The sequence below is a fragment of the Pleurodeles waltl genome, chromosome 4_2 (assembly GCF_031143425.1).
Source record: "Pleurodeles waltl isolate 20211129_DDA chromosome 4_2, aPleWal1.hap1.20221129, whole genome shotgun sequence".
Classification (NCBI taxonomy): Eukaryota; Metazoa; Chordata; class Amphibia; order Caudata; family Salamandridae; genus Pleurodeles; species Pleurodeles waltl.
The window spans coordinates 216,736,904-216,808,992 of NC_090443.1; positions in this window are offsets into that span (position 1 = coordinate 216,736,904).

Below are 72,089 nucleotides of genomic sequence, written 5' to 3' on the forward strand. Positions count from 1 at the left end.
ATCTGCAGTATGGCTGTCACTCTTTCTTTGAATATTTTTCTCGACCCTTTCCCAATCAGGTGTACTAAGTACTTCACCTCTTTCTGACAGTATTGCAACTTCTTTGGGGCCACTTTATGTCCGTTCTTTCCCAAATGGTTCAGTAGGGCAATTGTGTCATACCTGTAGTCATCTTTTGTTCTGGACGCAATTAGCAAATCATCAATGTACTATACTAGAGTCAAACTGAAAGGCAGTTCTAATGACTCCAAGTCCTTCTTCAATATCTGATTGAAGATGGAAGGTGACTCTGAAAACCCTTGAGGAATTCTGCACCAACTGTAAACTTTATCCAGGAATTTGAAACTGAAGAGAAATTGGCTATCCTCATGAGGAGGCACCGAAAAGAATGCTTGAAACAGGTCCACAACTGTGAACCACTCTGCATCACATGGAACCTGAAACATGATCACAGCTGGATTTGGCACTATTGGGCAACACTTTACCACAATCTTGTTTATTTTCCTCAGATCTTGCACAATTCGAACTTTCCCACAAGGCTTTTTCAAACCTATTATTGGTGAAGTACATGGGCTACTTAGCACTTCCTTCAGAACCCCTTGCTTCACAAAGTCCGCAATTATCTGTGCTACCTGAATGAGGACATCTTTTGCCATGTGGTACTGCGGTACCTGAGGAAACACTGCGTTCGGCTTTACCTGTACTTTGACCGGTTCTACCCCTTTTATTAATCCCACTTCTTTTCCTGTCAGGTCCCACACTTTCTCTGTCACTGTTCCCTGCAACTCAGGTGGCAAGTCAAATACTGTAAGCATCGGGAATAAGGTTATCAAAGGGTATTCTTCATTTGCGGTCTCTATCTCCAACTCTGGAAACTGACCATCGTCCCCTTCATCATCACTGTTTGTCTGCACCTCTATCCCTTCATTGGAAGAGGTCATTGAACACCTCGTTTTACACAATAAGGCCCTCATTACAACCCTAATGGACGGTGGTAAAGCGGCGGTAAGACCGCAAACAGGCCGGCGGACAAAAAAAGGGAATCATGACCCTGGCGGAAACCGCCAACAAAGACAGCCACTTTAACACACCGCACGCCACGGCGGTACAGACAAACAGCGCGGCGGTCAACGCCAACAGACAGGCAGGAGACAATGTACCGCCCATAGTATCAGAACACACCAATCCGCCACCTTTTCCGGGGCCGATTCACCGCGGATAAAAACACGTCGGAAACAGCTTTTGCTATGGGAAAACGCTCACCTTCTACACATCCCACGAGGAACGACGACTCCATGGAGCAGGAACTCCAAATACTACCTGCCCTTGTCTTTCTGCTCCTCTACGACCAACAGTGACGTAGGCGCCGAAGATACCGTGAGTACTGCACCTACGACACGAGGGGAGGGGGGAGGAAAAAGTTAGGGGGACACCCACCAAACACCCCCACCCCCACCCTCGCATATCACAACATACACACCAATGCAGTCAAAAATATCACATGAATAACCCACAATCCCCCCGGAAGAATGCAAAGACAAAGCGAATTGCTGTCAAACATTGTAATGTGCCAATATACATGTCATACAAAAATATACTGATATATATCTCGAAATCTGTCATAATTATATATACAACACTAGAAGTAGTGCAGATATGTACACAACAATGTCCGTGCACCAACAGTCCAAAAATGCATTGGCGAGGCCCACAATAGATACCTGACCAAAATCGGAGAGAACACTGCCAGGGCATCAGATAGAAACACTACAGGCACCTCAGGGGGAATGGAAGGGGGGGGCACCTCAGCCAGATGAATGCGAAGCCAGATCCACAACGGGGCTCCATGCCCATTGATGTCTCCTGGGAGTGCAAAGTCACAGTCTCTCAAGTCTCTACAGTGGGTGGCTTGCCCACTGTGCCATCCTGGGGAGTGCAAAGCCACAGTCTCTCAAGTCTCTACAGTGGGTGGCTTGCCCACTGTGCCATCCTGGGGAGTGCAAAGCCACAGTCTCTCAAGAAGATGCAGTTCTCTACTGGTACTGGGTGGGACTGGTGCCCAGACTGGATGAGTCTCCCCGTGAAAGTCCCTGTCCTGTCACTGTCCCAGCTGCACATGGGATAAGGATGCCTGATGTGGCGGTACATTCATTCCTACACGGTCTTTGCTATGTTCAGCGGTGCTTTGCCATGGCGGTCTTTGCCCTGTTCAGCGGTGTTTTGCCATGGGGGTTCAGGACTGTTCAGCGGTGCTTTGACATGGCGGTCTTTGCCCTGTTCAGCGGTGCTTTGACATGGCGGTTCAGGACTGTTCAGCGGTGCTTTGCCATGGCGGACTTTGCCCTGTTCAGCGGTGCTTTGCCATGGCGGTTCAGGACTGTTCAGCGGTGCTTTGACATGGCGGTCTTTGCCCTGTTCAGCGGTGCTTTGCCATGGCGGTTCAGGACTGTTCAGTGGTGCTTTGCCATGGCGGTCTTTGCCCTGTTCAGCTGTGCTTTGCCATGGCGGTTCAGGATTGTTCAGCGGTGCTTAGACATGGCGGTCTTTGCCCTGTTCAGCGGTGCTTTGACATGGCGGTTCAGGACTTTTCATCGGTGCTTTGACATGGCGGTTCTGATACTGACATTGGTGTGTGGCATGACGATCTCCACACTGGACATTTGGTGTGTGGCATGACGATCTCCACACTTGACATTGGTGTGTGGCATGACGTTCCATCATTGGCCAGTGGGGCTGTGGCATCCTGGCCCCTCCTGGGCTGTGACTCTGGCGGTGGTCTCCTGACCAGTAACGATACTTGGGCCCTCCTGGGCTGTGACTCCGGCGGTGGTCTCCTGACCAGTACCGATACTTGGGCCCTCCTGGGCTGTGACTCCGGCGGTGGTCTCCTGACCAGTAACGATACTTGGGCCCTCCTGGGTTGTGACTCCGGCAGTGGTCCCCTGACCAGTAACGATACTTGGGCCCTCCTGGGCTGTGACTCCGGCGGTGGTCTCCTGACCAGTAACGATACTTGGGCCCTCCTGGGCTTTGACTCCGGCGGTGGTCTCCTGACCAGTAACGACGGTGCTGGCGGTTGTGTCTGGACCGCCAGAAATGATGGCGCACTTCTCCGCCGTGACACTCACAACAGGCTGGGGAGACTTCCTCGGGACCTTCCCCACCTTTTTTGGAGTTACAGCTGACTCACCAATCGCCTTCGATCCCATTTCAGTTGTAGTCCCATCAGGAGTCTTGACACGGTCCCGTCGTCCACTCTACAATTTCAGAGCCTTTACAGGGGGTGGTCTGCCATTGCCTTGGCTCCGGGTCCTACTGCCTGCCCTGGTGGACGGTGCACTCCAAAAACCTGGAACACGCACCAATGGTACTGGAGGCTTTTTGGCTGAGCTGCTACGACGGGACTGATGAATTGGAGGGGGGGGGGGGTGGGGGCAAAAAGGTCAATTTGACATAGGGACAGTTTCTGACGGACACTGGGATGGGTAGTTAGAGGGGGTCTGGGAGTGGAGGAAGAGGAGGTGGTTATAGGAGGTGTCACTTTAGGTGTTTTGGGTGCAGGTGAAGGTACTGGAGGCTGTCGTGAGGTGGATGAATGTTGGGTGAGTGATTGCCGGCGTTTGGGTACTTTGGGAGAGGGCGTCACAGACACACTGGGAGAGGACATAGGGGACGTGTAAATGGCAGTGGGGGTGGTGAGTGCAGGTGAGCGGCTTGTGGTGCTGGGTGTCCTGGTGCGAGTCCTAGTACCTGTAGATGTGGTGCATGCAGGTGTGTGTGTAGACGAGACTGGGAGGGAGGAGGGAGAAGAGGAGGAGGGGGACACAGTGGAGATAGTGGATGTTGCTGTGTCTGTATGGGTGTGATGCTTGTGTGAGTGCCTGTGGTGTGTGTGGTGCCTATGTTTGCTTGAGCTACTTTTGTCTGTTGACTTGTGTGCATGCTGGTCTGATGGTGTGCTTGGGATGGGCTGTGGTACAGGGGATTGGGTCTGGGTGGAGGAAGTTGGAGGGGGGAGGCTGGACACAGGGACAATGGCTGCCATCAGTGCTGAGGCCAGAGATTACAGGGTTCGCTGAAGGACAGCCTGACCAGAATGAATGCCCTCCAGGAATGCATTACAGTGTTGCAACTCTCGTTCTACACCCTGGATGGCATTCACAATGGTAGACTGCCCAACAGTGAGTGACCTGAGGAGGTCAATGGCCTCCTTACTGAGGGCAGCAGGGGTGACTGGGGCAGGGCCTGAGGTGCCTGGGGCGAAGGTGATGCCCACCCTCCTGGGTGAGCGGGCACGGGGCGAACGCTGAGGGGCTGCTGGGAGGGCAGTGCTGGTAGGGGAGGTGGCGGCTGTACCTGTAGAAGTGGGGCGCACAGATGGTGCCGCCACCACAGGGGAGCTCACATCGGCGGACGAGTCAGTGTCGCTGGTTGGTGATCCTGTGGCCGACGTGAAGCTCCCTTCGCCCTCCGTCCCACTGGTGTATTCAGAGTCTGTGGTGTGGCCCTCCATGACCATGTGGGATGCAGCTCCCTCGTGCTCCGGTGCCGCTGTACCGCCGCCTGATGATGCTGATGTACAAAAGGACAGGGAGAGCAGGAAAAGGGGGGGAGACAGAAGAAATAGAGTTTTAGTGCATGGCATACCGCTACCGTTGGCGGACAAGACAGACGCAGCAGCCCCACGCATTATGCCGTGCTCCTGCCCTCTGCACATGCAATTTCTGGGATATGGCCTACATGGCAATGGTAGAAATCTGCGCACAAGGATGGCAAAGGGGCAAATATACATCAACTTGCCACTGTTCTGAGGTGGGGTTGAGTACCACATGGCCTACATTACGGAGGGGCCTTGCCTACCTAACTCGCCCTGGCCTAGGGACACCCACAGCCCACCTCCCCCACCCAGACACCTCCACTGCACGCAAAGTCCACAGAATGAGGTTGTACTCACCTCCTTGTGTCTGCTGTGATGTCCTTAAGCACCCATCCAACTCCGGGTAGGCCACCGCCAGGATCCGGAACATCAGGGGGGTCATGGTGCGACGGGCACCCCTCCCACGTTGGGAGGCCATCCCCAGCTGTGCCTCCGCCGTCTTCTTGCTGCAGCAGCGAATGTCCTCCCATCTCTTACGGCAGTGGGTGCCCCGTCTCTGGTGGGCCCCCAGGGTCCGGACTTCCTTGGCGATGGCACGCCAAATGTCCCTCTTCTGGTGGGCGCTGACCTACATGACATGCACAAGGAAAGAGGAACAGTCATTACCTACTGCACCGTCAATGTGAGTGGCCCTCTCCCTACTCTAGCCATGTGGCCCATTCATTTCCATGCATTTCTGTTCTATGAACTTTGCACCCGTCTCTCTTCCAACCAGCCCTCTCCACCCAGGCATAGCCCATCCACCGTGCTCCCTGTGTACTGACCTGTTGGTCTGGAGGACCGTAGAGTAGCATGTACTGGGGGAGCACCCCATCCACAAGTTTCTCCAACTCCTGTGCAGTGTAGGCAGGGGGCCTTTCCCCAGACGCAGCAGCCATCGTCGCTTCCAGACCGAGGTCACAGCAGCACTAGCAGTGTAGGTCCTCTTCTGTCGAAGGTCAGGTATCTAGTGATTGAAGAGATATAAAATGGCGGTGACGTCCGCGGCGGGGCGCATCATCCCCGCCGGCGCACCTGTTCATTGGCTCCTGGGACCCATAGGGTCCAATGTTAACCAATGCAGCATTGCGCCGCGCTCTGCAACCGCCTACCGCGACGGTGTCCAACGCCAGCGCAGTTACCCCACAATCCCATTGTCCCAGTTTAGAGGTCAGGCAGCCGCCATTTCAGGGGCCCACATGGCTTCATTTACTACTGCGTCACACATAGCTAGGCCTATAATCAACACACATACAGGAAGGGGTTTTGTGAGTGGTGTAGTCTTGTGTGTAACTGTGGGTACATACCTGGAGGAATAGTGACTGGTTCTTCGCTGTTGTCCTTCTTAGGCCCCGTCAGCTGGGACATATGAGAAGATGGCGGAATCCTCCGGTGTACCGACCGCTGGTGGACCTGTTGACAATGGAAGAGAGACATTTAATCGTGACCTACCGGTTTGACCGTGCCGTAATCCAGGAACTATGTACCCAGTTGGAGCCAGACCTGATGTCACCAATCCGCCATCCGACTGGAATCCCCCCTGATGTGTAGGTGCTGTCAGTGCTCCATTTCCTTGCAAGTGGGTCATTTCAGACTACTGTGGCCATGGCATCAGGGATGTCCCAGCCTATGTTTTCAAACGTTTTGTCCAGAGTGTTGGCTGCCCTGCTGAAACACGTAAGGAGATACATCATTTTCCCTGAGGTGGCAGATTTGCCTACAGTTAAAGGTGACTTCTATACCCTTGGACATATCCCCAACGTCATAGGTGCTATTGATGGGACCCATGTAGCTCTGGTCCCCCCGCAGGAGTAAACAGGTGTACAGGAACAGGAAGAGTTATCATTCGATGAATGTCCAGATGGTCTGTTTGGCAGACCAGTACATCTCGCAGGTAAATGCTATGTTCCCTGGCTCTGTGCATGACGCCTACATCCTGTGGAATAGCAGCATCCCTGATATGATGGGTCAACTCCAGAGGCACAGTGTATGGCTATTGGGGGACTCTGGTTACCCCAACCTTTCTTGGCTATTGACCCCAGTGAGGAATCCCAGGACCAGGGCAGAGGAACGGTACAATGAGGCCCATGGGCGGACTAGGAGGGTAATCGAACGCACCTTCGGCCTCCTGAAGGCCAGGTTCAGGTGCCTCCATATGACAGGTGGGTCCCTATTCTACTCACCGAAGAAGGTGTGTGACATCATCATCGCCTGCTCCATGCTCCATTATTTGGCATTGCGACGCCAGGTGCCTTTTCTGCAGGAGGATGATCCAGATGACGGTGTTGTAGCAGCTGTGGAGCTTGTGGAGCCTGTGGACAGTGATGAGGATGAAGCTGAGGAAGAAGAGAACGACAACAGGGAGTCAGTCATCCAGCAATATTTCCAGTGAGACACAGGTGAGTACATTTTCATGATTACCATTACATTAACTCTCATACTTCTACCTCTATCCTGTACCTACATTTCACTCACTATTTGTTAATTGAGTTGTTCCCTTCCATTTCAGTTTCACAAATGTGATAACCTACGTGTCAACAGCTTGCACCCTTGAAAGGCTTGTGATGGGTGACATTGGTATGTTGGCCTTCCAATGGGTAACCCTTTTTGACACTGTAATTGACAATACAAAATTCAAAATCATAGACTTACTCCAGTTTTTTTTGTGTTTCAAGGGTGTTTATTTAAGTGCATAAAAATGAAGGGGGGTTGTGAAATGTGGATGGGTTATGGTGGAAGAATGTCCATGGCAGAGTCCAGTCTATTAGTCTCACAGGTACATTGCACATCTGGCCATTGGAAGTGGAGCTGGGGCAGTTCCAATCTGGACAGGGTAACAAAGTGGGACAGTGGGGGGACAATCAGGGTAGTCTTATTTCCTGGCGGGGGTCTTGCCATCTTGCTCTGTCCTGTTCCTGGATCTCAGGGACCGCTTTTGTGGTGGTTGTCCATCTGCAGGGGGTGGGGTGCTAGTGTGGTGGTCCTGTGACGGGGGCGTCCTGTCCACTAGCGCCGGCGGAGGTGGTGGGCATTTCATCGTCGTGGCTAGTGTCAGGGGCCCCTTGGAGTGCCACGGTGTCCCTCAAAGTCTTTTGAATGTCCGTAAGCACCCCTACAATGGTGCCCAGGGCGGAGCGATGGTCCTGAGCTCCTCCCTGAACCCAAAATACTGCTCCTCCTGCAGACGCAGGGTCTCCTGCAACTTGTCTAGGACCGTTGCCATCGTCTCCTGGGAGTGGTGGTATGCTCCCATGATGGAGGAGAGGGCCTAGTTGAGAGTAGGTTCCCTTGGCCTGTCCTCCCTCTGTTGCACAGCAGCCCTCCCAGTTCCCCTGTGTTCCAGTGCCTCCGTCACCTGGACCGTGTGCCCATTACCACTGCCCCCAGGTCCCTGTTGTTGTTGGGGTGGTGGGTTAGCCTGGGTGCCCTGTAATGGTGGACACACCGCTGATTGACCTGTCCTGGGTAGGGAGGTTTGGGCCCGCTGGGTGGGTGCTGTGCTGGTGTTACCAGAGGGTGGAAGTTCGGTGTTGGGCTGTGGCTGGGCAAGGGGAACCGACTGTCCTGAGGCCCACGATGGTCCGGACTGGTCATCAAGATCCAGTAGGGCAGAGCTGCTGTCGTCACTGTGGGCCTCTTCTGGGGGTGGAGTGGTGTTGTCTGGACCCTCTGGTGTGGTGACGTTCCTCCGGGTTCCTGCGGGGGTATAAGTACATGATTATTGCATGTGTGTGTTTCATGGTGTGCAATGGTTGAGTGTGCTTGTACCCCAGTGCAGGCATTCCTGTGTGGGGGTTTGTGTGCTGATGGTGGGGGGGTGTTCTGGGTATGTGCAGTGGGCATGCTTTAGTGATGGGTATCCATGCTTAGTTGTGTCATGCAGGTCTTGGTGTTGGGATGGGTGGTTGGTGTTATGGGTACATTAGTGAGGAGTTAGGGTGATAGGGGAGGGTGTGAGAGTGGGGGTGTGTGATAGCATGCAGGTAAGGTGGGGGATATGATAGTTAAGATTTGACTTACCAGTGTCCGTTCTTCCAACGACTCCTGCGAGGCCCTCAGGATGCAAGATGGTCAAGACTTGCTCCTCCCATGTTGTGAGTTGTGGGGGAGGAGGTGGGGGTCCGCCGCCAGTCAGCTGTACCGCGATGTGGTGCCTGGATACCGTGGAACGCACTTTCCCCCGTAGGTCATTCCACCTCTTCCTGATGTCCTCCCTATTTCTTGGGTGCTGTCCCACAGCGTTGACCCTGTCCACTATTCTTTGCCATAGCTCCATCTTCCTGGCTATGGATGTGTGTTGTACCTGTGAGACAAATAGCTGTGGCTCTACCCGGATTATTTCCTCCACCATGACCCTGAGCTCCTCCTCAGAGAAGCGGGGGTGTCTTTGGCGTGACATGGGGTGTTGTGGGTGAGGTGTGGTGTATGTGTTGATGAGTGTGGTGAGTGTAGTGGTATGTGGTGTTTTGTGCGTGGCTGTTGTGTGGGTGATGGTGTAGTGTGCCTCTGTGTGATGGGGTTCTCTATTCTGTGCTGTCTCTCTATGGCGTTCTCTCTAATTTTGGGTCGTAGGGGTTTGTGGGTGATGTGGGTGTGTGTTTTATATTGTGTTAGATGTGTGGGAGTGTTGTTTGTATGTGTATCAGGTGTGTGTATTTGGAATTGTCCAATGTGGCTGTGTTTTGGAGCTGTGTGTGTATTTTGAGCGCGGCGGTGTGTACCGCCAATGGAATACCGCGGTTGAAAGACCGCCGCATGGATTCGTGGGTCGTAATAGCCTGGGCTTGTTTCTGTTGGCGTGGAGGTGGAGGATTTGTTTCCGCATGTTTATCGCTGACCTTTGGTGTGGCGGTGTTGTGTGGGTGTCTGAATTTCGGCGGATTCTGCATGGCGGTAAGCGCCTTTTACCGCCAATGTTGTAATGACCCCCTAAGTCTCTTCCCAATAGGGATACGGGACTCGAATCACAGAACACAAATTTATGTAATTCCTGGAAGTTGCCAATTTCAACTTGGACCGGGTCTGTAATTCGATTTGTCAAAAACTGATTTGCTACTCTTACCACCCTTATGGTACGCCCTGAAAGTCGCAATTTCTGAACCTCTGTACTTCTGACTGTAGAGCGTGTAGCTCCTGTGTCGACTAGGAATGAAACCTTATGACCCATCACCTTCCCCTCTACATAGGGACCCCTCTGATCTACCTCAAGGGACGCTGCAAGCCTGCACTCCTCACTGTCTGAACAATCATCCGACCATTCATCGTTTATTCCAATCTCTCCACACAATGGGAACTGTTGTACTGTGTTATTTTGAATCATTGTTTGGCCTGTGACCTGTTGAGGAAGCATCACCTGTTGCTGTCCTATTGGAGCTAATGGCATTTGCATTTGCTGTCTAGGTACCATGGGAATCTGCTGTTGTACCTGCTGCATTTGTGCTGGTTGAACATGCAGCATTTGCATTTGCTGCACAGGCTGTAGCTCCTGCATCTGAACCATGTTATTCTGTAAGTTCTGATTTTGACCCCTCATTTTTGGACCCCTCACATTTTGAAAGGTATTGATATAATTGCTTTGTTGAACAATACCATCCTGCACCACCATTGGGCATTTCCACTTCCAATGCCCCACGCCCCCGCACGTGTGACATGGTGACACCTTTTTCATCCCCTGCGCATCATTTTGAACCACAACAGTATTCAAGTCTGGACCACGGTTCACAAAACCTCCTCGTCCTTGACCTCTCGGTTGTGCCTGAAACATGCCATTTCCCTGCGGTTGCTGCTGTATCTCGTTCCCCTGCATCCCTGCTTGCGCTGCCTTAATCTGCATCACCTTCTCTTTCAACTTTCTCTGCTTCAACTCAATTTCGTCACTATAGTATTTTGCATACTGCAACACCTCATCAATCGGCTTCGCTTGCCAACAGATCAAATGATTCTTAATCATCTGACTAATCTCTTGCCTCAACCCTTCAACAAACCTGAACACAAGATGATTCATGTCTTTCGGCTCAATGACCTCAGTGCCACTGTAGTGTTTGAATGCTTTCAACAATCTCTCATAGTAGGCATGTATTGACTCTTTGGCCTCCTGTGATGTTCGATCGATTTTCTGCCAATCAGTCACTTTCGGTGACACTTTCTGCTTTAAAAACTCAATCACTTTGTGATAATACCTCATCACATCTGCAGACGGTGCTCCAGTCACCGTATCCCTTGCTGGCTCCTCTGTCGACAAGTCCACACCTCTCTTGCACTCAAGCCATAAGTCAGGTGGAACTATTATTTCAAACAGGGTATTCAAGTCCTCCCAGAGACACTTCACAAGCTTCACAAACCTGTCCGTCTGCTGATACCATTCTATCGGCTTCTCCCTCAACCTGGGATAATCATTTGTAAATGACAGGATGTCACCCCTAGACCACGGTACATGGACTAGCACCCCTCCGGCTGTTTCTCTCATTGGTAACATTTTTATTGTCCCCGTGTTCGGTGCAGCTTTAGCCTGTTTTGGTTCCGGACCCTCGCCTTTCTCCTTGTCTCTCTTCCTAGCCCATCTGCCTTCCCACTTTTCTAAGGCTCCCCAAATTTGAGCACTCTGCAGTATTTCTTTAAGATGCGCTTTCATTCCGGTAGATCGCATGTGATTAAAATCCTTAGACTCAAAGTCTAATCTGTAGCTTCTTTTCAAATGTTTAGTACCTTCAATGTCTATGCCATATTTATTTGCCAGGTTTGCCAACCTCTGATGCACCTTGCCCACTTCTTTAGTGATTTTGGGGCACAAATACCTAAATTCTGCTTCCGTGTATGACTCTAATCTGTTCACCCCCATTGTTCCTTCCACTAGTTCCATGGCTTCCATACCCAGTCTCACAAAATTTAGATATTCATCCTTCTCTGACCTCTCTGCGGTCACTGCAGTAGTCTGCGGAGTGTTGAGTTTGTCCAAACACTCATTCAACTGTTGCATTGTTAAACCTTGCAACAAAATATTTCCTGACTGCATCATTGTTGTCTGTGTCGTATTTGTACTCATTACCTGTGGGGATAGTATTCCCAAACCTGCTTGCCTCATCGTCTCCAAAGGAACCCCAATCGGACTGAAGTCTAACAGAGATCTAGGTCCCTCCGCTGCTTGTGTCATTCCTTGGGAAGCTCCTGCGAACCCTCCTCTTATCGCCTCTTGGGTCATTACTCCCTGATCGCATACGCCAGGCTTACCTTGCGCATACAGTGGTACTGGTGGACCAACAGTAATTGGCAATGATATGGCAGCTTGTGACTGTCCAAGTCCCAAACCCTGTGGAGCATTTACTCCCGTAGCTTGATTCATCATAGGTGCTGTAGCTACTGACTGCGGTCCTGCGACTGCATTGTAACTCGGAACTAGCTGATGCTGCGGCTGGGGCAGCAATTGTGGTGTTGGCTCAATCTGCACTAGCTTTGATCTCGTATATATCGGATCAGGCGCACCATCAGACTCGTATTTGTCTCCAGTACTGGGACATCTGGATAAATCCTTAGAATCTGTGGTGGCTGCAACTGTATCTGTGTCTCTGGCACAGTGGGTACACTGACACCATTCTGTATTAAAACTGTATCACTTGTCTATGCTGTAATTGAGACGCCCTTATTTTGTGCCCGGTCTCCAGAACTCACACTAGTGCTCTGTGCGTTATCATTTATGGCATATGGTGGCGGGTGATCATGTAACAACTGATTTTGAAACTCTTCATCGTCTGAGTCATCTTCATCTACCCAAGACCTCTGTGTCTCCTTTGGCTCACTAGAGCCCTTGTCTGTCTTACAAGTGGCTTTCTTTCCCTGTGTCTCATCTTCTTGTGTTATTGCCGGGAACAATTTAAGTCTGTCAACAATTCCCCTTCTCCACATTTTGCTCTCATTATCCCATCTAGCCTCAGCTAAGGCCTTTTCTGCTCTTTTCATTTTCCTCTCAAATTTCTGCTGTCTGTGTCGTATGGCCATTAAATCCCAGATTGCTAATGCCTCATGCTGAGCTGGTCTCGGAGGCGGCTTTTGTACACTTAACATCCACCTTAAGTTCTCTAAAATCCTTGTATTAAACGTTCCATACTCTGAAAACGCTAAACATCCTTCCTTCTCTGTTAATTTACGCCACTGCTTCATCCAAAGACATGGCGCAACTCCCTTTTCCTCCATTACAATATAAGCTGGAGTACCCTCAGGCGGTGTAGGCTCCCCTTCACTCGCCATAATATATGTATCTCCCTTCCAAGCACTCTTTAGAGCCTTGAAAAACTTATTTTTTGCGTATTTTATTTTGTTTAGAATCTGATCAGAAACTGACTTTAATTCCCAGAACACTCTTCACCCACTTTTCTCGACCTATTGCCTCTCACGGACGGCTGCCAATACGTGCGCGACCCCTCTCAGCAACTGACCTATCCCAGCGCGGCACCGCTGACGTCACACCCACACACACTGCAGCTGACAAAGTCTTGCGGCTTTTCCTCTTCACACGCAAACTAATGCAATATATTGCAAGCACCCTTAACAACAAAACCCAAATTTGCGGGTTTACTACAGGAAGGGTAACACAATTGCTTCAGAACTTTACAGAGATTTCACTTGAAGCCTTGGTCGCTACTCTCTTCTTCTCAGCTCCAGCACTCGCAAGCAGAATTCGACCCGCAAATCCTACTCTCGACTTGTCAATGGTCTGTTTTAGTGCACTTTAGAACTTGCCAAATCTCCATCGAAGGTTTCACTCACACAACTTGACTCAAAGTCGACTTGTCAACCACACCTGATTGACCTATTAAAATGCACAAATTACAACATAAACCCAAGTGTCTCCTACACTTGTCAATATACTCCGGAGTCTTAGACCGCGACGGGTCCGTACATCACCAACAACCAGGTGGATAATTTTTTAGCACAAAGCGCCACACTCACATGAAGTTCGCCGACTTCCCTACTCTCATACTACGGAGAACGCCCACTCCTACTAAAACAACATTACCTGGCCTAAATCCACACAAACTTCATAAATCACCTGCAATCTGCATAAGCTGAGCAAACACAAATTCTACACCACACATGCTAAAACGCCGAGAACATACCCAACTCACTTAGGCAGGCTGCGAGATTCCGGGAAAGTCATGGGGAATTTAGAAACACATCATACCTCCAATCTGCATTATCTCAAAAAACTATTTAAAACAATAGTCCTCTGTCCTAGGGCCCCAGAGGGCCTAAACCATTGCTCTGCTACCAGAACTGCTAACGCGTCCCTTTATGACTAATTTACTCACTTTGGGACTCGTTTTAGGCCAATGAATCATTTGACCCTGATTGAAGACACCTTAGAACGAGATAGCTAATCGGCATGTCAATCAATATGTCAATAATGTCATCAAGGTTCACAGTAATACGACAATTCAAATTAGTCAAAGACATTTAATAGAACTCGCAAACCACCATGACCTTTCAGTCATGAATAACCACACCAGTTTATTATAATTTTATGAAGTTTATTCCCTATTGATTACAATTCTACTAGCAAATTTATTAATCTCAAAACCAAGAAACACATTAGCATAGTCACAATATGGCAACTCTGATAAGATTTCATCAAAGCAAGAATCCCGAATATTAGAACATAACACGGTGTCAAGATAGGTTATCCTTAGCAGAGTAACATTAGCACATTATTCAACAAAGCATAGATTCAGTTATTTGTCTATTTGCATCAGTTTAGTGAACCCCTGTCCTAACCTCGAATTAGTATTGGCATGTTGGGCTTCATGCAAAACAATTTAGTAACACCAATTTGGAAAACATCTAACTATGGTCTCTGTCAAAAGGAAGCAGTTGGTACCTAGAAAGGAAAAGCAAACAGACAATTACAATTTCATTGTCATATAGTTACCCTCTGTATTGGGTCAGCACTCAGGTTCGGTCTTCGTCCTCAGGACATCAGTTGATTCGTCAACAGGACTTCAGCAATCGGGTAAAAGGGGGCACTTCCCTCATAAGGAGGTAAAGTGTAAATGTGCAATTTAAGCAAGAATGGTTTTAAGAACCAAACAGCAAAGTCTCTATGCAGAGTGGCAACTGGGTCATAGCAAATCGCATCAGCATCTCCCTAACTCTCTCTCTCCTATTCTCCCCTTTTTCCTTCCTCTGTTCTGCCTTACTTCCTGGTGTCAAGGGTTTTTATCCCTTCTTCGTTGTACATTCCCCTAAAATTTGGTTGGTTGAGGGGTTGCACCCCACTATCTCTATCCAATTGTCTTCAAATTAGCTCATCGAATTTGTCACCCCATAACTGTTCTCACGTATTTTATTGGTCCTTATGATTGACGTCTTTAGCGGGTGGAATGTCCGGTATGACTTCATACTCTCGTGGTCCTTTGCACATATTCAGTCAGTGGCTCCATTGTCTGCACCGGTTCAGGCGACCTTGTACCTGCTAGTGGTCTACAGTGTTGCATTCACCTAAAATGTTTCTACAAGCAAGTAGAATTTCATGAGAACGGATCTACTACAGTTACATTCAGCTTCTAGTTTGGAGGAAAACAAGAGTCCATGTCCTTCAGCAAGTCAGCACACTGCACGTTAGAAAAACACATTTAATGTGAAAACAAGGCAGCTAGGCCTCGACTCATGCTAACTAAGGCCTAAAATTATTTATTAGCAAAACTCCAACATATAGGCTTTTATTATTAGTGCAAAATTATATTTTATCATAATACTTCAACATTATCAGTCAATTTCATTAGTCATTGTATATGATGACGGCCACTCCGGGTGGGCACATTTCAAGGGCACGTTTTAGCTAAACATATTATTGCATTTTCTATGCGGCATTACTATACATTAGTTCATTTTACGTTAATATTGATTATATAAGCTACGCTCTCTCACTGTCATGCCATGAACACATGGATCATGAATAACCATTTAAAGCTCAGTACCGTAAAGACAGTATTTATGACCTGTGGTCAATGGCAAATGTATCAGCCTACTACCACGTCTAAGGAAGTTGAATTCCCTACAACCTAAGAGTGACCCTGGATTCAATCCTATCCTTAATACTATGTGTTAACAGTGCCACAAAGAGAGCCCTATACACAATGAAAACACTGTGGGGAAGATTTATGAAAAGTGGCGCTGCACCTATTCCATTAGCCCCCACCTAACATCACCATGTTAGCGTTGTATTTAAAATACTATGCACCATGGTGGTAGTTAGGGTGACGAGAGTCATAATTTTTTACGCTAGTCCTGCGCTTTGCAGGATTAGCACAAAAAATGATGATGCTACTCCTACTAAGCACCCAGAGGCCCATTGTATTCAATGGGAGCCTCTTTTTAACGCCTGCAGTTAGCAATTGTAAAAAAATGCTGATAAAAATGGCTCAAAGGAATCTCATTTGCACCATTTTTACAGCCACCCTAGCGCTGGAACGCCCCCCCCTTGCATACATTAGGCCTGGTGCAAGGGGTTACAAAGTTGTAAATATGGCGCTGCATTTCCCCTTTCCAACACCACATTAGCGTAAAAAAATGACACTACTGTGGCGTTGGAACATCGCAAGGCCACCTTAAATCTGGCCTCCTTTGCATCTTTCTATACCTTGTATACCAATATCATCTGCAAGACATCCTCTCACTCATAGGCTCCAAGCTTGGATATGCCAACAGCCTATACCTTAGCATGCCAGTGATCAACATATGCAAAATGTAACTTATCAAAAAAGCTGCCGCAAGATTCTTCTCTGCCTTCACCAAAGAGATTGCATGTCTCCAGTACTGCAATCTCTCCACTGTCTACTTTTCGATTGAAGGGCAATGTTCAAAACACTCTACACAGTCCATTGAGCATCCAAAGGAAAAAGACTGCTATACCAGCAAATTAAATGCAGGAATTACAAAACAAACATCACTTATCATCATACTGCCTAACCATAAGAAATCTGTAGGAGGCACTGCTTTCTTTGTACAAGTCCTCAAGCTCTGGAACTCACTATCAGCAAGCATCAGAAGCACCCAGAAGCATACGCACCTCCTAAGACACTTGAAAACATGACTATTTTCTAGACAGTGGCACCACCCCACATCCTTGCAAGAGAGCCCAGAAAAAAAGTTGCATTCTCAAGTGCGATCTTCAGTTTACAACCCACAGACTGGATACAACCTAACCAGAAAACTGCTTTTGATCTGCAGGTAAGCTAAGGAGCCTGTACCTATTGGTTGCCCAGGCAATATTAAGTTATATATTTGCATATATAATAGTTATGGCCCACCACACTAATACTGATCATACTAATACTACTATAATGATACTAAAACCATAATACATAGTGGTCAGCATCAAATTGAAACGTATACCTTATTCGTGTAAGACATATTTGCTGCCAAGATTCCCCATCACCAACACTGTGCAGCCCCAAAACAGACATTGGGAAATGAAAAGGTATGAACTAATTAAAGTAATCGGTCAAACAGTGCTGGACAATTCGAAGGAGTTTAACATAGTCCACCACTGCAGGTCACAAATGTTTATACACTCTGACCACTCCTTTACATCTCACAGTGACACTCGGGTATGGAATGATAATAACAATGCCCATCCCAAAAGATCTCTTCACTTCTTTCTCTTTCCAGCTTTGCCAGCTCAGCCATCTCAAGATCAGAACTTCAGAACAAAATCTCAGATTTAACAACCCCAGTACGGTAAGCAGCTAAGCTGAATAAAATCATGAGAAGTACCATAAAGGGACCTGCTTAGTGGTTCAAGCATACTGGAAACCATAACACTCTGTGTCTGTCTCATCAACCACTACAATGGTACATGCAGAATTCCTTAACACAATAACCACACCTCAGTGGTTATCACACATGACATGGAAACACATTCCACATAGGATCAAAACAAAGGCAACGCCCTTCCAACCACACACCCTACACAGTGTTGCATGCTACCTATGTAAACAAGCACCTAGGGGTCGTATGCACTATATAAATGCTGCAATATAATACACCTCGCTGGAATGCATACCCACCATCCTCATCTGGAAATGCTAACTCTGTGAGAAGCACTTACATTTGCAACAACAACATTGTATGGCATCCATTTGAATGTTTCTATTGCATGACATTGCTACTGTATAGCATATTTAGGTTTCATAGTGAAGAAACATAGTTTTAAATATTGCTCATCGTACTACATATTGCCCTTATTCCATATTACAAAAAACATCTCTCAACATCTATCAAAAATGCTTTCCATATTCAGCATTTATGTTGATTTTTTATATGTTACTACTCTGACCTAAAGTGAGCAATTTGTACTTTGTTCACTACTTATACTGATTAGTCCAGCACTCATCATCAGAAATTGGTGTCAAGAGATTAATACTTTAAATAAAGTCCCAACTGGATCTTCACTCCCCCAACAACTCCCAAAAATTAAAAGAAGAATAGGAATAGGCAAAAATGCAACATTTGTCTTTCAGATAACATGCATTTTTATCATGAGAAATGTGTGAATGTCATGAAATATATTTTTCTGATTTCGTGAAAGTTGTATGCATATTGCCAGTGGAAGGCTAGTTCAAGAAAAAAAGGACGTGAGGCTAACACAACCATCAATTTCCCATCTCCTGTGCGTTTTTTGGGGCTCAAACTCCTCCTAATGGAAATTACATGAAGAAGTGTAACTGGATAAAAACAAAAAAATGCACCACGCAAGCAAAAGTAAACAATTTAGAATTAGGCAGGATTCTTCTTGTGGAAAAAGCAAAAACAATTGCCCGGGCTTACTATTAATCCCACACAAGACCCATCATATATGCACAAGATCAATAGTCTATGATGAATTTTATTCTAGGTTCTACTCTTAGCACTTTAAAATGCTTCTAAAATACACACTGTATGATATTTGTTAGACCTGGCAACTTTTGGCATGTTTTCCCCTGTCTTTTTGCCTTCTGACCTCCTATTATTATGGTATGCTGGATTCTGTTTTTGCTGGTTTATTGTCTCTGCACACTTTACCACTGCTGATCAGTGCTAAAGTGCAAGTGCTCACTATGTAAATTGTATTGACCTGCAGCACTGATTGTGCCACCCACATGAGTAGCCCTGTCAATATGTCTCAGACCTGCCACTGCTGTGTCTGTGTGTGCAGGCTTGCACTGCCAATTCGACCTGGCCAGTGTGCCCACTTGGAGGGGCCAAAGCTTCCCTTTTCCTACATGTAAGGCACCCGTACATTAGGCCCTAGGTAGCCACATGGGCGGGGTGCAGTGTATGTTAAAGGTATGACATGTACTGATGTGTTTTACATGTCCTGACAGTGAAATGCTGCCAAACTTGGTTTCCACTGTTGCAAGGCCTATCTCTCTCATAGGTTAACATGTGGACTGCCTTTAAATATATTTTAAGTGCTGTTTCCCATTGGGTGCATATAGAGATGTGGAGTTTGGGGTCTCTGAACTCACAATTTAAAAATACACCTTTTGGTAAAGTTGGTTTTTAGATTGTCGGTTTGAAAATGCCATTTTTAAAAAGTGGGCATTTTCTTGCTTAAACCATTCGGTGGCTCTGCATGCTTGTGTATTCCATTTCTGAGTCAGACTGACAGTTGGGCTGTTATGAATTTCTTCTATACAGTGACACAAAGGGAGCTGAGGTGTAGCCTGCATACCCTGATGAGTCACCTGGGCTAGAGTGGGGAGGGAGGAGCTGATACTTACACCTGAAAGGGATGTGCTTGTCCTCACACAATGTAGTCTCCAACCCCCTGGAGTGTGTATGGGGCCAGAATGGGGCAAGGCAGGATCTTGTCAACCAAAGAGCCTTTCCTTTGAAGTTCGTCTACTTCAAAGGCAGAAAGGAGTATAAGTAATGGACCCAAAACCCCAGACTTTTAGAACACTTCTGGGTCACGAGGAACCTCTGCCAAGGAGAAGAGCTGAAGAGCTGGAAGCGGAGTACTGCCCCTTTTCTGTGTGTGCTTTGCTGGGTTGACCTGGAGTTGCCGCATCTGACTTAAAGAGGACAAAGACTCTGCTTGCACCGTGACCTGAGGACCCCACACTTTGCATCGCCTTGCTCACACTGCAGCCTTGGCGTCCCAGACGACGATGCTCCATGCTGACACCGACGCCGTTGCCTGCACCACGGCCTGAGGACACCACTTGTGAGGTACAAAATACACCGTCCGCCCCGCACCGCATCCCCAGTCCACTGACACCAGCGCCATTGACTCCAATGTCATCTACAGATGCCCCTTTCTGCACCATGACCCATGTGTACCACATGGAGCGCACACAGCACCGCCACCCTGGGCCTACCGATGACAGTGCTTCAGCAACGATAATGACGCTGCTTGCACCGTGACCTGGAGACACCATACATTGCTCTGCCCCTTTCACACCACAGCCCTGGTCTCACCGACGTTGCAGGACACCATCACTGAGCTGCTGCCTACATCGTGACCTGTGGGCACTGCACATTGCATTGTCTTGCTTCAAACCGCAGCCCAATACCATCCACACCAGTGCTCCTGACTTTGTTGTCAACCCTGAGTTCGATCTGCAACACATTTGAATTCAAGGGCCCGATGAACCCCACCTCAACCTCCAGGAACCGATGCCATTGACGCCGCACTCTGGATTTCATTGAGAGGATCAAGACGCCCTACATTTTCAAGGTACTGTTTGTGGGTCTTCCTAATACCGTAGCTGGCCCACAATACCACAACCGGCCTGAACTGTTGGAATTGTTGTTCATGACAACCTGATAGCCCAAGACAGAGCTATCAACTTCAAGGAACTGTAGATTTAAATCAATTCTTGCAAAATCTATATCTTTATTACTGTATGTTGGGTTTTTCTTGTTTTGGTCTAGTTTTACACAAGTAAATATTGGCTATTTTTTATAAAAACTGGTGTGGTGTCCTTTTGTAGTGTTACTGTATTACTGTGTGTTCTGTGCAAATGCTTTACACATTGCTTCTGAGATAAGCTTAACTGTTCATGCCAAGCAATCAAGGGGGTGAGCAGGGTTTATCTGATCTGGGCATCTCCCTTATCCTGACTAGCATGAAAGCCCCTACCTGGACAGAGTGCAATCCGACTGCCAACTAGATATTTTTAAAAATATTCATACAATTTTTATTAACCATCATCGTTTGTGCCAGGTCTTCTCTTTGTAAACATGTATGCCCCGATTTAAGAGGGCCTAGTGCCATTCCAACAACAACATTAGCATCATTTTTTGTACGATGATGTGGTGTTGGAAGGCCAAAAACGCCGCTCCATATTTCCAAAGTGGGGCAACGCTTGCATTGCCCCACTTTGTAACTCTTTGCGTTACATTATTCCTGCACCAGGTATAATGTATGCCAGGGGGGGCATTCCGGCGCTGAGGGGGGATGAAAAAATAGTGTAAAGAAATCTAAGAGATTTCTTTGTGTCATTTTTATCAACATTTTTAATGTCTGCTTAAGAGCAGGCATTAAAGGGAAGCTCCCATTGTTTTCAACGGGCCTCAGGTTCCTTTGAAGGATGAGCATAAAAAATGATGGCGCTAGTTACCCTAACTACCACCATGGTGCGCTGTATTTTAAATATGGCGCCTACATGATGGCATTAGGGGGGTGCTAAGGGGCAAAAGAAAAGTAGCTCTGCACTAGGTGCAGCACCACTTTTCATATATCTGCCCCTAAGAGATTTCTTTGCATCATTTTTATCAGCATAAAGGGAGGCCCTGATTGTATTAAATCCTGCTTTGGAGGATTAGTGGCAAAATGTTTTATGCTAATCCTGCAAAGTGTCGGAATAACGTAAAAAATGATGATGCTAGTACCGCTGACTATTACCATGGTGTGCCGTATTTTAAATACTGTACTGCGCATGCATGGCAGTGTTAAGGGGGCACTAAGGGGCTCAAGAAAAGTGGCGCTCACTAGGTGCAGTGCCACTTTTCATAAATCTGCTCCGTATTCTCACACCTTACATACGCAGGGGTTACAAGTAGCTTTATTGCAGCATTTATCCATTTTCTAATAATTAAATAAATGACTAAATAAATTACAGATGGAGATGTTTTAATTTATCAGAATGATGTTTTTTTCAGGCAGCATTCCATTTCATAGATTTTATCTCATTGCACCATGAACAGGAAAACAAACAATCCAAGGCCCATTTCCACCTGTTCAAAATTAGTTGATGAACAATTACAACATGCTAAACTCAAATCTTTACCAATACATAGGATATTGCAACACCATCCACAACCTGTCCCTGTCCCCCTCATCAGCACCCTCCTGACTTAACATTGTCATTACTGTTATTAAACTGTGGAGCGCTTTTATAGAAAATAATGTTTCCTCGTTATTTTAGGTTTGAAATTTTTCCCTGTTAGTGTCACATGTTTGTTCTTCGAGTCAAAAATGTTAAACTCAACAGTTTTGACCTCCTTTTTGTTTGTTGTTGTTGCCTCATCTGTGCTACTTTACTGGACCTGACACTCTTTACTACTCTGTACACATCCTTGGACAACATTATTGTTTTATTAACGCTCATTCCAGTGCATTCAGAGGTAAGAAAAAAACCTAATTGCTGGATCTGGAACACTGCTGAACTCTAAGGAGCAGTGATTTTGATCAGTCACCATTTGACCATATTTCTCTGAGCAGTGTCATGCTAACATTAGTGGAGCATTGGAATTCTTCAGGTCTAATTTTTCCAGCGGTGCCAGATCAATATCCGGACTTAATTGGTGGGAGGTAAATGGGCCAGTGAGATAAATCTACAGGCACTTAAAATGTCTTCATCCCCCAGTCATTGATCTGAGGGATTCATATCTACCCGTGAAGCATCAGCATGTTGACCCGCAGACAATAAAGCAGTGAAAATGCTAACACGAAGTGCTCTATGGTAATAACATATTGCATTTCGATGAGACGGTTAAATGAAGGACTTTATTCCGAATCGACTGTTGGTCATAAAAGCCAGCTGCCTTGGCTTTTTTCCATGGTAGTGAATGAAATTTTAATGCGATTATCTCGAGATGAAAACTAGGCAGCATTGCTGATTTTCATACACAGGCCATACATATGAAACATTATACCCCAATGACATTGAAGGAGATTCATTTATCTATGTATCATTTTGAACCTGGATAAAGGCCACATTACAAAGCAGGTGTCATCAAGTTTTGATATTAAGCATCAGCCACATTGTCCTGCACCCACTGCAGAATCCTTAGGTACACATCATTGCACGTATTAGCGTGTACATGTACTTCAACTTAGCAAGTACACCCTCTTATAGTGGTGGTCTCATTGGAGACAACCTTGAAGTGAGAATGCTAGAGAAACGTTGGTTGTGACGCTCCGTGTAACGGGCCCTTGTACCTTCTCACGGAAGATGGGTTATGCTGTAGGCTTCCATTAGCACCAAGCTCCTCCTCTCAACGGATGTTTGACATTGCTATTTCATGGCCCTCTTATGATAGCAACATCCTCGGTAATGCTGAGAAGGCTAAGGGTGTCTTAATCTCTCATGCCCCTTTCTGGGAGTAGCTTTGCACACATGAATGGTCGTAATAGAGCAGACACGGAAACAACTTTTGAGAAGTGGGTACACTAGTAATAATTACTCTAATTCGTAGCGTTTTGTACCATTTAATTCCAGCTAAGTTAATGGGTCTTATTGTTACCTGATTTAAAGATATTCTACTTACTGACCTCAGAGGGATAGAATGCTGACCTTCCTGGCTTAGATGCTGGGTAAGTGGCAGAGGGCGCCAAAGGTGACGGATGTCTGAATCTGAATCAACAGCACAACGTTTCTCTTCACTCTAATCCATTTGAACATTTCTACAAAAATAATGATGTAAAAACCCTAAGATTGTAAGCTTCTGTATCACTCTGTTTGATGAACATTCTTAATACTCTATACCCTTCTCTGTTCCAGTAACAAATAAAACAGAGGAAGGTCACAGTCATACATAATCCAATGGGTCTTTACTCTATGACTTGGGACAGTGGGCTATGAGAAATAAGGTGAAGATCAATGGCCTCCTCATTGAGCGCAACCTGGGAGACGGGGGCAGGGGGGAGGTGCCTGCAGCAAAGGTGACACCACCCCTTTTAGGGAAGGTGATACCGCCAACTGGGGTGGGCAAGAAGGAGAATGGAGATGGAAACATGGGTGATAGATGACAATGTAGGTGGAATTGTCACACTGGGGTCTTCCACCACTAGGGACTGGTCATCTGTGGAGGCCTCTGAAGGTGATGTGGAGTCAATCGTGGCCTCTGCACCAGCCCCCTCACCCTCCTTGGCACTGGGTCTCTCTGTGTCAGTGGTGTCTTCACTGGGACTACAGTGCCTAGCTTCTTCCCCGTAGACATGGCCGCTGTCACCTTCCCCTGGCCAAGATGACGCTGTAAAGACAAATACAACAGTTTGATGGTGTCTGTGCAAATAGATTTGAACATGAACTTTGCTGACAAAACATTTACCAATTCTACATATGAACCCAGCTTCAAAGCACTCAAACTTGACTTAGCCATCAGTATCTCATGTATGTAGGGAGGAATTTCACAACCCATTTGCCCACAGTCTAGAAATTACAAATGCTACCTTCCATATTGTTGTGTAGCCATTTTAGTTATAGCTTCATCCATGTTATTTTAGCAAAGTAGGCCTGCCGCTGTGCACTTTAACCTAGATATGTTTTATTCATATTATTTTAACAATAGCCACATTTGTGGTCTTGTTTTATTTCCCCTATCTAGCTGTTCTTTGCCTAGGCCAGCACTGCGTTCTTAAACAAGACATTTCTCTCACTCTGTGCTTTTCTCAAGGCTGCAGTAAGATAGGTTGCGGCAAAAGTGGTACGCTTTTTCTCTAATGTTCACAGAAACATACACACTCCTTCTTGGAACATCAACTATTTTATTATAAACCGCTACTTTGACCCATGTTCGTTAGTGGAAGATTCCAGCTCGATGACCACAACTGTATGCTGATTGCTAATTGCTGATTGCTGAGTGCTTTGCTGCAGCTGCTTACGTATACTACAAGCCTCTTGTTCAGGTATGAGGGATGATGTCTTCCCAGGGGAACCTGAAGGGCAGAATCAGAGCTTAACATGCAGTGCTGTAACATAGCCTAGGTAGAAGCTATTCTTAACGCTTTTAGTGACGATATGGCAGGGTTATTTTTATGTTTCATTCTCCTTGTCACAATTTTAATCCTATTATGCTTCATCGTCCTAGTTATAGCAATATACACTTTATTATCTAAGATGCAGTTATTTCAATAAAACCTTATTGAACTTTATTCCACCTCTGATTGTCCTTGTATATGTGAGACTAATGTAACTGAGAGACACGGATGAGATCTGAGTGACCTGAGGAGTCATTTGTGTCATGCGCTCGGTTGCCCAATCATCCCTGCTCCTGGGGAGAGATGAGGCCCTGCTAGTTAGACAGAACAAAACCCGGATTAGGCCGACAGGTGTCACCTGCAGTGGGTTCAGACTTAGGTGGTCATTACAACCCTGGCGGATGGTGTTAAAGCGGCGGAATTCCGAAGGGAAAGCGCTCACCTCTACACACCCCACGAGGAACGAGGACACCATGGACCCGGAACTCCAAATTCTACCTGCAATAGTCTTCCTGCTCCTCTACCAGGAGCACGAACACCAGCGGCGAAGACCACGATGAGTACTGCACCTACGACACAGGGGAGGGGGGAGGGAAAAAACAGGGACACACACACGCAACACCCCCACCCTCACCCACTACAACACACACACTAATGCATATTAATACATCACAGTTACACCCCCCCAACCCCCCTGGAAGAATGCAAAGACAATAAAAAATTAGTGTAACCATTGTAATATATTAAAATCAAGTAGGCAAAAATATATATATACACCATTTACAAAATATATACCAAGCATAGTAGTCCAGGTAGTGCTCCAATTAAGTCCATGGAAAACTGGGCCCACACGGTATGGGCGAATCCCACACAAGATCCCCGGCCATGACGGAGAGAACACTGCAGGGGCATCAGAGAGCAACTAAACAGGCACCTCAGGGGGAGGGAAAGGTGGGCACCTCAGCCGGTTGAGTGCACGACACCAAATCCACGAGGGGGCCACATGCCCACTGTTCAATCCTGGGGAGTGCAAAGCCACAGTCTCTCAAGCCTCTACAGTGGGTAGGTTGCCCACTGTTCCATCCTGGGGAGTGCAAAGCCACAGTCTCTCAAGTCTCTACAGTGGGTGGCTTGCCACTGTTCCATCCTGGGGAGTGCAAAGCCACAGTCTCTCAAGTCTCTACAGTGGGTGGCTTGCCCACTGTTCCATCCTGGGGAGTGCAAAGCCACAGTCTCTCAAGTGGATAACAGTCTCCACTGGTTCTGGAGGGGGCATGGTGCTCAGAGTGCTTCATCCTGCTAAGGACAGAGGTAGTGGATGGATCTCTCCACTGGTTCTGGAGGGGGAATGGTGCCCAGAGTGCTTCATTCTGCCCGTGATGGACTCAGTAGCGTCAGTGCCCTTGGCACTCTTGGGCCAGCGGTGCTTGAGGCGGTGGTGCCCTGTTCAGCGGTACTTGAGGCGGCGGTCCCCTGTTCAGCGGTGCTTGAGATGGCGGTGCCCTGTTCAGCGGTGCTTGAGGCAGCGGTGACCTGGTCAGCAGTGCTTGAGGCGGCGGTGCCCTGTTCAGCGGTGCTTGAGGCGGCGGTGCCCTGGTCAGCGGTGCTTGAGACGGCGCTCTCCATTCCACAGACTCAGCTTCTGGCGGACCTTCATGGCCCAGCGGGGCTTTTGCTGGCGGTCCTTCATGGCCCAGTGGGGCTTTTGCTGGCGGTCCTTCATGGCCCAGCGGACTTTTGCTGGCGGTCCTTCATGGCCCAGCGGGGCTTTTGTTGGCGGTCCTTCATGGCCCAGCGGGGCTTTTGCTGGCAGTCCTTCATGGCCCAGCGGGGCTGGTGCTGGCGGTGGCCCCCTGGACAGCTGGGCTGGTGCTGGGGGTGGCTTCCTGGGCAGCTGGGCTGGTGCTGGAGGTGGCTTCCTGGGCAGTTGGGCTTGTGCTGGCGGTGGCCTCCTGGGCAGCTGGGCTGGTGATGGTGGTGGCCTCCTGGGCAGCTGGGCTGGTGCTGGCGGCGGCCTCCTGGGCAGCTGGGCTTGTGCTGGTGGTGACCTCCTGGGCAGCTGGGCTGGTGCTGGCGGTGGCCTCCTGGGGAGCTGGGCTTGTGCTGGCGGTGGCCTCCTGGGCAGCTGGGCTGGTTCTGGCGTTGGCCTCCTGGGCAGCGGGGATGATGGTGGTCTTCTCCTCCGTGCTGCTCTTCCCAGACTTGCTGGGTTTCTTGTGGCCCTTCCCCACCTTGGAAGGTGTCACAGCTGACTCCACACTCCCACCGGGACCCCTGGGAGCAGCTTTGGTGGCTGGAGTCTTCCCCCTTTCCTGCTGGGCACTGGCCAACTTCTGATGCTTCACAGGTGGGGGACTGTCTGTGCTGTGGCTCTGTGCCACACTGGCTGCCCTTGTGGCAGGTGCACTCCAGATTCCGTTGACTACAGGCACCACTCGTCCCGGAGATGTTGTGGCTGAGGTGCTAGTTCAGGACCTATGAGACGGACGGGGTGGGGGAGGTGTGGGAAACAGGTCAAGAATAGACAGGAAAAGTTTTTTTGACACACTGGGATGGTTAGCTGGAGGGGGTTTGGGAGTGGAGGAAGAGGTTGTGGTTGTAGGAGGTGTTCGTTTGCTGACTTTGAGTGAAAGTGCATGTGCTGGTGGCTGTCGTGAGGTAGATGGCTGTTGGTTGGGTGTGTGCCTGCATTTGTGTATCTTCCGGGGGGGGGCGTCACAAACACACTGGGAGAGGACAAAGGGGACGTGTGAATGGTAGTGGGGGTGGTGACTGCACGTGAGCGGGGTGTGGTGGTGGGTGTGCCGGAGAGGGACGTAGTGGCTGTAGAGTTAGTGCAAGCATGTTTGAGTGTAGACGAGACAGGGAGGGAGGAGGGAGACGAGGAGGAGGGGGACACAGTGGAGGCAGTGGATGTTGGTGTGTCTACATGTGTGTGATGCGTGCGTGAGTGCCTGTGGGATGTGTGGTGTTTATGTTTGCCTGAGCTTCCCTTGTGTGTTGACGTGTGTGCATGCTGGTCTGTAGGTGTGCTTGGGATAGGCTGAGGTACAGGGGATTGGGTCGGGGTAGAGGAAGTTGGAGGGGGGAGGCTGGACACAGGGACAATGGCTTCTATCAGTGCTGAGGCCAGAGTCTGAAAAGCTCTCTTAAGGGCCGCCTTACCAGAATGAATGCCCTCCAGGAATGCATTTGTTTGTTGCAACTGCCTTTCTACACCCTGGATGGCATTCAAAATGGTAGACTGCACAATAGTGAGGGACCTAAGGAGGTCAATGGCCTCCTCACTGAGGGCAGCAGGGGTAACTGGGGCAGGGCCTGAGGTGCCTGGGGCGAAGGTGATGCCCACCCTCCCGGGTGAGCGGGAACGGGGCGAAGGCTGAGGGGCTGCTGGGAGGGCGGTGCTGGAAGGGTGGTGGCGGCTGTACCTGTAGATGGGGGTGGCACAGATGTTGCTGCCACCACAAGGGAGCTTCCATCAGAGGATGAGTCCGTGTCACTGGTCTCAGCTCCTGTCCCCGCCGTGGAGCTCCCCTCGCCCTCCGTCCCACTGGTGAAGTCCGATTCCATAGTGTGGCCCTCCATGGCCATGTGGGATGCAGCCCCCTGGTGTTCCGGTGCCACTGCTCCTCAACCTGATGATGCTAATGCACACAAGAACAGGGAGACCACAAAAGGGGGGGGTGACAGAAGAAAGACATGTTGAGTGCATGAATTACCGCTACCTTTGGCGGACACGACAGACACAGAAGCCCCCTGCACTACGCCGCATTCTTGGGCTCCACTGTTCAATTCCTGGGAAATGGCCTACAAGGCTATGGATGACATCTGCACACATAGATGACACAGGGGCATGACTAGGTGTAGTTGTCACTCTACAGAGGTGGGATGGGGTGCCACATGGCCTGCCTTACGGAGGGACCTTGCCTACGGAACTCGCCCTGGCCTAGGGGAACCCACAGCCCACCTCCCCACCCAGACCACTCCACTGCGCGCAAAGTCAGCAGAATGCAAGTGCACTCACCCCCATCCTGGCTGCTGTGTGGCCCGCAAGCCCCCATCCAACTCCGGGTATGCCACCGCCAGGATCCTGAACATCAGGGGGGTCATGATGCGATGGGCACCCCTCCCACATTGGGAGGCCATCCCCAACTGAGCCTCCTCCGTCTTCTTGCTCCAGCGGCGAATGTCCTCCCATCTTTTCCGGCAGTGGGTGCTCCGTCTGTGTTAGAGCCCTAGGGTCCGGACGTCCTTGGCGATGGCACGCCAAATATGTTTTTTCTGGTGGGCGCTGACCTACATGATTTGTACAGGGGGAAGAGAAAGTTATTACCAACTGCACCGTCAAAGTGATTGGCCCCCATCCCTACCCTTGCCATGTGGCACATGCACTCACTGTTGTTTCATGCACGCCTCACTCTCCCCCCTTCCTTCTTACATCCACCCCTCTCCACACAGGCATAGCCCATACATGATGCTCCCAATGTACTTACCTGTTTGTCTGGAGGACCGTAGAGTAGCGTGTACTGGGGGAGGACCCAGTCCATGAGTTTCTCCAACTCCTCCGATGTGAAGGCAGGGGCCCTTTCCCCAGACACTCGAGCCATTGCCTCTTCCAGACCGATGTCACAGCAGCACTTGCAGTGTAGGTCCTCTCCTGTCGAAGATCAGGTATCGAGTGATTGAACAGATAGAAAATGGCGGTCACGTCCGTGGCAGTGCGTACCGTCACCGCCGGCGTACATCGTCATTGGCTTCTGGGACCCATAGGGTCCAATGTTAACCAATGCAGCAATGCGCTGCGGTCTTCGACCGCCTACCGCGACGGTGTACAATGCCAGCGCAGTTACCTCACATCCCATTGTCCCACTTTAGAGGTCAGGCAGCCGCCATTTCAGGGGCCCACATGGCTTCATTATCAACTGCGTCACACATACCTAGGCCTAGACTCAACACACATACATGACACTTTTTGAGTATGAATGGTGTTCTGTGTAAGCTGTGGGTACGTACCTCTGAGTTGTTTGACTCTGTGTTCGCTGTTGTCCTTCATAGGCACCGTCCGCTGGGAAATGTGAGGAGATGGCGGCATCCTCCGGTGTACTGACTGTTGGTGGACCTGTCGACAATGGAGGAAAGACATGTGATAATCACATATAGGCTTGACCGTGCCACAATCCAGGAACTGTGTACCCAGTTGGAGCCAGACCTGATGTCAGCTATCCGCCATCCCACAGGAATCCCCCCTCAAGTGCCGGTGCTGTCAGTGCTCCATTTCCTTGCAAGTGGGTCATTTCAAACAACAGTGGCCATTGCATCAGGGATGTCCCAGCCTATGTTTTCTAACGTGTTGTCCAGAGTGTTGTCTGCCCTGCCGAAACACATGCGGAGCTACATCGTTTTCCCTCAGGTGGAGGATTTGCCTACAGTGAAAGGTGATTTCTATGCCCTGGGACATATCCCCAACATCATAGGTGCCATTGATGGGACCCATGTGGCTTTGTTTCCCCCCCCCACAGTAGTGAACAGGTGTACAGAAACCGGAGGAGTTATCATTCGCTGAATGGACAGATGGTATGTTTGGCAGACCAGTACATCTCCCATGTGAATGCCATGTTCCCTGTCTCAGTGCATGACGCTTACATCCTGCAGAATAGCAGCATCCCTTATGTGATGGGTCAACTCCAGAGGCACCGTGTGTGGCTATTAGGTGAGCACCTGGAAGCTAGTCAGTGGGAATGGTTGTCTGGGTCTGGGGATATCCCTCCAGGTTAGTGTGTGTCTTACAGTTGTCCCTCGCCATTTGAAAGTGACTCTGGTTACCCCAACCTGTCATGGCTACTGACCCCAGTGAGGAATACCAGGACAAGGGCAGAGGAACTCTACTATGAGGCCCATGGGCGAACTAGGAGGGTGATTGAGCGGACCTTAGGCCTCCTGAAGGCCAGGTTCCGGTGCCTCCATATGACAGGTGGCTCCCTATTTACTCACCAAAGAAGGTGTGCCAGATCATCGTGGCCTGCTGTATGCTTCACAACTTGGCTGTGCGATAACAGGTGCCCTTTCTGCAGGAGGATGGTCCAGATGGCGGTGTTGTTGCAGCTGTGGAGCCTGTGGACAGTGAAGATGAAGAAGCAGAGGAAGAAGACATGGACAACAGGGACTCAATGATCCAGCAATATTTCCAGTGACACACAGGTAAGAATACAAACCTGCCTACTACATGTACTTAAACACTACTACCTCTCTACTGTCTGTCGTTTTCACCCAGTGTATGGTCACTGAGTTGTCACTTCCCCTTACGATTTCACAGATGTGGGTTCCACTGTGTGACATCTGCTTTGATTTCTCATGGACTAGAGCTGTGTGACATAGGTATGTTGCCATTACCAATGAAAAAGCTTTTTGCCACAGTTATTGCTAATACAGTATTATTTTGTGCTTTAAGGGTGTTTATTTAAGTGCTCAATATTGGAGGGGTTTGTAAAATGGTGAGGGGTGATGGCGGAGGAATGTCCATGGCAGAGACCAGTCTATTAGTCTCACAGGTGCATTGCCCAAATGGGCATAGGAAGTGGAGCTAGGGCAGTTTGAGGATGGACAGGGTGACAAAGTGGGACTGTAGGATGACAATCAGGGTGGTCTCATTTCTTGGCGGGGGTCTTGGCATCGTTCTCTGTCTTTGTCCTGGATCTCAGGGACCGTTTGCGAGGTGGTTCTCCCTCTGCAGGGGGTGGAGTGCTGGTGTGGTGGTCCTGTAGTGGTGCCTCCTGTCCACTAGCACCGGCAGAGGTGGTGGGCAGTTCATCATCCAGGCTATTGTCAGGGGCCCCTTGTAGTGCCACAGTGTCCCTCCTGGTGTTGAGTACTTCCTTCAGCACCCCTATGATGTTGCCCAGAGTGGAATTGATGGTTCTGAGTTCCTCCCTGAAGCCCATTTACTGTTCCTCCTGCAGGCTCTAGGTCTCCTGAAACTTGGCCAGAACCGTTGTCACCGTCTCCTGGGAGTGGTGGTAGGCTCCCATGATGGAGGAGAGGGCCTCGTGGAGAGTGGGTTCCCTGGGCCTGTCCACCCCCTGTCGCACAGCAGCCCCCCCAGTTCCCCTGTGTTCCTGGGCCTCCGTCCCCTGGACCGTGTGCCCACTACCACTGCCCACAGGTCCCTGTTGTTATTGGGGTGGTGGGTTAGCCTGGGTTCCCTGTAGTGGTGGACACACTTCTGATTGGCGTATCCTGGGGACGGAGGTATGGGCCCACTGGGTGGGTGCTGTGCTGGTGTTTCCAGAGGGGGGGAAGCTCTGTAGTGGCCTGTGACTGGGTGTGGGGAACCAACTGTCCTGAGGTCCCCGATGGGCCGGGCTGTTCATCTAGATCCAGTGGGACAGAAGTGCTGTCATCACTGTGGGCCTCTTCTGTTGGTGGTGTGGAAAGGTGTGGACCCTCCTGTCCGGTGACATTGGGTAGGGGTCCTGCAGGGGTATAAAGGCATGATTATTGCATCTGTGTGTGTCAAGGTGTGCAATGGGTGGGTGACCGTGTACCCCAGTACCAGCATTCCTGTGTGGGACCTTGTGTGATGATGATTTAGGGGGGTGTATGGGTATGTGCAGTAGGCATACTATAGTGATGGGTGTCCATGCTTTGGTGTTGCATGCAGGGCTTGGTGTTGGGATGGGTGGTTTGTGATAGTGGGACATTTGTGAGGAGTAGGAGTGATGGGGTGAGTGCGAGGGTGGGGGTATGTGCTGGTATGCAGGTAGGGTGGGGTATGTAATAGTAAAGCTTTGACTTACCAGAGTCCATTCTTCCACCTACTCCTGCAAGTCCCTCAGGATGCAGAATCGCTAAGACCTGCTCCTCCCATGTTGTTAGTTGTGGGGGAGGAGGTGGGGGTCCGCCGCCAGTCCACTGAACCTCCAGGTGGTGTCTGGAGACCACGGAAAGCACCTTCCCCCGTAGGTCGTTCCACCTCTTCCTGATGTCCTCCCGATTTCTTGGGTGTTGTCCCACTGCATTGACCCTGTCCACTATTCTTCGCCAAAGCTCCATCTTCCTTGCAATGGAGGTGTGCTGCACCTGTGATCTGAATAACTGTGGCTCTACCCGGATGATTTCCTCCACCATGACCCTGAGCTCCTCCTCCGAGAACCTGGGGTGTCTTTGCCGTGCCATGGGGTGGTGTAGGTGATGTGTGGGGTGGTGTGTGTGGTGATAAGTGTGCTGATATGTAGTGGGGTGTTGTGTGAGGTGCGTGGAAGTTATGTGGGTGATGGTGTTGTGTGCCTGTGGATGCTATTGTTGCTGATGGTGGTGTCTCTCTCTGGCTTTCGTTCGTGATTTGTGGTTGTAAGGGTTTGTGGGTGATGTGGGTGTGTGTTTTATATTGTACTGAGTGTTTGGGAGTGGTGTGTGTATGTGTATCAGGTGTGTGTATTTCAAATTGTCCAATGTGGCTGTGTTTTGTAAATGTGTGTGTATTTTGAGCGCAGCGGTGTGTACCGCCAATGGGATACAGCGGTTGAAAGACCGCCGTGTGGATTCATGGGTCGTGATGGTGTGGGTGTATTTCTGTTGGCGTGCCGGTGGAGGTTTTGTTATCGCCAGTTTATCACTGACCTTTGGTGTGGCGGACTTGTGTGGGTGTTTGAATTTTGGCGGATTCCGAACTGTGGGTCATAATAGCTGTGGCAGAATTCCGCAGCCGCGGCGGTGTGGTGGCGGTCTTCTGCACAGCGGTAAGCGGCTTTTACCGCCAATGTCATAATGAGGGCCTTAATCTCCCACAGTACAAGTGATTCTGCCCCCCAAAATCCAGTAGTCTCAATAGAATAATGAGAACCTACGTGACAACATCACGTATGACTTTTGTCTCTTATCCACTTTAATTTTTGTGCATGACAAATGGTTTCAACAGCATGAGTAAGTACATACGCCTGGAAACATTCCTATACCCCTTCAGTACAGAGAAAAATAATTTCCACATTTCCAAAAGAAACATGTTTTGGGCCTGATATTTACTTATCAAGATGGGATACTCAAAATCTATGTGATGTAACCTTCCATCTGAAATTGTCCTTTTAAGTATCACTTTTCTCACCATCATTGCATTCTCATCTGGACATAACTGAGAACACTTAAATGTAATTTGGGTTATATGTAACTCTGTCACCAATATGGAAACTTTCCTGTCTGTTTCAGTCAATACAGTTTGGCATAAAAATTCATATTGGTTGACACAGACTGGCTTACATGCAGATTTGGGAACAACTGAGCTTTCGTGACAATGTTCTACTACCTACATAAAATGAACTGATTTTTGCTGTTGAAACATATTTCTAACATATTACAGATGGGAAAGAATGCTAATATATACATCTCCAGTCCTTTTGGTGCAGATGTTCATTGTTAGAAATTGAGGTCTCCAGTTGGCAGCAGTATGCACACAGTCCAAGTAGGGACCACAATCCTAGTCAAGGTAACACAGTCCAAATTATCCCATGCTCACCCTCTCGTAGATTGGCACAGAGCAGGCAGGCTTAAATTAGAAGGAAATGTGTAAAATATTTGTTCAATAACTCATACAGTTACACAGTGAAAACACCACAAAAAGTAGTCCACAACAGTTTAGGAAAATAGATAATGTTACACCTGGCATCCTTGATGTTGTTTCCCCTGTCTTTTTTGCCTCAGCTTTCCAAGTTTTGACTGTGTGCTGGACTCTGTTTTTGCAGTTTTCGGTAGTCTTTGTGATTTACCACTGCAGACCAGTGCTAAACTGCAAGTGCTCCCTGTGTAAATTGTGTGTGTAATTGGGTTTTCCGTGATTGGCATATTTGATTTACTAGTAAGTCCCTAGTAAAGTGCAATAGATGTGCACAGGGCCTGTGTATCAAATGCTACTATTGCATCTGGAGCACTGATTGTGCCACCCACTTGAGTAGCCCTGTAAACATGGCTCAGACCTGCCATTGCAGTGTCTGTGTGTCCAGTTTTAACCTGCCAGTTTGACCTGGCGAGTGTACCCACTTGCCAGGCCCAAACCTTTCCTTTTCATACATGTAAAGCACCCCTAAGGTAGGCCTTACGTAGCCCCATGGACAGGGTGCAGTGTATCTTAAAGGTGGGACATGTGTGATGTGTTTTAATTGTCCTAAAAGTGAAATACTGCCAAATTTGGTTTTCACACTTGCAAGGCTTATCTCTCTCATAGGTTAACAAGCAGACTGCCTTTAAATAATATGGAGTATGGGTTCTCTGAACTCACAATTTAAAAATACATCTTTTAGTGTTGGTCTTTTTTAGATTGTTAGTTTGAAAATGCCACTTTTAGAAAGAGGGCATTTTCTTGCATAAACCATTCTGCGACTCTGCCTCCCAATGTATTCCCTGTCTCGGTTAGACTAAAATTTGGGCTGTTTATGAATCCCCTCTAAACAGTGACACAAAGGGAGCATGGGTGTAGCCTGCATATCCTGATTGGCCATCTGAGCTAGAGTGGTGGGAGGAACAGTCACTGAAACCTTAATGGGCTGTGCCTGCCCTCACACAATGCAATTTCCAACCCCCTGTGTGAGTCTGGAGCACCACCTGCAACGCAAGTGTAAAAATGACTCACCATCCCCCTTGCGGCTGAAATCGACACAACACCTGCATCGCGGCTGGGAAATCGAGGCATCAACTGCATCGTGGCTGGAGAAACAATGCAACACCTGCTTGCACTTGCTAAAAATGACACAAACCCCACGTAGCGCGGTTTTCCATCACGTGTTGCTAGATTTCTAATGCATCGTCGCTGGGCATCAAAGTCATCGTTAACCTGCATGGATCCAAGGTGCCCTGTCTGGAAATCAATGCATCGCTCTCTTGCAGGAGAGAAAAACGACGCATTCTAATGCTGGTCTGTGAGAGAAGCAGGCCTCACAGTAGAGGAAAACGACATTTGCAAGTTTTTCACTACCTGGACAAGTAAAACACAAAGTACATGTCCTGCCTTTAACTTACACTTAGCACCCTAACCTCTGAGTTACCTAGGGCCTACCTTAAGGGTGACTTATATGTAGAAAAAGTGCAGTTTAAGGCTTGGAAAGTAGTTTTAAATGCAAAGTCAAAGTGAGAGTGAAACTGCACAATGGAATGGCAGGCCTGAGGCATGGTTAAGGGGCTACCTATGTGGGTGGCACAATCAGTGCTGCAGGCCCAAAAGGAACATTTACCTTATAGGCCCTGGGCACTTCTAGTGAACCTTACTAGGGACTTACAAGTAAATTAAATGTGCCAATTGGGAAGGAACCAATGTTACCATGTTTAAGGGAGAGAGCACATGAACTTTAGCACCGGTCAGCAGTGGTAAAGTGTGCAGAGTCCTAAAACCAGCGAAAACAGGGTCAGAAAATTGGAGGATGGCAGGCAAAAAGTTGAGGGACGACCACCCTAAGGATGTCATGTCTAACACTCATGAACATTGTACCAACTTACCAATGTAAAGTCTGAAAAATCAACTGTATCATGTAGGAAAGTAGCCTCTTTTTAGCTTGGTTACCCCACTCTTGCCCTGTTTGTCAGTGTGTTTGACTGTGGCTACTGGGATCCTGCTAACCAGGACCCCAGTAGTTATGCTCTCTCCCTCAAATTTGGTTGTTGGCTACTGTTAACACAGTATTTCACCCACAATTGGCAAACTGGTGCCCCCTTATAAGTCCCTAGTATATAGTACCTAGGTACTCAGGGCATTGGGGTTTCAGGGGATCCCTGTGGGCTGTGGCATATACTTTGCCACACATAGGGAGGCAATGCAAAGACTTCTGCAGGACTGCCAGTGTAGCTGGTGTGAAAAGGTGCAAGCACCATTTCACTATCATTTACACTGCACCAGGTCACTTATAAGCCACCCCTATAGCAGGACCTCCAGGCCTGAGGGCATGGTGCAAAGTACCTGTGTGTAAGGGAACCCCTGCACAAGCAGAGGTGCCCCCACGACCTCCAGAACCACTTTCCCGGACTTGGTGAGTGTGGAGGTGCCATTTTACGCGTGTACTAAACATAGGCATGTTTGGTATGAAACATGTTGGAATCATACCCCAAGGCTTTTGCAAGCATTGGTTGTATGATTCCAGCACTCTGGTGGCTCCTTAGAGGACCCCCAGTATTGCTATTCCAGCCTTCTGAGGTTTTCCAGGCAGCCCCAACTGCTGCCACCTCACAGACATATTTTTGCCCTCCTGTTGCTTGAAAAGCTCAAGCCCAGGAAGGCAGAACAATGGATTACATTTGGGAGAGGGGTGTTATACCCTCTCTCTTTGGAAATAGGTGTTACAGGCTTGGGAGGTGTAGCCTCCCCAAGCCACTGGAAATGCTTTGAAGGGCACATTTGGTGCCCTCCTTACATAAACCAGTCTACACCAGTTCAGGGATCCCCAGGCCCTGCTCTGGAGTGAATCTGGACAAAAGATCGGGGAGTGACCACTCCCATGTCCATTACCCCCCAGGGGTGGTGCTCAGAGCTCCTCCAGAGGGTCACTGGGTTTTGCCATCTTGGATTCAAGGTTGGCAGGGAACTCTGGGAGCATCTGAGTGTCCAGTGCCAGCAGGTGACGTCACAGCCCTCCCCTGATAGGTGCTTACATGGTTAGGTGACCAATTCCCCTTTCAGGGCTATTTAGGGTCTCTCCTTTGGGTGGCTCTTCAGATTCGGATTGCAAGACTCCAGCTGCAATCTTCTGAACTCTGCACTTCGACTTCTCACTGAAGAAACTGCATCTGGACACTCCAAGAACTTTACAAGCTGCAACAAAGAAGCAAGATGCCTTCTGCAACATTGTATATTCAGCTCCTGCCAGCAACTGCAACTGTTCCCCGGTCGTGCATCCTCTGAGGACAGCCCGTCTTCAGCATGCATCAGAAGAGCAAAGGAATTTACCTTGGGGTGAAGGAGTCACTTCTCTGCTTCAGCAGGCACCAACGGCAATGGCAACTGGCTGTGTGGATCCCCTCTCCTGCTGAACTGCATGGATCTTGCATCACGGGTAGTGGAGTGAAGTGATTCCGATGGTCCTTACATCCAACTATCCAACTTTGGTGGAGGTAAGAGCTTGCCTCCCCACACAAGACAGTACTCCATGCAACAAGTGTTTTGCAGCTGTCAAGGCTTGTTGGCATCCTTCCTCCAAGTTCTTCATGCATCTTGTACCTCTGGTCCCCTGCACTCTATCTTGCGACGCACAGCTTTGTGAGTGGTTTTCTGGTGACGTGGGGGCCTTTGTCATTGTGCTGCATGGGCCTCTTTAACACCTTCCTTGTCCCCGTGCTGTGGAACTCCAGTGTGTTCTGCCTGGTCTTCTGTGGGTTCTCTGAGTCGCTGAGAGCCCCCTCTGACTCCCTTTCCTAGGTAGAGTCCACCTGGTCCCAGGCAGTGCTATTGTCTGCTAACTGCAAGCTTTGCATCTGCCAAGGCTTGTTGGTGTACTCGAGCGACACAAACCAGACTGCAATCCTCCATCTGGCGTGGGACATCATTTACATCCTCCAGGAACCGGACTCCATCTTCTGGGGTGCAGTACTGACTGTTCTTCTTCACTGGTGGTTCCTCTTTTGCACCTTTATCCGGGTTAGAAGGGGCTCATGTTCTTCCTGGACTCTTGTGTGCTTCTTGGACTTGGTCCCTTTCTTCCACAGGTCTTCAGGACCAGGATTCCACTGTTGGTGTCTTGCGGTCTCTTCTGCTTCTTGCTTAATTCTTCTTTTCATTTCTATGTGTGTTCCAGGAAACTTACTGTGATTTACTCCTGCTTTCCTGGTCACTGGGGTGGGTTCTAGTACTTACCTTTGGGATTTTCTAGTGCTCCCATCTCCCCTCTACACACTATACTTGCCTGGGTGGGAGACCGACTTTCGAATTCCACTTTCTTAGTATAAGGTTTGTGCTCCCCCTAGCCCCATTTCTAACTATTGTGATTTTCACAAATTTCACTGTTTTCTAACAGTTTTTAGGTCTATTTCTGCATACTAGTGTATATAATTTGTGTAGTACCTACTTCCTAAGGGAGTATAGCCTCTATGATATTTTTGGTATTTCCGTCACCAAAATAAAGTACATTTTGGTATTACATGAGCTTTGCATGTCTCCTAGATAAGCCTTGGGTGTTCATCCACAGCTACCTATAGAGAGCCTGGCTTCTAGACAGGGACTACACTTCACTAACAAGGGATAACTGGACCTGGTATAAGGTGTAAGTACCATAGGTACCCACTACAAACCAGGCCAGCCTCCTACATATCAAACGTGCGTACTATGTCATGTCAGAAGTAAGAGGGCCTACATTACTGACTCACATTTGCAATGGAGCATCACACCTGACCAAATCCTCAAATGGGGCATGTTTAGCACAAATGTCCCTCATAACATGGAGAAAATGCAAGTACCCCTGTTTTTGCGTGGAGCCATGTATCGGTAACAGTACTTGGCTTGGGATGAGAAATGTAGTGACCACCTTTAGCACAAAACAGTACACCAAACAGCCTCAGACACTGCCTGAAAATCATAAATCTCCTGAAATCCTTGTTTGCTTTGGATGTCTGCCAAACATCATGTTCATGCCAAATAACACTGCTGTAAATTAAAAAGGTTAAACACAAGCAAGATGAGCTACATATAATAACTCACCCCCTTGATGCTGCTGTTGGGTCCTCAACTGCCCATCAAGCTCCAGGTATGCCACTGCAACAATGTGGGCCATTAGGGGGGCTCAGGTTGCAGCACCTGCACTTGCCTCATTGGGAGGCCTTGCTGAGCTGGATTTGCAATGACTTCCTGGTTCGGCTTAGGAGGTCCTCCCACCTCTGCCTGCAATGCAGGCTACACTGCCTAAAGAACCTCATGGTCCTCACCTTCTTCGCAATAGCCTTCCACAAATCAAGCTTCTGATGGGCATTGACCTGTATGGATGAGAACAAATAGTAAGATAAATGTTTTGAATGATTGTGTTTGTCTGTAGTCAGTGACACATTGTTTTGGCATCTATCATATGCATTCCCAGAACAGGTAGTACAAAATATTTACAAAAATTTCACAGTTTCTAAGAAACAATAATTTGCATTGATCTGTGGAGTAGTCTCAACATCTTCTTTCTCCTCATGCTACCAATCCAAGGTACAAATATTTCATCACTAAATGTTTTTGTTATTTCCAACTGTAAACGTACCAAAAAAATACAATACACATACTTCACATAAAAAGGCTAGACAGAAAGCTCAGTTCCCATAAATAAGCCACACAGTTAAAATGTAAAATACACTTTGTACAAGTAAGACTAGTACAATGAGCCCTCAAAATACCTCAAATTATATATATATCATAAATATATTAGAAAGGAATAAAAAAGTAAATGCTGGCATAGGATAAACTGAATACGACATAAAGTAGATAAAAATATATACTGGAAAGACATATATAATATGAGCAGAACTCTGAATTGTAAAACGACCATAAAAGAAGGCCATAAAAAAACTTGACAAAGTTGAAACATTAAGCAACAGCCTTCTAGAGATAATTTCAGCATTTTACATTTAACGGCCCAGCTCCAGTGAAGAAATGTAGATGCTGCGCACATAACCTTCTGCAGGGATTCAGTATAACGGAGCTGTATGGTAGCCTGAAGCTGTCTGCAGCCAAGCTGTTTACATAATGGTATAATCCAAGCTTTCTACTATGGTTTACACCAGATACAGTGACTAAGGGCAGTACGGGAGGGCTGTCATGTGTCAGTGAGAGCATGATTTTGGGTGATGTATAAACAAGTGTGTGCAGTAATAGGACATACATGTATGATTGACTGAGAGCCTGGGTCATTTAGATGGGCAGCACAGGAAATACTTTTCCCCTTATGTGGCACAGTGACTTGTTTAAAACATACAGATACTCTGATTCTGAAATATGGGCTATACATTCACTTGACAAAACAGCATCAGACAGCTCCATAGCTTTAAAGATTTTACTTGGACTTTACCATTCTCTCATTTCAACATGGACTGTACGCTTCTACTTAAACTAGTGGTGCATTGCCTATTAGCCACTAGCCTACGAGCCATTGGAATTAAGGTGCCTGCAGTTTGTTTATTTCTGGAATTGTGAGTAACACTCACTGAAACCTCGGCTAATTCTTTCAGGTGATATTATATTTCAATGCACAGACAGTTCTAACATCCTCAAACAACATCCTGTATCTGGCTAAATCATTCAGTTCACTACACTCCAATCACAACACTTCACTCATGCATAAAAAGGGATCAAATAGCCAGTGGAGAAAAGGGAACAAGTACTTTGGCAAACATTTCCCACTCAAACATGTACCTGTTCCTCTGGGTACCCATTCAGCTAGCTGTACAGGGACAGGACTTCCCTGGTGAGGATTGGGGAGAAGGCATGGGCCCTGGAACCTACTTTACCTGGCATCCTGGCTCCCATAGGTCAGTATCAACAGCCAAAATCGAGGAGGTCTTGTTGGCTGCAGCATTAGGAGCCAAGTGAGCTTTTTTTCAATACACTCTGTACAAGCACCCAACGTACACAATCTGTGATGGAGATGAACACAGCTATTAGCTTTCGTGCATAGCTGTCACACTGGCTAGCCTATGACAGTGACCATTGTGGAGTGTTAAACTTCCACCGACGCCTGTTGTCTAGCCAAGGTCATGATGGAAAGGTCAGGCACCCACCATATTCGGATGTCAAGCTGTGTGTTTTTCAATTGTTTGTGCATCCCCAGCACTCCACATTGAGGATAGTATGTATACAAATGTCAGATATGAATGGCACTTTTTTGGCAAGATATGACACATTAAAAAGTGAACCACAACTGTGTTTAACATCAACAGTAATGCAGAGCATGTAGGGAATGCAGGGCACCATTGTAGGAGGCTGGCCCTCTATGCAGTGCAAAATCAGGCGCACTGTGTAGAGGGCCTGGGCAACCATACGTTGGTTTACAGAGGTAAAAACTAGAGCACTTAATGGTCTAACTTTTATGGTTGTTTGGTCTGGCAGTTAGGTTAATCTTGGAGAAGTGAAAAGCATTTGTTGTACTCACAGTATCAGTAAATGACGCCACACATGAGAATACCTTGAGACCAATTTAGAAAAATACTTCTGATTTTTATAGAATTTCTAAGACCACGATCATCAAAATTGGGCAAGTGCTTTTTAAGTTATGAATTTTCAAAATGTAGAAAATGTCTCAATTCTGTGATTAATTACGCTCCATAGGAATCAATGGAGAGACACTTTAAAAATGCAGATAAAATCAGGCAATGTGTTGCCCAATGTCTACTTTTGCACATAGGTTGAGGTTATTGGTAGGCCCTGTGGACCAACTGAAGAAGTTCAGGTGGCTCCTGGATTTGGAGGGGGTAGCTGCAAAAAGTCATTGGAGCTGGTGCAAGGCCACTGCAGAGGACCACTTGGAAAAGCACTGCACAGGTGGACCTCAAGGTGAGTCCGGTGGGTCCCCCTTGAGTGCTGAGGTTGCAAGCAAGGGGGGGCCCTTAGATCTTTGATACAAGTTCCAGGGTGACCGGGTGCAGAGCGAATCAATGAGCTTGGAGCTGTGTGCAAAGGGGCCATTGGAAGCAGGAGGTAGGTCGCTTTGAGGGTCGCTTGCAGGTCAGCTGGGGCACTTTGGTGGGAGGTCCTGGTGTTTTCTGAAGTCCCTTGACTGGGACTTCTCACTGGTCCTTTTTCAGTCCAGAGTGGACTGTCCTTCTGGGTGTCCGATGTGGGAGTGACCAGCACCTAAGACTATTGCACGGTTTGGCCACTGAAGGATGCAGTGCTACAAAACTTGCAGACCTTTTGGTCTGACATGTATATTTTAGTCTGGCTGCGGCATCTGGTTCTTTGGTTAGCAGCCAGTCAGTGAGCTACAATTCACTGTTCTTTTGGTCTTTGTTCCAGGAGAGTAATGCCTTCAATCTGACAGGAGTTCTTCTTCAATTTTCAGAAGAGTGGCACTTCTCTGGGGGCTTGTAGAGTCTGTCCAATGTCTGAGCACCCCCTCAGCTGCGGTTGAAGAGTCCTGGGTGCAGCAGGCATTGTTTAGGGCCTTATTTTAGGTGCTGCTGGACTTCAGTTCTCAAGCTTGGGATCTTCTTTGTTGCTGATCTTCTTTTGACCTTGAAATCTGAATCTCTGGTCTATGGGTGCCCATTAAATACTGTATTAATTGGATGTTTAGGGGAACACCTAGTCGCAACAAATGGGTCATCTACCTTAGGTTGCCTACACCCCCTAAGTGACCTCTTCCTGTGGACAGAGGTCACTTCCCTATAACTGATTGTCTATTTTCCTTCCATGCAAGATGGAGGAAAAATTTAATGGAGGGGTCACCTCACATGCAACACCACAGGGTGGTGCAAACTGGGGTTGACCACTCCTCCTGCCCGCTGTGTGTTTTCCTGCCATTGCACTGCCAAAAGTAGGGGTTTGCAATGGAGGCAGTCATCAGCTGCTAGCATCAGGCTTGGGGGTCGATTTTCAAAGGTGTAAGCCCTTTGAATGTTGATAGCAGAACAGTGAACATTCTTGAGGAGGGAGATGTGACACCTCCGCCCTGGAAGGGCTTTGATCTGAGAACCAGAAGGAAGGAACTCTCACCTCAGGATTCCAGATTATGCTCTGGTGGTGGTAAGCTGGTTGTGACCGGCCAGCAACCATGCCAGTGTTAGTTAGCTATGCATGGGTCACCTCTAAGGTGGCCCCTGGATACATTGTGCAATAAATCCAATACTGATACAAGTTTGGATTTATCATTTTGAGTTGTTTGATACCACATAACTCAGAGTTCAGAGTGGCCATCATGTAGCTGTGAAACTCGTATTGACCAGTGACCAGAACATGAATTTAAAATGGCTGCTCTGTACACTTACTATATCCTAGGTTTGGCAAGTACATAGTAGGGGCAAATTGCTCATGCATCTATGCCCAAACACACAGTATAGTGCACCCTTCCTTAGAGCTGGAGGGCTGGCCAGAAGGGTAACAAACTTATTTTGCATGCAGTATATGGTGGACAGGCTGTATGCCATGTTGAGTTTTCATTTTAGGATTGCACCAGGACACTCAGTCTGCAATGGCAGTGTTGGGTGCATCTGGCTGCGTGGCCCGAAAGGGTGGCAAAATTTATGTTGCTGCCCTCAGGAGCCTACCCTTAGTACCCCATGCCCTGGGTACCTAAGTAACATTTACTAGGGACTTATAGTGGCAGCTAAAGGTGTTGCCAACTGTGCCAATGCATCACAACCGTTTTGGGAAAGAGGTCTGGCCAAGGGAACCTGGTTTGCAGGGGCCCTGGGTGCTAACACCTTTGAGAACACGTCAAATACCAGGCAAAAAGTGGGAGCCAACCATGACAAAAAATACTTTTCTCAGACTACCTTCTGAAACAAAAGTGGATGAGACAACCCTTTCCCTTGTTAATCTACATCATCAAGTGGGAGAACCTGGAAAGGCTATCTGCATTGGCATGGTCAGTACTAGGTCTGATTTACACTTGAAAGTCCATTCGTTGTAGGGAAATGGACCACCTAAGCAGTTTTTGATTTTCACCTTTCATCTGTTGTTGCCATCTGAGAAGCCTGTGGTCTGTCTGAACTATGAAGTGAGAGCCAAACAGGTATGGCTTCAGCTTCTTCAGGGCCCAAACCACAGCAAAGGCTTCTCTCTCTATGGCACTCCATTTTTGTTCCCTAGGGAGTAGTATGCTGCCTATAAAAACAACAGGCTGGTCATGTCCATCATATTTTTTCTGAGCTAGGGAGCCCCAATTTTGAGGCATCTGTTTTGACAATATACTTCCTGAAGTAGTCTGGAGCTTGTAGGACTGAGGCAGAGCAGATAGGATTCTTAAGGCAGTCAAGGGCCTTTTGACAACTCAGTGTCCAGTTAATATTTGAAGGCATTTTCTTAGAGGTTAATTCTGTGAGGGTGGCAACTATGGTGCAATAATCTCCTGTAATACCCAGTCAAGCCAAGGAATGCCCTGACCTGGGTATGGGTTGTGGGAGCTTCCCAGGGCACAATGGTCTGTGTCTTGGGTTAGATTTGTTGAACTTGGCCTCCACCGCTCAGGTGGCCCAAGTAAACAACTTTACCCTGCCTGTTGGGACACACTTTTCGTGCATTGTTCGTATCATTTGGTACAGAACGATCCATCAAAAGGTATAGGAAAATATAGGATATTGTACAGTTCTTAGGACTTATCCCTTCTAGTACGTCCCCTGGAGTATAGAGAATTGTTTTGGTGTGATTGTTTGTGTTGCTGATTAAACAAAAAGTGCACTGGTTCTTTCTCAGTGCGCAAACCATGCTAAATTCTTCCCCACAAATAAAGTCTTCAAAAGTGATACTGGTGACCCATCATCCTTGGCACATTGTTTCCACCTTCTTGGTTCCCGTGTCTAACAAAGTGAGTTCAACATGAGTAAAAAGCTATTTAAGCCAAACAAATCTTAATTTCCTTTCTTGGGTTCAAGAGTTCTGGCTCTTGTGTCAGAGTGTTCCTGTGACGATCTTTGAAGTCTCTCTTTGTGTGAGTGAGCAGATTTCCTGCAAGAAAGGATTTTGGGTCACCTCTTCTTTCAATCCGGAAAACACAAAGCCCAGCAGCTTTACTGGTAAGATTCTGATCGTGCCCCTGGGTGCTTCAAGGTCAGTGTTATCATGTTTCTTTAACAGAGAAAAAGAGGGAAATGAATGTGACTTTCTCAGGGAAAGACTGTTTATAAAGGTAAACACTTATTTCAAAGAAACTGATGACTTTTATTTTTTGAACTTTGGAACATTATGGTAAAAGTTAATCAGGACACACTTTTGAATTGACTATGCAGTAATAGTCATTTCTTTTTTACTTATTCCATTTGTTAATAGTTTATAAAGGATCCTTGAATTCTGTTGAAACAATAGAGAGAAATGGAAAGACAATTGCTTACGTCAATTAAAAGAAGTGAACATTAATGCAACTTTAATTTTACCTGTCAGCACTCATTGCCAGCATTGACTACAGCTTTGACCACGGTGTGTGAATGTGTGTTTTAATTTATGTTATATTGATTCCCACACATTAAAGGGCTACATTTATTTTTGTTTGTTGTCACTCACATAGGCATTGCGATATATTAGACAAGAGGCACATTCCTTTGGATTGGATGTCATATGAGCTCCTGATACCAGTTTATCTCTTTCCTCTCCCATCTTCCCTACCCCTTTCCCTCCCCCATGGGAGTTATTTCCACAGTAGCTGTTACTCTTGGCTTTGAGGGAATAATTCATAGGGGTGTGGGTTACCTCTTCGCTCCCGCAGATACCTGGATTTCAGGTGAGCAGTCCTGGCATTGTCACTGCCCTACCTGGCACTTACTGGCCTTGAAAATGAGGCCTGCATTCTGCAGAGCCTCAAGAAACATCCCGAGGTGGATCAGGTGACCTTGCCAGGTGGAACTAAAGGAAGCTATAACATCCAGGTAAACTGCACTAAAGGATTACCAGCAGAGCAAAGACTTGGTTTGCCAACCTTTGGAAGGTGGCAGTTGCATTCATCAGTCCAAAGGGCAGAACAGTGAACTGATAATCCCCACTAATACTGTAGAATGCTGACCTCTCTTTTGCTCCTAGAGTCAGGCCAATCTGCCAGTACCCTGTTGTTAAATCAAAAGTACTCAGATATTTGGCTGCCCCTCCTCATCAGCTCTTGGGAATGGATGTGCATCAGTTTTAGTTACAGAATTGAGGCCCCTATAATCCACACACATTCTCATCTCCTTTTTCTCTCCTTTGGAGTGAGATGTGGGGACTAAAACAATAGGAGTAGCCCAGGGGCTCTCTGAGGGTTCAATGACACCCAAATCCAAGATATTTCTGACTTTTGCTTCTAGGCTTTCCCTGACATGGTCCGACTGTCTGTGATTTTATTTTGACAGGCAAGCTGTCAACAGTGTCCACATCATGGATACACCATTCAGTCTTCCCAGGGGTCAGGGAGAATAACTCAACATACTAGTTGAGGACTTCCTGCAATCAGCCTGCTGTTTACCTGAGAGGGTGTCTGATAAGACCACTCCATCCACAGAACCATCTTGTGGGTCGCTGGACATGAGAACAGGGAGAGGCTCACTCTTTTCTTCATGTCCCTCATCTGTAACAATGAGCATGGTCACATCAGCTCTGTCATTATAGGGTTTTAGACAGTTGACATGTATAATTCTTTTGGGGTTTTTGCAACTGCCTAAGTCCACCAAATAGGTGACTTACGCTTTCTTTTCAAGAATGGAATAGGGGCCAGACCATTTGTCCTGGAGAGCCCTTAGAGTAACAGGCTCCAATACCCAAACTTTCTACCCTGGTTGGAATGCTGGTTGGCTGGCTTTTTCCATCTACTCTGCCATCCTAGAACATATGCCAAGTACATAGTCTACTATGCCTTATTTGGCTCTTTGAGGGGCTCTCCTAGAATTCCCTTATGGTCTTTAATGGTCCCCTAAAAGGATGCCTAAGCAAATGCCCAAATGGGAAGAATCCTGCTCCCTTTTGTGGCACTTTCCTGTAGCCAAAACATAGACATGGAAGTAAGACATTCCATATCCTTCTGAGTTTTTCAGAGAGTCCTCCAATCATGCCTTTGAGGGTTTGGTTAAACCTTTCAACCAGGCCATTTCTTTGTGGTTGGTATGGGGTTGTGAACTTATAGGTCACACCACACTCCTTCCACATTTGTTTCAAGTATGCAGACATGAAGTTATAACCTCTGTCAGATACTACCTCCTTAGGGAACCCTACCCTGGTAACAATACCCAAGAGGGATTTTGCTACTGCAGGAGCAGAGGTGGTCCTAAGGGGAATGGTTTGAGGATATCTAGTTGCATGATCGATTACACCCAGAATGTATCTGTGCCCTGATGCTGTTTCAGAGCCAAGGGGGCCAGCAATGTCAACCCCCTCCCTTTCAAGGGGGAACCCCAACCAGAGGTAGTGGCAATAAGGGGGCCTTTAAGTGTCCACCTGGCTTGCCATTGGCTTGGTAGGTAGTGTAGGACTGACAAAAGTATTTTGTTTTCTGGGACATCCCAGACCAATAAAAGTGGTTTACCAACCTTTTATTTTGGCCCAAATGCCCATCTAGGGGAATATCATTGGCTAGAGTAGAAACTCTCTGAACTGCTGAGGTACTACCACTCTCCTGGTTGCTCCAGGCTTGAAGTCTCTGGTCTCAGTGTAAGGAGTCCATGCTCTCATAACTCTTCTTCCTGTGCAGCTTGCTGCCTTAGGCCTTCAAGAGTGGGACAGGTTCTCTGCCCCTGGCATAGATCCTTCGTAGCAGGTCCCCCTGGGCCCGAGAGATCTGGGTGGTAAGGCCCAAGCTCTGCAAGTTCAGTTCCCTCTGGGAATGGCAAGTTCCTTTCCTGGGAAGAAGGGTTCTGACTTGTGATCTGATTGAAAGCTGGTTCCCCTGTTTTCCTGCCTCTTCTATCGGGAGGCTGGTCCAATATTTCAGGATCCAACTCTCCTTTTTCTCTCTGAAGTTTACTCTGTGCCCTAGTCTTGACACAGGCCAATTCTGGGATCATACGCATGGTTGCCTGGGTGTTCAATTCTCCTTCAGCCCAGGGTGAATGCTCCAGGTCACCTCCAAGCAGGCAATCTATTGGGATGGTTAAGGACACAACCACTTCTCTCAGCCCTACGTCTTCCCCCCAGTCAAAGGTTACCCTAGCCAGGAGATAAATCATTGTCAGCTTTGGTGCCAGGATAAGACTTCAATGCCAGGAACTGATTTGAGTGGACCAAGTGCTGAGTTACTATGGTAACACTAGCTCCTGTGTCCCTCAGGGCTTCAACTTTTCCCCATTGATCAAAGAGTACTGCCTGTATTTTTGCATATTTCTTTGCCAGGTAGCACAGAATAATTCTACCCCTCCCTCAGTGACTAATGGAACCTCTGTGGGATCACTGACATGGTTGGACCACAACTCTGACCCCATCTGCAGATCAGCTATTGCACTTACTGCAGATTGGCTAGCTACATTCATTTTATTTTTACAGCTAGGATCTACAGTTTAGTGCCCTCTATTTTTGCAATCATAGCACCAAGACTTGTTAGGATCAACGTTCTTTCCTTTGTACCCACCCCTAGACTGTGAGGAGTCTCTGGACCCACCCTCCTGTGCTGGTTTTTGGGGCCTTGAGAAGACTCTTTACTTTTGTTTTAGCTCCTTTGCGTGGGTAGGCTTGGGAGGGGGGTTGGCCTCTTTCTTTTGGTTTACCCATCAATGGCAGCTTTGGTCACCCTTGTTTTGACACAGTGGTCTGCCTTCCTCACAAGCTCTTGAAGATAAATTGTACCTTGGTCTACCAGGTATTGATGTAGCCTCTCATTGTAACACTTACTCAGCAGATATTCTTTCATTTCTAGGTTATGCAGCCCATCATAATATTGTACCTTGTTACAATCTAACCAACCACCCAACATTTTTACTTACTATTTCATAAACTCTACCCAAGTTTGGCTCTGGGTTTTTCGAGCCTCCCTGAATTTTATGTGGTACTTTTCAGTTGTAAATCCAAAGCCCTCAACCAGGGTATCCTTCATAAGATCATATAATTTAGAATCTGCCTCATTCAATGTCAGGTGCAAAAACAACAGGAGATGGACGGAATGTAGAACAAATCAAACATTCTCCCCAGTCAAAGATCTGAGTTTAATCCATCATTTCTTTTGCTTGCCATGCCATGCCATTCCAGTTCTGACCCAGCCATATTCAAATCAGTCTTGACCCTGTCCCCCATTTGAACAGTTGAGCCCAAACTGCCAGGCCAGGTCCTCTCTGGACCAGAAACAAGCATCCTGGGACCAGTTTCAGGGTATCACCCTTCATCAGCCAGGCTAGCTTGAATCTGGTGGCATAGCAAGCAAGGGACCCACGTCTGGGCATACCCTTCCCACTTGGGACAACAAATGCAAAAACAACAGGAGATGGATGGAGTGCAGAACAAATCAAACATTCTCCCCAGTCAAAGATCTGGGTTTAATCCATCAGTTTTTTTTGCTGCTTGCCATGCCATTCCAGTTCAGACCCAGCCATGTGCAAATCAGTATTCACCCTGTCCCCCATTCAATGTCAGGAGCCTATCCCTGCACTCTCCTGAAAATATCTCCCACGAGAGTGTTCCCCAGTGTTTTTTCTCACTTTTCCACCAAATGCAGGCTCTTTCAAAGGCAGAAAAATCTTTCACTATATCATCCCCTTCCGTGAAGGGAGGGACAACTCCTTTAGGAATTTTAAGACTGAAAGGTTTATCTTTCAATACTTGGACGCTGCCACCAGAGATGTGTCCTGGGCCAACTCTTTTCTCTTTTTTTTAATTTCCAGAAGCGGGCTCTCTAAGACCAGTTTTTTATTCAGCCACGCCAAAACCAGGTCTTCCTCTGTGAGTTCACTTATTCTAGGGGAAGAGGAGTGTTAGAAATGGGGTCTTTGGTTGGCAGTCACGTTACCCTCTGTCCAAGCAAGGACCCTCACTTTAGTTAGGGTAAAGGAGAAACACCAAGAATTAACCCCCGCTCACCCCATTGGTAGCTTGGCATGAGCAGGCAGGCTTAACTTCAGAAGAAATGTGTAAAGTATTTGTACCAACACACACAGTAACTCAGTGAAAACACTACAAAGTAACACAACACAGGTTTTGAAAAATAAGGAATATTTATCGAAACAAAACAAGACCAGAACAACAAAAATCCAACATACACAAGTCAAGTTATGAATTTTCAAAAGAATAGGAGTCTTAGGGCCATACGTATGAACACATTTTCCCATAGATATAGAATGGGTAAAAACCTTTGATACATCTGACCCTTAACCCTTAGAAAACAGTGAGAATGCTGTCATTTCACAAAAGTACCTGGGTGTCATCAAAATAAAGCCGCACGGGCGAGTGTGCATCAAAAAAGGCCAGCTGTGAGGGGATTTCTCACTCGCAAGTGAGACCGTTCATCGTTCCTCCTCTGGTCAGGTCGGCGTGTGTTGTTTCTTCTCTCCCGCAAGAGAGCGATGTATCAATCCGGACAGGCACCTCGGGTCCAGGGAGGCTTTGCGTTGATATTTTTGGACCAGTGAAGTTGCATTGAAATTTCTGTTGGACGGTATCACAAAACCGCGCTGTGTGGGGTCTGTATCGTTATCAGCCTCCATTAGTAGGTGTTGGCTGTCATTTCTCCAGCTGCGTTGAGTCACTCTTCAAGCTGCGATGCAGGTGGAGCATTGATTTCAGCCGCGAAACTGGTGGCGTGTCGTTTATCAGCCGCTTCACGGAAGGTGCGTCGGAAATTTCCCAGCACTGTGGTCTGTGCGTGCATTTTCAGTTCTTGTCTGCCAACTTCACCTTTCAAGGGCCCAGGAACTGAATAGGGCACCAGTTGGCAAGGCAGGACTCTCAGCAGAGAGTCCAGGTGCTGGCAGGGGAAGTCTTTGATGGCCCTGAGACTTCAACAACAGGAGGCAAGCTCAATTCAAGCCCTTGGAGATTCCTCTCAAGCAGGAATGAACAACAAAGTCCAGTCTTTGTCCCTTTCACAGGCAGAAGCAGCAGCTGCAGGATATCCCAACAAAGCACAGTCACGGGCAGGTGCAGCACTTCAGCTGTTCTCTTTGGCAGAGGTTCTTCTTGATTCCAGAAGGGATCTAATTTTCAGGGGTTTGGGGGGCTCTTCTTATACCCCTTTCTGCCCTTAAAGTAGGCCTACTTCTAATAGAAGTCTCTGTTGTTTTCAAGATCCTGCTTTGCCCAGGCCAGGCCCCAGACACACACCAGGGGTTCGGAGACTGCATTCTGTGAGAGCAGCCACAGCCCTTTCAGGTGTGAGTGACCACTCATACCCTCCCTCCCAGCACAGGTGGCTCATCATGGTATGCAGGCTACACCCCAGCTTCCTTTGTGAGGTGCAAACATTCCAACTGTCAAACTGACCCAGACAGGGAATCCACAAACAGGCAGAGTGACAGAATGGTTTAAGCAAGAAAATGCCTACTGTCTAAAAGTGGCATTTCCAAACACACAATCTAAAACTCAACTTCACTAAAATATGTATTTTTAAGTTGTGAGTTCAGAGACCCACAAACTCCACGTCTATCTGCTCCGAAAGGGAATCTGTGCTTTACTAATATTTAAAGGCAGCCCTCATGTTAACCTATGAGAGAGATAGGCCTTGCAACAGTGAAAAACTAATTTAGCAGTATTTCACTGTTAGGACATGTAAAGCACATAAGTACATGCCCCACCTTTAACATACAGTGCACCCTGCTCATGGGGCTAGCTAGGGCCTACCTTATGGGTGCCTTACATGTATAAAAAGGGAAGGTTCAGGCCTGGCAAGTGGGTACACTTGCCAAGTCTAATTGGCAGTTTAAAACTTCAGACACAGACACTGCATTGGCAGGTCTGAGCCATGTTTACAGGGCTACTTATGTGGGTGGCACAACCAGTGATGCAGGCCCACTAGTAGCATTTGGTTTACAGGTCCTGGGTACCTCTAGTGAACTGTACTGGGGACTTACTAGTAAATCAAATATGCCAATTATGGAAAGTCAATTGCACATACACACATACATTTTACATAGGAGCACTTGCACTTTAGCACTGGATAGCAGTGGTAAAGTGCCCAGAGCAAAAAAACAAAAACAGAGTCCAGCATACATCAACAACCTGGGAAATAGAGGCAAAAAGTTGGGGGAAACCACACAAAGGATGCCAAGTCGAACAAGGAGCTAATCACATTCCCATTGTCCACTGGGTTTTCCTCTCTATCAAGGACTTCACCTTCATCTTCCTCTGTGGAGTGGGCTTTCTTATGCAGAGCTATCAGGAATCTAAGATGGTCAACTTTAGCATGCTTCCCAGTAGGAATTTTGTAGAGCTTGCAGGGATTCCTTAACTGAACATAGATATATGCCTGGTAAGGGGCCAGGTCGAGCTCCTGACTCTGGTTCTCTGAATCTGCCACGTTTACTTTACTAAAGTTGGAACCTTTTATAAATTTGGAAGCCCTTTTTGGTTAAGGCCAATTAAAGTAAGGTCTTTACTTGACTTTTAACTATTGTTGTAGGGACCTAATTAGGGCACTAACAGGTATTTAAAAAATGTGTAAAACCACAGGGCTGGTGCAAGCTGGGGCTGACCAATCTTCCTGTCCTTTGTATGTTTTCCCGCTGTTGCTTCCCCCAAAATTAGGGTTTGCAATGGGAGTGGCCATCTGCTGCTAGTAGCATACTTAGGGGTCGAGTTTCAAAGGCGGCGAGCGCTTGGAGTCTCGCTAGCAGGGCAGTGTGCATTCCTGAGGAGGGAGGTGTGACACCTCCACCCAGGAAGGGCTTTGTTCCTGGACCCAGAGAGCAGGAGCTCTCACCCCAGAGCTCCACAATATTGTCTGGTAGTGGCAGACTGGTTGTGACTGACCAGCATCCATGCCAGTGTTAGTTAGCTTTGCTGGGATCATCTCTAAGGTTGCCCCTGGGTAGATTTTGGAATAATTCCAAAACTGATACCAATTTGGATTAATCATTCTAAGTTGTTTGATACCAAACAATCCAGTTTCAGAGTGGCCATCACATAGCTGTGAAACTCGGACTGACCAGTATCCAGCACATGCATTTAAAATGGCTGCTCTGTTCACTTACTGTGCCTTAGGTTTAGCAAGGGCACAGTAGGGGCATATTGCTCATGCAGCTATGCCCACACACACAGTATAGTGTATCCTAACCTAGGGCTGGAATGTCCGCCAGAGGGTTGATGTACCTATATTGCATGAAGTGTATAGTGGACATGGCACACAGGCTGGGTGATATCTCAAGTTTCCATTTTAGGATTGTAACAGAACACCCAGCTTGCAATGGCAGTGCTGAGTGCATCTAGGTGCTTGGCCCTAGAGAGTGGAAAAATCTGTGCTGCTACCCACAGGAGCCAACCCTTAGTACCCCATGCCCTGGGTTACTAGGTACCATATGCTAGGGACTTGTAGTGGCAGCTAAAGCTGTTGCCAATTGTACCAATGCATCACAACAGTTTTGGGAAAGAGATCTGGCCCAGGGACCCTGGTTTGCAGGGGCCCTAGCCACTAACAACTTTGAGACCACATTGAATACCATGCAAAAAGTGTGGGATAAACATGAAAAAAGAGGCCTTTTCTCACAACCATACCCCTGCAAATATCTCAACTTGGTGCTTAAAGGACCTGGCTTATTGGTAAGTACAACATCACTTGAGAATCACTTGCTTTAATCCTAATTTAGGAAGTTACAATGGATTGATATGTTATTAATCTGTTGGCAGACTGCTTCCATGTAGGAGACTCAGCTTATCCTAACAGATCATGGTTGTTAGCACCACTGAAGAATCCAACAAGCCAGAGGAATTCTGCTTCAATAAGGCCCATGAAAGAATACAGAGGTCAATCGAGTGGGCTTTTGGGCTCCTGAAGGCCAGATTTAGATGTCTGGACAAGACTAGCGGAGCCTTCCTCTGCTCACTTGATACAGTGTGCCACATCATGGTTGCCTGCTGCATGCTTTACAACATCGCCCTCCGAGGGAACATCCCAATCATTGCAAAGGCTGGAGACCTTGAAGAGCCACTGGGCGAGGATGTTGAAATAAACAGTAAAAATGATAACGGTGAAGAAGAAGAAGTGACCTATGTCAAGATGTTATTGAGCACATCTTCCCCACAGTGTAAGTTTACCTTTACATATTGTAACCTCCAGTGTCAGAACAACTTGTGACATACCAAACATATCAGTCTGTGATGCTAATGGAGTGGTAATAGTCAGTTCAGGAAAGTCCAAGGCAAAGTTGTATATTGATCAAGGTTTACATACATTGACTACTGTGCTTATTAAGATTTTCTTTGCTTGTGCTAAATGTATGTGTCCTCCTAACATATCACTGGAGTCACATTTCTTCTGTGAAAACACTATGGTGGTCATTACAACATTGGCCGTAAAAGCCGCTTACCGCTGTGCAGAAGACCGCCAACATACCACCGCAGCCGCGGAATTCCGCCACAGCTATTACGACCCACATCTCGGAATCTGACAAAATTCAGAAACCCACACAAGTCCGCCACACCAAAGGTCAGTGATAAACTGGCGAAAACAAATCCTCCACCGTCACGCCAACAGAAATACGCCCATACTATCACGACACACGAATCCACGCGGCGGTCTTTCAACCGCGGTGTTCCATTAGCGGTACACACCGCCGCGCTCAAAATACACACACTTTTACAAAACACAACCACATTGGACAATTCGAAATGCACACACCTGATACACATACACACACCACTCCCACACACCCATTACAATATAAAACACACACCCACATCACCCACAAACCCCTACAACAAAAATCACAGAGAGAAAGCCAGAGAGAGACACCAGCATCCACAAACTACCATCCACAGGCACTCAACACCATCACCCACACAACTTGCATGCACAAAACACCACACACCACTACATATCACCACACTAATCACCACACACACCACCCCACACATCACCTACACCACCCCATGGCACGGCAAAGACACCCCAGGTTCTCAGAGGAAGAGCTCAGGGTCATGGTGGAGGAAATCGTCCGGGTAGAGCCACAGCTATTTGGAGCACAGGTGCAGCACACCTCCATTGCAAGGAAGATGGAGCTATGGCGTAGAATAGTCGACAGGGTCAACGCAGTGGGACAACACCCAAGAAATAGGGACGACATCAGGAAGAGGTGGAACGACCTACGGGGGACGCAACAGCAAAGCATGGACACCCATCACCAATGCATGTCCACTATAGATACCCACACAGACCCCTAAACAATTATTACACAAGATCCTACACAAGAATGTAAGCACTGGGGTACAGGGTCACCCACCCATTGCGCACCATGGCACACACAGATACAATAATTATGCCTTTACACCCCTGCATGACCCCTACCCAACGTCACCGGACAGGAGGTTCCAGACATGTCCACTCCCCCCACAGAAGAGGCCCACAGTGATGACAGCAGCTCTGTCCAAGTAGATCTAGATGACCAGTCCGGCCCATCTGGGACCTCGGGACAGTCGGTTCCCCTGACACAGTCACAGGCCAACACAGAGCCTCCCCCCTCAGGAAACACCAGCACAGCACCCAACCAGCGGGCCCATACCTCTGTCCCCAGGACACATAAAGCAGCAGTGTGTCCACCACTACAGTGAACCCAGGCTAACCCACCACCCCAAGAACAGCAAGGACCTGGGGGCAGTGGCAATGGGCACACGGTTCAGGGGACAGAGGCCCAGGAAAAGTGGGGAACTGGGAGGTCTGCTGTGCGACAGGGGGAGGACAGGCCCAGGGAACCCAGTCTCCACGAGGCCCTCTCCAACATCATAGGAGCGTACCATCAACCCCAGGAGACGATGGCAACGGTACTGGCCATGTTTTAAGAGACCCAGAGGCTGCAGGAGGAACAGTATTTGGGGTTCAGGGAGGCACCATTGTAGGGGTGCTGAAGGACCTCGTGAACACCAGGAGGGACACCGTGGCACAACAAGGGGCCCCTGACACTAGCCTGGACGATGAACTGCCCACCACCTCCACCAGCGCTAGTGGACAGTAGGCACCGCCTCAGGACCACAACACCAGCACTCCACCCCCTGCAGATGGAGAACCACCCCGCAAGCGGTCCCTGAGATCCAGGACAAAGACAGAGAACAATATCAAGAACCCCGCCAAGAAATGAGACCACCCTGAATGTCATCCTTCTGTCCCACTTTTCCACCCTGTCCATCCTTAAACTGCCCTACCTCCACTTCCAATGCCCCTTTGGACATTGCACCTGTGAGACATATAGACTGGACTCTGCCATGGACATTCCTCCACCATCACCTCTGACCATTTTACAACCCCCTCCACTATTCAGCACTTAAATAAACACCCTTGTATCACAAAACAATCTGGAGTCAGTCTGTGCTTTCACAAATGTGTATTTGCAATAACCGAGGGAAATAGCAATGTCCATTCTACTGTCATCATACCTATGTCACACAGCTCTAGTCCATGAGGTAACATAGCAGAGGTCACACAGTGGGACCCACATCTGTGAAATCAAAAGGGAAAGTGACAAATTAGGGTCCATACACTGGGTGAAAGTGACAGACAGATGACAGGTCGAACAATTTTATCCGATGTAGGAGGCAGTGATGTCTTCTTACCTGTGTCTCACTGGAGGTATTGCTGGATCACAGTGTTTCTGTTGTCTATGTCCTCTTCTTCTTCCTCCTCTTCTTCACTGTCCACAGGCTCCACAGCTGCCACAAGACCTCCTTCTGGACCATCCTCCTGCAGAAAAGGCACCTGTCGTCACAAAGCCAAGTTGTGCAGCATACAGCAGTCCACGATGATCTGGCACACCTTCTTTGGTGAGTTGTATAGGGAACCACCTGTCATATGAAGGCACCGGATCCTGGCCTTCACTAACTTGAAAGAGATTTGAGTGGATTCATATGTTTTTATAGTTTAGTGATTAGGCAAGCCTGGAGACGACAGGGCACTTTGATCACAGGACACACTGTATCCTCCCAGCTTTAATCTCAGTGGATGAGTGAACAGCCCTCAGAACCAGTTTGGAGTGGTTGAATGGGAGGGGACTGCTCATTACCGTAGGCACACCACTAAGTGTGCTACATACTCCCCCAGGGTCAGAAAGGTTCCACCATGGTTGATTTTACAGAGAATAGTGAACTGTGGGATACTTTGCAGTATGTCAAATAGAATATGCTGCAAAAATGGAATGGTTCCAGGTATCCAGGAGTCACTCCCACCTATTGGTTAGAACAATTAACAAACTAGCACCTCATCCCAGCATCTGTGAACACTTTCTGGACCAGTGGTGAAAAGGAATAGGAATAGACTTGCTATCTGTAATTTGTGTGGAAACCAGAAGAACTTGACCTTCTTCCACATAGGACTAAGAAGTGGACTCCAAGGATACATTACAGCTTGACTTGAACAGGACCCTGCTAGTGGCCTCTGCTGGGCTGTATCCTAGACCATGAACATTCTCCCTGATGCCCTGGGAACCTCAGTCATTACTAAGCAGAACTTCTTAGGCAAAGACTTCCAAGACCTCCAGAGATTCAGTGGGACCTTAAGGCTAGGTATCTGATTTTGAGAGGGTTGTTTGTGACACAGCTTCAGGCTTGGCACACTAGACGATATTCAGCTTTTAAAAGGGACAAATATATAATTCTTCACTGGACAAAGGCACAACATACAGTTGACCAATTGGACCACTTTTACAGGCTGCACAATTTGAGTTTCACCACCAAAACCAGTGGATTCTTTGGGCCCTCATCCTATAGCTATCAGACTTTGAGATTATTTTGACAGATACAGCCTTCAACCTTGAATAGCTAGAGGGTTTTGATGTACACAAAAAAGACTATTAGGCCTGTCATCCTTAAAGTGGTCTTAACCCAATTTTTGCCTTCATCCTCCTATTTTTCTAAATTTTCTTTTGTTGGCATTGGAACCAGTGCTACTCAGTCCTAAAGTGGTTGTGCTTACGTAAAACATGGTAAAATTGGCTTACGTCTGAGTGGCCTATTAAATTTACTTAAGTGGTATATCATACACCCAGGGCTGACAAATGAAATGGTATTAGTAGGCTTGCAGCACATATTGTGCCTCCCACTTAAGTACGCCTCTAAAACCTGCCCAGGCCTGCCAATGCAGCCTGTGTGTAGTCTTAAACTGCCAATTTAACTTGGCAAAGTGGCACATTTGTTAAGCCTAAATCTCCCTTTTGAATACATATAAGTGACCCCTAAGGTAGGCCCTATACAGCAAATAGGGCAGAGTGCATTGTAATTAAAAAGTTGGACATGTATTTTTAAGTTTTACATGTCCTGGTAGTGAAAAACCCACAAATATACTTTTCACTGCTGTGAGGTCTACCTCTTCAGGAAAAGTAGTGAGTGAAGAATCTGTAGAAAAAATAGTTTGAGGGACAAAATCATGCGAAAACATATTTTTTCTATGACAATAATACTACAAAATGTTGGCATGAATTTTCAAATGTAGGCAAAGATTTGCATATGAGCAATCTTTGTAAAGCTGTGAAGTGGATCTCAATATTCAATTACTCTCTCCTAGGATAACATGGTTAATAGGTGCACATGTTTGAATACCAGCAGGTAGGAAAGTCATGTGTGGTATCTGAGGAATTGCAATCTAAAATCTTCTTTAAGGATCATGTCGAATTTCAAGTCACATGTTTCAAAATACTACTTTTAGAAGGTTGATATTTTTGTGCCCTAACCATTTGGTGCCTGCAACCTGTCACTGGGTCACAAGAATAGGTGTGAGTGGCAGCTGGCCTTTGTATATTCTTATCAGAAAGCTATACAATAGAGGGATTAGGTGTTCCTGGATGGGAAATCTTAGGCATTGGGCAGTGGAACTGTGTACACTTGCTAAAGTTGCCCTAGGTGAGAAGGGTATGCCCCTTGCTCACTGTGCCACTGGATTCAAGCTAGCCTGGCTGATGAAGAGTGATACCCTGAAACTGGTCCCAGGATGCTTGTTTCTGGTCCAGAGAGGACCTGGCCTGGCAGTTCAGGCTGGACTGTTCACCATGGAAAACAGGGTCCAGATTGATTTGCATATGGCTGAGTCGAAACTGGGGTGGCATGGTGAGCAAAAGAACAATGGATTAAATGCAGATCTGTGACTGGGGGTGAGTGGTTGAAAAGTTGGAGCACTCCGTCCATCATCCTTTTGTGTTGCTAAAATTACAGCCCCAGTTGCACTTCAATAGGCTCTGTCCTGGTTTTCGACCAAATACTTCACACTAGCCTTTGGTGCCTGTAGCCAGGCTGGAACCCCGGCATAGAGGCAGGAAATTCCAGACACTTCTGTGGGTGGAAGCTTCCAGGTGTTTCTCCCACTTCAAAGTATGCCGTGGGAATAAAATGGGGACCCTCATGCCTACTCTTCAGTTCACTTTCTGGACCTGCATAAGCTTTCTCAGAGGACTGTCTGCTACTGTGGCCTGCTCTACCTCTTAAGACTGCTTTGCTGCACCAAGAGGGATATATCTGCTGCTTGAAGCCTGCCTTCCACCCTCAAAGGGCTGCCTTGTTGCTAGAGCACTGCACTTTGTCATGAACCCAGAAGTTCCAGAATGACCAAAAGTGCTAGTTGGCTCACCTCCTAATCAGAGCCTTGGCAATGGAAACAGCTCCAACTGTCTTGAACCCACACCTGGACCCTGTCGGAGTAAACCCTGACCGTCCAAGTGGTGTGTCTCCAGGATCTGACCCTTGGACGTGGTGCTAAAGTGTCCAGATAGCCGTAATCCAAAACTTGGAACATAAAACATTTTTTGCCGAAAAGTGCACTGAGGACTGAGAAGAGACTGAGACCTACCTACTCATCGATCCGCCAAAAGTGCAATATCAGTTGGTCTGACTCCGCAGCAGCTCCTACTACTATTTTTTGCACAGCACCAAACCTTTTTGTAGTTGCTCCTCACAGAAGAGGTATCCAGCCTCATGGAGCCCTTGTCAGCTACAGCATGCAGTTTTGTCCCGCTGGAGATTGTCAACTTTCCAAAAAAGAGACCTAATGAAGGACTCTTCACTGTGAATTTATTCAGTGGCTCCCTGATGACAGTTCCTCTTCTTTGGATACCACCAGCTGCCTTGTCCCACTGAACTTAATCTCTCAACAGATTTTCTTGAAACTTCTTTCAAGTCTGAAGGGAAGCAGGTACCATGCCCAATTCACTTTGCCTATTCGAACGCTCTATCCCAGTGGCCCATAACTTTCAACATTGTGCGTTCCCCTATGACTAGATGTCTGTGATTGTGCATTGACCTTTAGTTGCTAGTTTTAACCTTAAATTTTAAATTACATGACCCCGGTCCCCCGATTGGATTTTTGTCCTTTTTCTTTTTATTTCTGTTTGTGTGTTGCATAAATACTATGGGCCAAATTTATGGGAAAATGACGGAGCGCAATGCTGCGCCAAAATTGGGTTCAGTCATTTTCAGAACGCAGGGATGCGCTGTATTTGAGTGGATACAGCGCACCCCTGTGTTGTCTCCTGTGCTGGTGCTACATTTAGCTGCCAAGGCAGGCATCCTTGCACCATCGTGCAAGGATGTCTGTGTGGAGGGGTGTGATTTTTTGTGTGCTGGAAGGTGTCCCTTCCCGCACATAAACAATCACTAATGGTGCTTTGGCACTTCTGTGTGTGCTGAAGAATGCAGCATAGTGTCAATGTGTCATTTTATTTCAATGCTCTTTCAATGCATGCTGCAGAATGCAGCATGCATAATAAAAACAAAAAAACTAGTATTCCTCGTTGTGCCTTGCTAACACCACCCTTGGGGGTGGCTTTATATTTTGGTGCTGCCTCAGGTTTACGAAATCTTGTAAATTTGAGGCAGCATCAAAATGCAATGGGTGTTGCTGTGGCACGCTCACAACAACACCCATTGCACGCCCCTTTGAAGCAGATAACTGCGTCAGAGGGGCCCATATTTACAAGGAGGTGTAACCCCACAAAAAGTGGCGTTACACCTCCTTGTAAATATGGAGCAGAGGTTAGCGCCACTGGAGCGTCATGTAAAGTGACACTCCATTGGCGTTAGCAGCTCATAAATATGCCCCTATCTATGTTACCTCTATGTTAATGCTCACTGCTTTTATGACATGCTACCAGAGGGTTAAGCAGAGGTTAATTTAGTGACTTTTTGTGGTTCTCCCTAACAAGGATTGTGCTGTTGCTCAAATAGAGTTTCACTCCCCTCAACTAACAAACCAATTTCCCACAAACGTCAAGTCAGAAGGTAAACATTTTGACTGGGAGAACCTGCTTGGTGTATCTGAGTTCCACTTCATCACGCTAGGCCTGAAATTGCACCAAGATCTCCGTCAACAATAAGGAGTGATTTCTGATTAGCACTTTACTTTTGTATCTGAGCTTTTTGTCATGAACTGTGAAAATACATTATCTCTGGTGCCCTTTAGCTTTTTTGGTGTCATTTTTCTTGTTAAGTGTTTCTCCATGTTTAGAAATTGGTCATGGGATTTTATTAGGTTGTGGTTTGACATTTGGAGTGTTTTACTGTTTGCAAAATACACATTTTCCTAAGTCACACCTCGCTGCTCCATGCCAGAGCTCTGAGGAATCTAGCTCACGTTTAAATTGCTGAAGCTGTTTGTTTGACCAGACAGGATTTTTAAACCTAGGGGCAGATTTATGGAAAGTGGCGCCGCACCGAGGGCAGTGCCACTTTCCCTGCACCCACCTACCGCCACCATAAGTGCGCCGTATTTAAAATATAGCACACCATGACGCAGGGTAGGGGGCAATAGTGTCATTTTTCACGATGCTACTGATGTACTCTGCAGGAGTAGCGCCAAAATCATGGTGTTATTCCTGCGGAGCACATAGGAACCCATTCTAAAGAATGCAAGCCCCCTTTTAACTCCTGCTATTGAGCAGCCATTAAAAGTGCCATAAAAAATGGCGCAAGGAAATCTATGAGATTTCCTTGTTCCATTTTTCCAGCTCCCACAATGGGGGAACGCCCCCTTTGAATACATTATGCCTGGCGCAGGCATAATGTAGCGCGAAGGGTTATAGAGTGGCACAATGTATGCATTGCGCCACTCTGTAAAAACGGCGCGGGGATTTCGGGCTCGTTGGGCCACATTAACATAAAAAATAATGACGTTAATGTGGCACAAGGTGACATCACGGCAATATAAATATGGCCCCTAGAACTCACATCCTCCCTAACTCAAAAAACACTTTTTAGTAAACTATGGGGGTCATTCTGACCCCGGCGGTCCAGGGTCGGCGGGAGCACCGCCAACAGGCTGGCGGTGCTCCGCAGGACATTCTGACCGCGGCGGTATGGCCACGGTCAGAACAGGAAAACCGGCGGTCTCCCGCCGGTTTTCTGCTGTCCTGCAGAATCCTCCATGGCGGCGCAGCTTGCTGCGCCGCCATGGGGATTTTGACACCCCATACCGCCATCCTGTTCCTGGCGGTTCTCCCGCCAGGAACAGGATGGCGGTATGGGGTGTCGTGGGGCCCCTGGGGGCCCCTGCAGTGCCCATGCCAATGGCATGGGCACTGCAGGGGCCCCCTTAAGAGGGCCCCACAATGAATTTCAGTGTCTGCTGAGCAGACACTGAAATTCGCGACGGGTGCAACTGCACCCGTCGCACATCCTCCACTCCGCCGGCTCCATTCGGAGCCGGCATCCTCATGGAAGGGTGTTTCCCACTGGGCTGGCGGGCGGCCTTTTGGTGGTCGCCCGCCAGCCCAGTGGGAAACCCAGAATCACCGCGGCGGTATTCTGACCGCGGAGCGGTGTTCTGGAGGGGGGAACTCTGGCGGGCGGCCTCCGCCGCCCGTCAGAGTTAGAATGACCCCCCATAACCGAATATAGCCATCAGCCACCTTATGAGAAGTGGAAGAACACACTAGTTGAGACAAACTACAAAAACAAATAGACAATTGCTTGTTTTTTATGCTTGACAATTCTGTGTTTTTAGTGGTTTTATTAATATGTCTACATTGAAACTACAACTTTGAGAGTACACAAAGTGTGCCATTGGAATAAACCTAAAAGAGATGGATCAAATTTGTGAAGCTGGCATTTGACAACTTTGTCATTTTTTTACTACATGTCACCAAATTCAGGAAAAGTAGTGAGTGAAGAATCTGTAGAAAAAATAGTTTGAGGGACAAAAACATACGAAAACATGTTTTTTCTATGACAATAATACTACAAAATGTTGGCATGAATTTTCAAATGCAGGCAAAGACTTCCATATGAGCAATCTTTGTAAAGCTGTGAACTGGATCTCAATATTTCACAGTTTTCCTTTGACCAAAATATATGCCCAACTGGCAAAATGTTTTTTTTCCTTTGATCAAAATATATGCCAAACTGGCAAAAAAAAATTACCTTGGGATTAGCAGCATTTTGAAAACAACTTAGCATTTATCGCTTGCGATTCCTTCATCTGTTCTAAAACAAAATCTTTTCAAAACACTAGGAACAGTGGACAGACAATTGGCTGAAGAAGGGTAAGTATGAACTAAAGTGCCTTCCAATCACTACCAAAAATGCAAAGTGAAGGAGTGATCTCACGCCAACAGTCATACAGGAATCTAGATCATGAAGGGAGGGTAAAATTGTCAGTGTTTATGGTCAAAGAAACAAAAAATGTTTTGATGCAAATTCGGCGCAAACATAACACCATAGTTATACTTTGACGCCCAACCCTGCGAACATCAAATTTCCGCTGTGTGCATCATTTTCTGGATACGTGAAACCGCCTTGCGTTAATGACATGCAAGGTAGGAGTTCCCGTCCCAAATAATTACTTAAACACCCTTGCGCCATATTTATCCAACTGCGCAAAAATGCCGCACAGGTGGGAGGCGGAGTAGGAAAATGGGGCACAGCCCGATTTGTGTAAAAAATTAACGCCTGGGTCAGGGCAGGCCTTAAAATGGGGCAAACACACCAGTACTTAAAGGAGACACACAGAAGCAACATCAGAGCTTGAAAAGGAAGACATGGAGGTGCTATTCATCCAGCATGCACGAAGACACAGAGCACAGGACCAACAGCAGCAGCTTCCACCACACCAACAGGGAACCCAAAGGCAACGTCGAAGCCAGTAGAGGATATTCCGGACCAGGACACCCCTTCTGGGCCTCAGGGAACATGACATCATCCAGAGATACAGACTAAACTGGCAAGCCATACAGCAGCTGCTGCGCAACATTGAGCTACAGTTGGCACCCAGCTTACAGACACCCTGCACCATTCCACCAGAGACCAAGCTGCTAGCTGTCCTCCACATGTTGGCAAGTGGTTCTTTTCAAACAACTGGTGCCCTGGTTGCCGGGATCTCACAGCCCTCATTCTCTGCCTTCTTACCCAAGGTACTGGATGCCATCATCTCCCTCACACCCCGCCACATCAGCTTCCCCAACACACAGCAGAAGCAGCAGGAGACCAAACAGGGCTTCTACCAAATCAACGGCTTCCCACACGTGCTTGGTGCCATTGACTGCACACATGTCAGGATTGTGCCACCTGCTGCAACCAAGCATCTATAACGCAACAGGAAGCACACACACTCCATCAATGTGCAGGCCATTGTGGATCACCGGGGATTGATCACCAACATTGTGGCAAAGTATCCGGGGAGTGTACATGATTCATTCATCTTCTGCCACTGCACCATCAATCAACACTTCTAGGATGGACGATATGGCAATGGCCTACTTGTTGGTAAGTACAGTAACCTAGTAATATAAACACTGCACAGCAACCCGATAGGACACACAACACATACATCACTACATTGACACGTGGCCAGGTAGACACTGAGGTTGTGACACTGCTAGTCATGTTTGATATCCTGACCCAGTTGGATACACACCTATGTACACATGACATATGCAAGTAACAACAGATGCCACTCCAGAGCCACAAGGGACCAATTTAAAACCACACAGTGACAATGACATGGCCTTAACTGGCAGTACAACTTGGAAGATGAATCTTACAATATCACATCAATAATACTCAATCACACACCCTTTCAAGCAATACGTACTGTGTAAGGGGTGGGTAATGTGTTTCACTGCAGGTCAAACACCATGAGACATCTAGCATGATGATGATGACTCTAATGAAGGTGACATGGAAGCATTGAGGCAGTACCAACATCTCACATCACTCCTGGTGTGACATTGCCCACTACCAATAAGCAAGTGGACTGTGCTAAGAACACATATTGATGTGACACTAATGCAAAATGCACACGGCTACACATGCGGATTGAGACAATTACACATATACATAACAGATGTACAGTCACATGGACCTTCTTACACTAAAACCTTCACCCCCACAAGAGAGTTAGCCAGCTTACCTGGAGCAGGTTCAGTAGTGTAGGTACACATTTACACATGAGCCAACTCGGTGAGGACACAAAAATAGGTTTGCCTAGCATTTGTCACACATGGCATATTTGTGCATTGTCAATTGTCAACACTTCAGTGCTGCCAACTTATGGAGATGTGTTGTACATTGTCACCTAGCCAAATCAAAGGGCCTCACTATTGTTTTTCACATGCTATTACATATGTTGAATTGGATGGGATGTTCAGGCCATATAGTGCAACCGTTTTGCCACCACAGTGGAATCAATTCTGTGTGTGGAATTATCATGTCACCCCAGCGAAGACACATGGACACTTCTTTCACAATGCAAAATGCATGGAAGTACACAATGTACTGCAAGTGTACAAAAATACCGCTGATATCCGGTCAATCAACCAAACACCAGTATAGATAATTAAACTACCCAATGCTGATAGTACATCCTAGAAGCCTAGGATTCCACACAATAATACAAACACAGATGAGTCACAGACAACACAAGATAACACCTGCAATGCAGAGTGATAATCATGGTACAAGCTACATCAAAATATTTTTCACTCATTTTCTCTTTCAGCTGATCAGGGGTATGGGATCCAGCTATGGATCATGACCCCATTTGCCAACCCAAGCACAGCAGCAGAGCGTGGCAATAATGAGGCACATCGGAGGGCACGTACCATAGTAGAGAGGACTTTTGGCATTATGAAGTCACGATTCAGGTGCCTCAACATCACCGGAGGCAGCCTCTTATATTCACCTGAAATGGTCTGCAAGATCATTTTGACCTATGCCATCCTGCACACATATGTGTAAGGAGGAACCTTCCCCTCTATGAACCAGAGCCACCATCACCACTGTCTTACCATATGTCATTAAACACCTCACTTCATCACTAAATTATGGTCAGGGTAATTATTTATGCATCACATGATCCTTAGGAATCATAATCAGGGTTTAGCTTCATGGAGCATTGCAGATATACAGATTAGGATACTGACAAAGCCACATCACATTTGATGGGTATGGATGTACGCCCAACTTCACACACAGTGGAAATGATCTAGATCCTGTCCGTTTCACATTTGAAGGGCAATATCAGAGTAGCACATCTATGGCACACATCCATGTTGGCAACATGGTTCATTGCAGCTTATGGCACACAACTAAGACACCATCAATCATAAGTTAAAAAAATGCTTCATACATGGGGCAGTAGATGTGCTATTGCATTGATAACAGGAATGTATGACCAGACCCTTGACAGCAGTAAGTGCATCATCATGTATCTCTGCAAGGAGCATGTGTGACAAGAAGTCCATCTAAGCTGAAAATGGATAGCACGAGTGCCTCAGGTACGACAAGCATTGCTCACAAGACATGCCCTGCGCATGCCATCCCAGGTTATAAGTCCTGCTACAGGCATGTTTTCAGTCGCTCCCCACCCTTCTCTAGGGGGTCCTGTAAATGGACTATTTGTACCCTGATAATCCTTCATCTACACACACCCAGACTCACATTCTGACTCCAGTGTGCTTCCCTCTTTAGTATGGCATGCCATAGTCCTAGTTCATCTGTCTGCATGGACTTCAGGTCCGATAATGCACTGCCTGGTAGTCTGTAGGACCTGTAATTACCTGTCAATGGCTTCTCATGTGAAAGGTACTGTTGGCCCTTTGAACTGTATTCTCACCTATGGGACTTGTGAGAGACTCAAGCTGCACACACCTGTGAGCACTTCCATGCAGACCAGCCATTTGAACCTGCACTACCATTGCTGCTGTCTAGAATGGCTTAGAAGCTGCCATTTTATGTATATCCTTGTTGTGCATTGCCGTAAATTTCACTTGTCTAACACAGGCCTTGGGTTATTGTGTAACGTAGCAGCCCACAGCACAAATACAGTTTTTAGTTTCCACAGTGTTGCTCCAGCTTTTCCCAGTCAGAGTCTGCTCACTGTGCATTTGCCTTGTTCATGTTGGTTCCTGACAGAGCCTGCATTCTTTTAGCTTGATTGGTTCCTGTCTTTGTGTTACCATAGAGGTTCCCTGTGGCTACATTTGTCTCATATTTGCTTTCCATGCCCTCTCTTTCCTCCTGGGGTATTGTGTCTGGTAGGTCTGCGATGAATCCTCAAATAGATTGTATAATGTAATCAGTTTACTTATTGTATCATGGTCTGGGACATGTATTCCAATAGCCTAATCCCGGCCCTATCTCTTGTCTGGGTTTCATGTATGCATAAGTGACAAACAGTGACAGTGTACCATGGCTATATCCATGGACTGGATATGGTGCCTTCAGCACAACAAACAACATTTGCTAATGTGCCACCACATGGCACGGTGTTATCGCCATGACAGAGCCACAGGGGTGTGGAGGGCATTTGCCCAAGGGGGCCCATCTGTGTCCACAACAGCTGCCACCACCAGTATCACAACTCCGACCCAAGTGGCACCAAGGATGACAGCCACCACTGCAGGTCCATCAACATCATCGGCTCCTGGACCACTGACAGCAGCCCCTGCACCTCCCCCTTCAAGCATGGCACTGGAAACTGCACAACCCTCCACAACTGGCAGACAGACCATCCCTGCTGCAGTCATTGACAATGTAGAATTTCATAACATGCAACGTGACATGCAACGGATGTTGCGCAGACTGGACAGGCTGCAGCAGGAGGTGTCCTGGATCAACAGGAGAGTGCATGGGATAAAGAAGTTCCTGCGGAGGGCAGACTTGTGACATTGTGACCCTTAGCCATGATTCCCTCCCGTCCCTCCTCTTTCCTGGTTCTTATATTTAGTGGGTTTATGGGGCTTAGTGTTAGGTTAGAATAGGCTGTTAGTTTAGTTAGTATAAGTTGGGGGGTATGATATTTTTACATGTGTTTTTTTGTGGGTGGGTGGGTAGGGAATGATGTTGGGGTTTTTGTGTATAAAGAAATAAAAAAAATAAAAAAATATATATATAAAAAATATATACATATACGTGTTTAGGATAAGATAGTATTTGTTTAGGTTATTATATGTTGTCCTCCATGTGTCCCGTCATATAAGGGGGGTTGATGTTTAGATTGTTTAGTTAAATGTGATAAGTAAATTTAGCTTAGGGTACCTTAGGGTAGTTAGGGCCAGTTGTCGGTAATGTGTAGTTAGGATAGGTTAGGTTAGTTAAGATGTTTCCTCTAGTTTTAGCATCCTTTTTTACAGTTAAATAAAAACTTAGGTACTCCTTTACAGTATGTGTCATATGCTTGGGGATCAGGGCCTTGGCATGGGTGATCAGTGTCAATTTAGTTTTTGCATGTGTGTTCCATCCTGCATCCAAATCTCAATTGAGCTGTCATATTGGCAGCTACTCCAAAGCTACTTCTCTATGCATCTGCCATCCATTGTACCCACCACTCAAGGTTACTTTGGTTCCCAATGTGTTGTTAAGTTTGGATGTATGTTTTCTATCTGTCATACTTTGAGACCAGATTTCGTATCGAGGACACTGTGGCATGTCTGCCTGCAGCCTGATGTTCATGTGAACCGTGACAAGGTGAGTGATGGTATAATCTTATGTAGTGTAGTATACATAACTCACACCTATCATTTCTTACATTGTACTGCCAGGTTACTTATTTGTCCATACACTCGTACACATCCATTCCTGCTTTATGGTGTGTGTGTGATGACATTTTAAAGTCAAATGTCACATACCTAAAGATTGTCTGGAAGAAAAATTTGAAGACATTTATTGTCTGCTTAGACATCCCTTAAAGAAGACTTTTTCTGTCTAACACAGCATTACACTGTAATTTTTCTATTTACTGATGGTACAATCCAGACCCCAGTGCATAGTTATCAGCCCACAATCCTTCAAGGCAGTATTGACATTCTATGGGCATTGACATGAGGCAAACATCACTAATCTCCCTCATGGTTGATGTGTCACATTACACAGAGACAAAGTGGTTGTGTAAGTGCTATTTATTTTAAAATGCTGTAGTGGAATATTTACATAGTCCAGGATTGTAAGTCCATTAGTGTTACGCCTTCTATTGTGATGCTACACAAGTGCAAAAGGACATGTCATTGGATATGCTGGGGTGAAGTGTCATACAGTGCAGAGGAACATGAATTGCCAATGACGTAGTGAGAGACAATCACAGAGCATGGTGTCAAGGTAAACAGTGGGCTTGAGAACAGTGCTTGTGAGCAGCTATTGCAAGACTGGCATGTTACGTAGCACAAGACCTTGGTTATAAGTCCCCATTTGGCGTGGACTTGTGCTACCGGGTACTCTTATGGGTGAAGGTGATCTGTCCCACGTCTTCATCTTCTGATGTGTGTGTCGTTCTTATGATCTTATTGGTGGTGGGTTTGAAGGGGCAACACACACCTCAGTGTTTGAAGACGTGGAGTCAGAAATCCTGGTAGCTGCCAACTGTGGGGCTCTTAAGGGCAGTACTGCAGCAAGAAGGAACTGCTGGCTCTTAAGTATAGCAGCTACATCACTGTGGTAGGCTGCCAGGACAGCCCTGAAGGGGTCAAGATTGCATTTCTGCACGTGTTGAAAGGTTTGGTGTGCGATGTGTTGTGTCAACTCTCTTACTGCTATGCTGATTTCCTTCATACTTTGTTGAAGTTCTTGCAAGGTAGATGTTCGCCCTTGCATGGCTGCTGCCTGTTCTACAGATGACATCATGCACGAACGCACCCCCTCTAGGCTGACTGCCATATTTTGCATCCCCACCGCACCTCCTTGGCCAACTCCCGCTGTACTCCAACTACAGTCCTCTCAAAGCTGATGCCAGTGTCGTCAGAGTCCTCAGCTGGGTTGGAGCAGGCAGGTCATACTATTCGGGTGGTGGGTGGGTCCTCTGTGTTGGCTGCTACTTCTGTGCTCCTCCTTGAAACTCAAGGTGGGGTCTGGAGTGTTCCAAGGACATCTTGGAAAGTCTGCTGGCTGATGTTTGTCAGCTCGCCATCCATGTCGCCAGGGAAGTCCAGGACAGGCATATCCCCAGGAGAGCCATCATCCTCTGCAATGAGATATGGTACAATTAGTGTGCCTGTGTTGTGGCATTTGTAATGTGACGTGCCTGACTTCATATTAGTTGCACATTGTGATCTTGGTTCCTGTTCATTGTTCCTGTCATTAAGATTAGCATTCTCCCAGGCCTATGACCCACCTGCATGTCACTTGTAGTGTGGGCAGTTTGGGGAATTGTCTGCGCACATCCTCTGGGTGTAGGTTCTGCCCAAATTGTATGTTGCCACCTTATTGTACAACTCAATCCTCCGTCTACTTCCATTCTCATGTTGTGGCCTTGCAGTGGCTGTGAGTGTTCTGATGTCACTTGCACCACACTTAAAAATCTGGAACTGCCCCAGTCTCAGATATTTTATATCCAGCTATATGTTGCTGAGACCTAACATATACTATGTATAGCACTGGAATGGCACACTACAGATGTCAGCATTGGTTGTGTGTAATGTTGATGTTTGGGAATGTGTGCTAGATTGGATTGCACCGATGGTCCTAGCAGTGTTCCATTTCCTCTTCTGACTGTGCGGGTGTGTTTCACTAGCCGGAAACATATGCCCTCCCCCTCCATGCTGTTGTCTTAGCAGTATGATAGTTGGGATGTTGCATGGTGGCATTGCAGCTATTGTGACCCAGGCACAGGATAGACCCTGACATGTGCAGCATGGGTATGAAATTACTGCTGTGTACCTCATAATGTTTATGACAATGGCAGATGTTTGTAGCAACTATGGACATTAGCATTTGACAGGATTAGCACATTTTTATTGATTACAGGGGATTGATAACGTTGTCATCCTGAACCCTCTAATTTGGATGTGTTTGTTCCATGGGCACGTAACTGCCATTAGCTACTTGACCTGCACACACAGCAGAGGTGGTATTGGCAACTGTTGTCAATGTTAAATTCCACTTGCGGATAAGGCCTGAGACTGTAAATTGAGCCCTAGTTCATGTAGCGAGAATACCAGCTGTTGTGTGACAGCATGCCAGTTTTACATTGTACCCTACCCTCCTGGACTGGCTTTGCTTTTCCAACATCCTTGGCATGGCAGCATACCCCAATGCAAAGGTTGTTGGTGTTCTGTCGTGCTGTGCCCCAGGCTTGCCCTGCACAGCCCATGCCCCCGGTCCGTGCCCCTTTGCCCTTTCCACTCCCTGATTATCATGGCTGACAT